At 51.7% G+C, this 61523-nt stretch overlaps 2 protein-coding genes across 13 annotated transcripts; one reads left to right on the top strand and one right to left on the bottom strand.

Annotated features, from left to right (window-relative positions):
• Nucleotides 31368-42006, bottom strand: FTSJ1 (FtsJ RNA methyltransferase homolog 1 (E. coli)). 6 transcript variants are annotated; one of them, XM_021079435.1, is made up of 14 exons: nucleotides 41749-42006; nucleotides 41526-41667; nucleotides 39535-39693; nucleotides 39186-39255; nucleotides 38996-39086; nucleotides 38579-38657; nucleotides 36422-36474; nucleotides 36279-36332; nucleotides 36086-36188; nucleotides 35897-35980; nucleotides 35155-35258; nucleotides 34870-35067; nucleotides 34613-34654; nucleotides 31368-31981 (listed from the first exon to the last, which is right to left on the bottom strand). In XM_021079435.1, exons 3-13 carry the CDS (start codon nucleotides 39653-39655, stop codon nucleotides 34622-34624), a joined length of 990 nt encoding a protein of 329 aa, XP_020935094.1. In that variant the 5' UTR covers nucleotides 39656-39693; nucleotides 41526-41667; nucleotides 41749-42006; the 3' UTR covers nucleotides 31368-31981; nucleotides 34613-34621.
• Nucleotides 50029-60958, top strand: SLC38A5 (solute carrier family 38 member 5). 7 transcript variants are annotated; one of them, XM_005657793.3, is made up of 16 exons: nucleotides 50029-50173; nucleotides 51835-51888; nucleotides 51986-52061; nucleotides 52465-52580; nucleotides 52673-52746; nucleotides 53343-53435; nucleotides 53563-53641; nucleotides 55673-55755; nucleotides 56658-56716; nucleotides 56818-56955; nucleotides 57173-57252; nucleotides 58136-58236; nucleotides 58494-58609; nucleotides 59410-59554; nucleotides 59649-59752; nucleotides 60508-60958. In XM_005657793.3, the coding sequence occupies exons 2-16, from the start codon at nucleotides 51836-51838 to the stop codon at nucleotides 60607-60609; spliced, it is 1419 nt and encodes a 472-aa protein (XP_005657850.1). In that variant the 5' UTR covers nucleotides 50029-50173; nucleotide 51835; the 3' UTR covers nucleotides 60610-60958. The 7 variants fall into 7 exon arrangements, with proteins under 7 accessions (XP_005657850.1, XP_020935141.1, XP_020935140.1 ...); XM_021079482.1 differs by having other exon boundaries at nucleotides 51962-52061; XM_021079481.1 differs by having other exon boundaries at nucleotides 51959-52061.

Raw genomic sequence — 61523 nt, 5'->3', positions numbered from 1 at the left:
TTTATGTGTGTGACGAAGAACTAGTCTCCAGATTCTAGCACTTATAAAGGGCATCTACAAGTCAATAAGAAAAGGACAGTGTTCCCGTTGTGGTGCATCAGAAATGAATCCAACTAGGAACCATGAGGTTTCGGGTTCAATCCCTGGCCTCACTCAGTGGGTTAAGGATCTGGTGTTGCCGTGAGCTGTGGTGTAGGTCATAGATGTGGCTTGAATCTTGCGTTGCTGTGGCTGTGGTGTAGGCCAGCAGCGATAGCCCTAAAAAGGTGCAGCCCTAAAAAGCAAACAACAACAACAACCAAAACCAGAAAAGGACAACCAATACACTAGAAAATGGACAATGGACATAATAGGTAATTCATGTCAGGAGATACTTGAAATGGCCAATATGTATAATATATGAAAAGAGAACTCAATCTCCTTAGTTATCAGGAAATCGCAAATTTAAAAAAAATGATCATTATTATTATTATTATTTTTTGCTTTTTAGCACCAAACCTGCAGTTCATGGAAGTTCCCAGGCTAGGGGTCAAATCGGAGCTACAGCTGCCGGTCTACACCACAGCCACAGCAACGCCAGATCCAAGACACATCTTCGACCTACACCACAGCTCATGGCAACGACGGATCTTTAACCCACTGAGCGGGGACAGGGATTGAACCCCTGTCCTCATGGATTCTTATGGGTTAGCTACCACTGAGCCATGACGGGAACTCCCAGGAACATGCAAAATTAAAACCACAATCAGATACTATTTCACATCTACTAGATCTGATATTTTATATTTTTATTGCTGGAACTTAGTAGAGGGTAGGCATTCAATAAATATGGGTCATATTTTATAGCATTCGTAGCCATTCTGGTTTACGGTATCTTGGACATTTAAATGGTCTCCTTGTAATTAAAGGGATGAAAGTAAGACAACGAGATCCCATTCTTCACTTATTAGATTGGGGGAAAAAGCCAAGCATCAGAATAATAATTTTCTCTCCCTCTCTCTCTCCATATCTATCTCTCTGTTTTTTTTTTTTTTTTTTTTTCAGGGATGCACCCACAACATGTGGAGGTTCCCAGGCTAGGGGTCAAATCAGAGGTGTAGCCACCAACCTACACCAGAGCCACAGCTACACGGGATCCGAGCTGCGTCTGTGATCTACACCACAGCTCACTGCAACGCTGGATCCTTAACCTACTGAGCAGGGCCAGGGATCGAGCCCGCAACCTCATGGTTCCTAGTTGGAGTCGTTAACCACTGAGCCACGACGGGAACTCCCTTCAGTATGAATTTGCTAAAAACAAAGACATTCTCTTACACTGCTACCAGCAGAGGATGAGTTCAATTTCTCCACACCTTTACAAACACTTTGTTACCTGCCTTTTAAAATTTTTATGTACTTTTTTTGTTGTTCTTTTGCCTTTTTAGGGCCACACCAACAGCATATGGAGGTTCCCAGGCTAGGGGTCAAATTGGAGCTGTAGCTGCCAGCCACAGCCACAACCACAGCCACACCAGATTCGAACCTCGGGGCAACGCCAGGTCCTAATCCCACTGTGCCAGGCCAGGGACCGAACCCTCGTCCTCATGGATACTAGTTGGATTCGTTATCCACCGAGCCACGACAGGAACCCCCTGTTGTCTGCTTTTTTGATTCTAGCGATCCTAGTGGGTGTGTCGATACTGTCCTTTTATAGGAAAAGGAAATTGTAGGTCATGAGCTGCATTCCTATATCAGGTTCTTTTTGGTCTCTTTCAACCTGGAACAATGTCTCGGTCTTCCATTAACTTTCAGGACCTTGATATCTTTGAGGCGCGCAGCTTGGTTCTTTGGAAGAATGCCCTTCAATTTGGGTTTATCTGATGTTTCCTCAGGATTAGGTTTGGATTATGCGTGTTGGGCAGGAATTCCACAGAACCGATGATGTGTTCACCTCAGTGTATTAGGAAGCACATAGTGTTGGTTAATTCTAACACTGTTGGTATTAACGTTGCTCATTTGATTAAGGTGGTGTCTTCTGGGAGTTCCTGTCATGGCTCAGTGGTTAACGAATCCGACTGGGAACCATGAGGTTGTGGGTTCGATCCCTGGCCTTGCTCAGTGGGTTAAGGTTTGGGCATTGCCATGAGCTGTGGTGTAGGTTGCAGACGAGGCTCAGATCCTGATCCCGTGTTGCTGTGGCTGTGGTGTAGGCTGGGCGGCCACAGCTCCGATTCGACTCCTATCCTGGAACCTCCATTTGCCATGGGAGCGGCCCAAGGAATGGAAAAAAAAAAAGAAAGAAAGAAAGAAAGAAAGTGGTGTCTTCCGGGTTTCTCTACCTAAATGTACATTTTGAGGGTCTTTTTTTTTTTTTTTTAGGGGCACACCCGAAGCATATGGAAGTTCCCAGGCTATGGGTTGAATCGGAGCTGCAGCTGCTGGCCTACACCACAGCCACAGCAGCGAGGGATCCGGGCTGCATCTGCCACCTACACCACCGCTCATGGGCAACGCCAGATCCTTAACCCATTGATTGTGGCCAGGGATTGAACCTGCCTCCTCATGGATCTCATGGATGCTAGTCAGGTTCATTATTGCTGAGCCACAATGGGAACCTATCCTCTATTTTTCCTCAAACTTTCACTCACTGAATGGTTTAGCATCTGTTGGTGATCTTTGCCTAAAGCAATTACCGCTATGATGGTGGATGTATGACGAGCTTCTTGGATATGTGTAGTTGGGATTTTGCTCTGAGAAAGAGCTTTCTCTTCTTCCCCATGCATTTATTTATTCATCTGTTTCTTTGTTGCAGAATGGAATTCATACTTTACAGGTTAAAATCCGTTGCTCCTTTTATGTATTTATAAAAGTAGCCTAATTGAGAAGTTCCCACTGTGGCGCAATGGGATTGGTGGTGTCTCTGGAGCGCTTGGGATGCAGGTTCAATCCCTGGCCTGGCACAGTGCGTCAAGGATCTGGTGTTGCCCCAGGGTAGGTCGGATCTCATCCCTGACCTCAGAACTCCTTATGCCTTGGGGTGACCAAAAAAGGAAAAAGAAGGTAGTTTAATTGAGATATAGTTTACATACCACAAAATTCACCTGAATGAATGCAATGGTAGTATATTTCCAGACTTGTGCAAAAGCCCACCACAATCTAATTTTAGGATGTTTCATCTCTCTAAAAAGAAACCTTGGAGTTCCCATCGTGGCTCAGGGGAAACGAATCTGACTAGGAACCATGAGGTCGCGGGTTTGATCCCTGGCCTTGCTCAGTGGGTTAAGGATCCGGCGTTGCCGTGAGCTGTGGTGTAGGTTGCAGACGCGGGCTCGGATCCCGAATTGCTGTGGCTGTGGTATAGGCCGGTGGCTACAGCTCCGATTTGACCCTTAGCCTGGGAACCTCCATATGCCGTGGGAGCAGCCCTAGAAAAGGCAAAAAGACAAAAAAAAAAAAAAAAAGAAAGAAAGAAACCTGTAACCATTAGCAATAACTTCCTATCTGCCACTAACAGTCCTAGGCAACAACTAATCTCTTTCTGGATTTGCTTATTCTGGACATTTCCTATACATGAAATCATACAATATGTCACCTTTTTTTTTTTTCTTTTTTCTCTTTAGGGCTGCACCTGTGGCATATGCAGGTTCCCAGGCTAGGGGTCCAACTGGAGCTACATCTGCCAGCCTACACCACAGGCACAGCAATGCCAGATCCTTAACCCACTGAGCAAGGCAAGGGATTGAACCTGCAACCTCATGGTTCCTAGTCGGATTCGTTTCTGCTGTGCCGCGATGGCGACTCCTACTTATTTTTTTATAGTAGTCATCCTATGGGTATGAGGTGGTATCTCATTGTGGTTTTGATTTGTATTTCCCTAATGGTTAGCAATGTTTAACATCTTTTCATATAGTTATTGGCCCCATTTATATATATTCTTTGGAGAAATATCTATTCAAGTCCTATGCCTCTTTTATTTATTTATTTATTTTTAAGTTTTTGTTTGTTTGTTTGTTTGTCTTTTTGCCATTTCTTGGGCTGCTCCCGTGGCATAGGGAGGTTCCCAGGCTAGGGGTCTAATCAGAGCTGTAGCCACCAGCCTACGCCAGAGCCACAGCCGCACGGGATCCGAGCTGCCTCTGCGACTCACACCACAGCTCACGGCAACGCCAGATCCTTAACCCGCTGAGCAAGTCCAGGGATAGAACCCGCAACCTCAACCTCAGACTCGTTAGCCACTGAGCCACGACGGGAACTCCGCCCCATTTATATATATTCTTTGGAGAAATATCTATTCAAGTCCTTTGCCTCTTTTATTTTTTTATTTTATTTTTTAAGTTTTTTTAATTACTCAAATGAATTTATCACACCTGTAGTTGTATAATGATTCACAATCCAATTTTAAAGGATTTCCATCCCACAACCCCAGTGCATCCCCCCACCCCCCAAACTGTCTCCTTTGGAGACCATAAGTTTTTCGAAGTCTGTGAGTCAGTATCTGTTCTGCAAAGAAGTTCATTCTGTCCTTTTTTCAGATTCCACATGTCAGTGAAAGCATTTGATGTTGGTGTCTCACTGTCCGGCTGACTTCACTTAGCATGATCATTTCTAGGTCCATCCGTGTTGCTAAAAATGCCAGTATTTTGTTCCTTTCAATGGCTGAGTCATATTCCATTGTGTATATGGACCACCTCTTCTTGCTCCACTCCTCTGTCGATGGACATTGAGGTTGTTTCCATGTCTGGGCTATTGCAGAGTGTTGCAATGAACATTGGAGTACATGTGTCTTTGCGAGTCATGCTTTTCTCTGGATAGATGCCCAGGAGTGGCTTATGCCTCTTTTAAAATGGTTTTTGTTGTTGTTGAGTTGTTGGGGTTCTTTGTATGTTTCAAATATTAGCCTCTTATCAGATATATGATTTGTAAATATTCTTTCCTATTCCATGGGTTACCTTTTCACTCTGCTGATTGTGTCCTTTGACGAACAGAAGTTTAAAATTTTGATGTAGCCACTCACCCAGTTTTTTTTTTTTTTTTTTTGCTTTTTAGGGCCGTACCTTTGGCATATGAAAGCTCCCACTCCAGGGGTCCAATTGCAGCTACAGCTGCTGGCCTACATCACAGCCACAGCAATGCCAGATCCTTAACCCACTGAACAAGGCCAGGGATTGAAACTGCATCCTCATGGATACTAGCCAGGTTTCTTACTGCTGAGCCACAATGGGAACTCCAAAAAGAACTATTGTTTATTTATTTTATTTTATGTTACTATTTTATTTTATTTTTCTTTTTTGGCCACTCCACAGCATATGGAGTTCCCAGACCAAAGATCAGATCCTAGCCACACCTGCGACCTATGTGGCAGCTGTGGCAATGCTGTACCCTTAACCCACTTTGCTGGTCTGGGGATGCAACTTGCATCCCAGCACTCCCAAGACGCCACTGATCCCACTGCTTCACAGGGGGAACTCCTATCATTTATTTTTTAAAATTTGTATGTATTTATTTATTTAGTCTTTTTAGGGCTGCACCAAGGCATAAGGAAACTCCCAGGCTAGGGGTCTAATCGGAGCTGCAGCTGCCAGCCTACACCACAGACACAGCAATGCAGAATCCGAGCCGCGTCTGCGACCTACACCACAGCTCACGGCAACATCGGATCCTTAACCCACTGAGCGAGGCCAGGGATAGAACCCACGTCCTCATGGATACTAGTCAGGTTTGTTAACCACTGAGCCACGACAGGAACTCCGCCTATCATTTATATTAATGCTCTAATTGCTCTAGTTTTGGCCAGTGGGAATCTCTTTGAGCTGGCTCCTGTGTCCTTTTGGCATATCTCCAACATTTTTTGAATATATATATATATATAGGCCACAACTGTAACATGTGGACATTCCTGGGTCAGGGGTCAGACCTGTGCCATAACAGTGACAATGCTAGGTCCTTAACCTGCTGAGCCACCAGGGAACACCAAGAGCACAACTCTCCTTTAGATCATATCAGGATGTTTCAGGCTTGTACTTTCCCAGTCCTGACCCTGGAGTCAGCTATTTCTCCTAAGAAGCCTTGTTTCCTTTCAGTGGTTAATGGCACTTAGGGCACCGAGATCTGGGCACTGGAAGGGCTCATTGCTTCTCTAGTGTGGCTGAGGCCCTCTCAGTGTACAGTTTGGATATAAATGTGGATGCAGGAGTTCCCATCGTGTCTCAGTGGTTAACGAATCCGACTAGGAATCATGAGGTTGCGGGTTCGATCCCTGGCCTTGCTCAGTGGGTTAAGGATCCGGTGTTGCCGTGAGCTGTGGTGTAGGTTGCAGATGCAGCTTGGATCCCGTGTTGCTGTGTCTGTGGCATAGGCCATTGGCTACAGCTCCGATTAGACATCTAGCCTGGGAACCTCCATATGCCACGGGAGCAGCCCTAGTAAAGGCAAAAAGACAAAAATAAAATAAAATAAAAAATAAATGTGGATGCATATACATCGTGAATCCATATAAACATATGTATGTAAATCCATATGCACCTCTTTCTATTTCTATATTAAAATCCATGAGTTCCTGCTGACATCTACAATACCGATCCAGAGTTTCCTTGGTGGCTCAGCAGTTAACAAACCTGACTAGGATCCATGAAGATAAGGGTTCAATCCCTGGCCTCGCTCAGTGGGTGAAGGATATGGCGTTGCCATGAGCTGTGGTGTGGGTCGCAGACGCGCCTCAGATTCCTCGTTGCTGTGGCTGTGGCGTAGGCTGGCAGCTATAGCTCCGATTCGACCCCTAGCCTGGGTACTTTCAGATGCCATGGGTGCAGCCCTACAAAGCAAAGATAAATAAATACATACAATACAATACAATACCAATCCAGCACCACAGTGTTCATCCTAGACTTTCCTTTTTCTGTTTGTAACTCCCTTCTCCAACAGTGAGAAACCTGATTCTCATTACCCACAAGAATTTTATTTATTTGCTCAGTCCTAAAATACACATTCAGTAGTTTCAGGTTCACTCACCTGATTCATGGTGCAATATAAATCTACCAACTAGAGGTCAGTATCTGTTACGGTCTTTTTGTCTATAACCTGATGGATCCCTTATTCACAAGTTACTCGGGGGAGTTCCCGTGTGGCTCAGCAGGTTCAGGGTCCAGTGTTGTCACTGCAGTAGCTCGGGTTGCTGCTGTGGCATGGGTTCAATCCCTGGCCTGGGAGCTTCACATGCCATGGGTGCAGACAAAAAAAAAAAAAAAAAAAGGTATCTGGGTTCGTTCTTCGTCTTCAGTGAGGCTGTGTTTGAAATATGATTAAGGTTCATTTTTTTCTGTCTGTATTCCATTTTAGGATTTTTCCCCCCCATGCTTGCTAATTTCGTTTATTTATTTAAGTATGGGAAACATGAACATGGGTTCCAAAGTCAGAACCATGTCAACAAGTATGTTGTGACAACAAGGGTGTCACTTCTCTGTCCCATTCCTTCTAGCTGGCTCCCACCCAGCCCTCTGGGCAATCAATCTCAATAGGTGCTGGTTTTTCTTTTTTGTAAAGATAAACACATTTACATATATTTTCTTTCTTTTTAAATTAAAAAATTTTTTTTGTCTATCTGTCTTATCTAAGGCCGCACCCGCGGCATATGGAGGTTCCCAGGCTAGGGGTCGAATCAGAACTGTAGGCTCTGGCCTACACCACAGTCACAGCAACGCAGGATCCAAGCCACGTCTGCAACCTACACCACAGCTCACGGCAACGCCGGATCCTTAACCCACTGAGCTAGGCCAGGGATCAAACCCGCAACCTCATGGTTCCTAGTCGGATTCGTTAACCACTGAGCCATGACAGGAACTCCTCTTTCTTTTTTAAAAAACAGCATTGCAACGAGCATCCTTGCAGATTTCTACACTCATTTTATTTTTTAAAAAATTTATTGCAGTATGGAGTTCCCGTCATGGCTCAGCAGAAACGAGTCTGACTAGCTTCCATGAGGCCACAGGTTAGATCCCTGGCCTTGCTCAGTGGGTTTAAGTATTCAGCATTGCCATGAGCTGTGGTGTAGGTAGAAGATGCAGCTCAGATCCCGCGTTGCTGTGGCTGTGGTGTAGGCCAGCAGCTGTAGCTCCAATTCAACCCCTAGTCTGGGAATCTCCATACGCCCTGGGTGTGGCCCTGAAAAGACAAAGAAAAATTTATTGAAGTATAATTGATTTATGGAGTTCCAGTCGTGGCTTAGTGGTTAACAAACCTGACTAGGATCCATGAGGATGCGGGTTTGGTCCCTGGCCTTACTCAGTGGGTTAAGGATCTGGGCGTTGCCGTGAGCTCTGGTGTAGGTCGCAGACGTGGCTTGGATCCTGCATGGCTGTGGTTGTGGTGTAGGCCGGCAGCTACAGCTCCAATTTGACCTCTAGCCTGGGAACCTCCTTATGCCCTGGGGTGAGGCCCTAAAAGGACAAAAAGACAAAAAAAAAATTGATTTTCAGTGATGTGTTAATTTCTGCTGCACAGCAAAGTGACTCAGTTATACCCAAACACACACAGACACAAATTCTTTTCCTTTATGGTTTATCACAGGATATTGAATGTATTTCCCTGTTCTATAGAGTAAGATCTTATTTATTTATTTTTTTTTGTCTTTTATTAGGGCTGCACTCGTGGCATATGGAGATTCCCAGGCTAGTGGTCAAAATGGAGCTACAGCCGCTGGCCTACACCGCAGCCACAGCAACACCAGATCCGAGCCTCATCTGCAACTTACACCACAGCTCACAGCAACGCCGGCTCCTTCACCCACTGAGTGAGGCCAGGGATCGAACCCGAGTCCTCATGGATCCTAGTCAGGTTTGTTAACCACTAAGCCACGACAGGAACTCCTACTTATGTTTTTTATATCATCTAGTTTATTACATAGAAGGCTGCATACTATAGATATTTTTGTGTATTTTGCTTTTTTCACTTAGCAGTATGTCCTGGAAATCACTCCTCATTTGTCTATAGCTTTCTTCCTTAATCTTTTTCCAGCTGCGTAGGGTTACATCGTGTGACTGTACCACAATTTATTCAAACACTGTCTAGGTATAGGAACTGACATCGTTGACAATATTTTGCAATTCTCAATCATGCGGCCAATGAATAATCTTGTGCGTATGTATCGTCACATTGTTGGAGGTGTATCTTTGGGGCAAATTGCTGGAAGTGGGATTGCCGGGCGAAAGAGAAACATGTATGCATTTTTGTTAGATGTCAAATTCCCCTGTGTTGGGATTGTAAAAAGGACGTTGTAAAAAAGCAGAGAGAAGAAAAAGCTGATATTTACAAGAGAAGTCAAACAGTCTTTCTTGCTGCTATTCACTAGTCCATGTTGGTTTTAAGATTGAGGGATTTAATTTCACAAAGACTGGTCTTTACAGAATGATTTGATTTCCGCAACATTGTCGGAGCCTCTATGGGTGGCTGCACCCTCCCCCACCCAACCCGATGCTGCTAGTGGAGCCACCGTTTCACAGAGGCAGCAACTGAGGTCCCATGTGACAACCCACACAAGGGGCTATCTTGGACAGGCAATTCAAAGCCTGTCTGGGCTCTAAGCAATTTTTTTTTTTTTTTTTTTTTTTTTGCTTTTTAGAGCCGTGCCTGCAGCATATGGAGGTTCCCAGGCTAGGGGTCCAATTGGAGCTGCAGCTGCTGGCCTACGCCACAGCCACAGCTACTTGGGATCTGAGCCACATCTGTCACCTACGCCACAGCTCACTGCAATGCCAGATCCTTAACCCACTGAGTGAGGCCAGGGATCGAACCTGCGTCCTCATGTTTTCTAGCTGGATTCATTTCTGCTGTGCCGCAACAGGAACTCCTAAGCAATTTTATTCTTTTTTTTTTTTAACTTTTTAGGGCCACATGTGTGGCATATGAAGTTCCCAGGCAAGGGGTCGAATTGGACCTGCAGTTGCCAGCCACAGCAATGTAGGATCTGAGCCAAGTCTGGGACCTACCACACACCTCATGGCAACACTGGATCCTTAACCCACTGAGCAAGGCCAGGGATCAAACCTGAGTCCTCATGGATCCTTCATTACCACTGAGCCACAGTGGGAACCCCTCTAGGCGATTTCGGAGATTAAGCAATTTTTTCTTTGTGGGATCCCAGATCTCCCAGAAAATCTGATGAAAGCCCTTTCCTTAGGAATACCCTGGAAAAGAGAAAAGCAGCCCCCACATCCAGGAGCTGGCCTCGAACTCACAACCAGACTTTGGTGTCGTCCTACTGAATGTGAGCAGTTTCATGGCGTGTCAGCCCCAAACACGGCCACTCTGCAACTGCCATAGATTATCACAAAAACAAGGCCACTCCATAATCACATCTGAACACAGACTGAGCTTGAGCATTGTTCAAGCCACAAAAATGACCAAGCAGGACTTCCCACTGTGGCGCCACGGGATTGGTGGCATCTGATCAGCACCAGGATGCATGTTTAATCCTGGGCCCAGCAGAGTGGGTTAGAGGATCCGGAGTTGCTGTGGCTTAAAACTATGGCTTGAATCTGACCCCTGTGTTTTGGGGTGGCCAAAAAAGGAAAAAAAAAAAAAAAAAAGACCAAGCAGTCCTCTAACCTTGCTAATATGCTGCTTCTTTACTAATTATGGCTTTTTTTTTTGTCTTTCTGCTATTTCTTTGGGCTGCTCTCGAGGCATATGGAGATTCCCAGGCTAGGGGTCAAATTGGAGCTGTAGCTGATGGCCTACGCCAGAGCCACAGCAACACTGGATCTGAACCACATCTTTGACCTACACCATAGCTCATGGCAACGCCGGATCCTTAACCCACTGAGCAAGGCCAGGGATCGAACCCGAAACCTCATGGTTCCTAGTCGGATTCTTTAACCACTGAGCCACTACAGGAACTGCGCAATTATGGCTTTTTAAATTCTTATTTTATTTTTTAGTCTTTTTAGGACCTCACCCGTGGCATGTGGAAGTTCCCAAGCTACAGGTTGAATCAGAGCTGTAGCCACTGGCCTACACCACAGCCACAGCAACGCCAGATCCAAGCCATGTCTGCGACCTACACCACAGCTCATAGCAATGCTGGATCCTTAACCCATTGAGTGAGGCCAGGGATTGAACCCAAGTCCTCACGAATACTAGTCAGATTCGTTACCACCGAGCCACGATGGGAACTCCACCAATTGTGGCTTTAGCCTCACTTTATTTTTTTATTTTATTCTATTTTATTTTTGCTTTTTAGGGCCGCACCCATGGCATATGGAGGTTCCCAGGCTAGGGGTCAAATTGAAGCTGTAGCCCTACACAATAGCCATAGCAACGCAGGATCCGAGCCATGTCTGTGACTTGCGCCACAGTTCACAGCAATGCTGGATCCTTAGCCCACTGAGGGCGGCCAGGGATGGAACCTGCAACCTCATGGATGCTAGTTGCATTGGTTAACTGCTGAACCATGACGGGGGACCCCCTAGCCTCGCTTTCATCCTCCCTCTGTCTGGATAATATTTATTAAGCTACCCAATCATAGAATCACTCCACTTCCAATCCAGAGCAAAGCCCTGCTTCCTTAAACCTTTCCCCACATCATCCAAGACCAGCCCAAATCTTTTTTTTTTTTTTCTGTCTTTTTGCCTTTTCTAGGGCGACTCCCACGGCATACGGAGGTTCCCAGGCTAGGGGTCTAATCGGAGCTGTAGCCACCAGCCTAAGCCAGAGCCACAGCAACGCGGGATCCGAGCCGCGTCTGCGACCTACACTACAGCTCACGGCAACGCCGGATCCTTAACCCACTGAGCAAGGGCAGGGATCGAACCCACAACCTCACGGTTCCTAGTCGGATTCATTAACCACTGCGCCATGACGGGAACTCCCCAGCCCAAATCTTAGAAGTCCTCTCCAGTACCCTCTTACTGAGATACCCCATGGCTCCCCACAGGGTGGGCTGATTCTTCCCGCAGGGAGCAATCAACCCAACTTGTTCAACCACAGCCATATTCCTGGGGGGTCTTGGGCTTTGACGGCACTTACAGAGTTTGCTGCAAATTCAAGAGCTCTTTGAAACCTCTAGTCCACAGACTCTTAATTAAGTGGCCTTGTGCCTAGAGCATCAGTAATGTCATTAGGTAGATGAAAAAGTGAGGTCTGGACAGATTAAGTGACTTCCTTTTTTTTTTTTGGTCTTTTTGCCTTTTCTAAGGCTGCTCCCACAGCATATGGAGGTTCCCAGGCTAGGGGTTGAATCGAAGCTATAGCTACCGCCCTACACCAGAGCCACAGCAACTCGGTATCCAAGCGTCGTCTGCGACCTACACCACAGCTCATGACAATGCTGGATCCTTAACCCATTGAGCAAGGCCAGGGATCGAACCTGCAACCTCATGGTTCCTAGTTGGATTTGTTAACCACTGAGCCACGACGGGAACTCCTTAAGTGATTTCCTTAAAGTGCCCTCTGAGCTGGTTTAGCTGGGTGGGCACTGGAAATCGTGGTGGCTGACCCTAAGGTGAAGTATGTCCAGCAGACGTAGGACCTGTCCCCAAGCCTGTTCTGTCTCAGCCAGGCCCCAACAGGAGGGCAACAGCACCATCCCCGACGCCCTCTCTCGCCCCCAGCACGGAGGGCCCAGGCTATGTGCATGCATGCTTGCATCTGAAGGATGGCTGCTTTCCCTCCCTGTGCTAGCTTGCTTTCTATAGATTAGAGCAGGAAGATCCCAGGTTGAGGTGAAGGATAAAGGTACTCCCACACCTGAGTTTCTGTCAGGGAATTTCAGGCAGTGAGGTCTCAGCCCAGACGGCTTCATCTTCCCTGAGCCATCTGCTCTGGGTCACAGAGTCTGGTCCCTCGCAGAGCCGGCACCAGGAGCACGCCTTATCCCCCTCTCTCTGTTTCCCTCTCATACCTCCCTGCCTTTGCCCCTGTCCTGCCCTCTGCCTGGAATGCTCTTCCTCTGCTTCTCATCCTTGAGCGCTCCTAATTTCCCTTCAAGATCCAGCTTGGTGGCGTTCCCATTGTGGCTCAGTGTGTTAAGGACTCGATGCTGTCTCTGTGAGGATACGGGTTCAATAAATGGCCTCGCTCAGTGGGTTAAGAATCCGGCTTTGCTGCGAGCTGTGGTGTGGGTCCCAAACGTGGCTCACATTGGGCGTTGCCAGGCCATGCCTGGAGCTGCAGCTCCAATTTGACCCCTAGCCTGGGAAAATCCATATGCTGCAGGTACGGCTGTTAAAAAAAAAAAAAAAAAAAAAAAAAGAGGAGTTCCCATCTTGGTGCAGCGGAAATGAATCCCACTAGGAAGCATGAGGTTGCAGGTTCCATCCCTGGCCTCACTCAGTGGGTTAAGGATCCTGCGTTGCTGTGGCCATGGTATAGAGTTACAGCTCCGATTGGACCCCTAGCCTGGGAACTTCCATATGCCATGGGTGCAACCCTAAAAAGCAAAAATGAATAAATAAAATAAAATAATAAAGTGAGGCTAAAGCCACAATTGGTGGAGTTCCCATCGTGGCTCAGTGGTAGCGAATCTGACTAGTATTCACGAAGACTCGGGTTCAATCCCTGGCCTCACTCAGTGGGTTAAGGATCCAGCATTGCTATGAGCTGTGGTGTAGGTCGCAGACATGGCTTGGATCTGGCGTTGCTGTGGCTGTGGTGTAGGCTGGTGGCTACAGCTCCTATTGGACCCCTAACCTGGGAACCGCCCTATGCTGCCGGTGTGGCCCTAAAAAGCAAAAAAAAAAAAAAAAAAAAAAAAAGGTCCAGCTTGGTATCACCCATGAGGTGGGAGAAACCTTTTCTACCTCCCGCATGTGGCACTCCCACGCCCTAGGCAGACCCTCCCTTCATAATCCTTATCACACAGAAGTGCCTGTCTCCCCGCTAGGCAGGGCCGGCACATCTGTTCTCTCTGGGGCCCCCAGGGTCTGTGCTGGGTTGGGCTGGGCTCCCAAGCCATGTCCAGCAAGTGCTGCCTACAGGAGTCCATCAAGCAGCCAAATAGTATGGGTGGGTGGGGGTACTGCTGGCCTCTGCCTGCCTGGAGAGCAGAGGATGGGGCCCTCTGGATGTGGGGGATGGGGTGGGGCACTGAGACTCACCCTGCAGTCCTATTGCCCTCAGCTTCCTGCCTCACACCCCCTTCAGGCTGCTGCCCCTCTTCCTTCCAGAGCTGACTTGGGCCTCTCCACAGTTCCTGGCACCCCAGGTCCCTCTGGTGCCCCAAGATCTGCATGTACCTGCCCCACAATGAGCTATTCAAGCTGTAGGCTTTTCCTAACTGGGGCCTGACACCGGGAAGGCTGCAGCGGGGGTGGGGGTGGTTCGGTCACCGAGCCCCATCCCCTGCAAGGGATGTCATCTCTATGGCAACCTTGATTGTCCTCCTGGCTCCTGGTCCCTGTGAAAGACAACGCCATCCGACAGAACCAAGGGAGCCCAATGCTTTTTTTTTTTTTTTTTTTTTTTGTCTTTTTGCCTTTTCTAGGGCCACTCCCGCGGCACATGGGGGTTCCCAGGCTAGAGGTCTAATCAGAGCTGTAGCCGCTGGCCACAGCCACAACCAGAGCAAAACGGGATCCGAGCTGCTACACCACAGCTCATGGCAATGCCGGATCCTTAACCCACTGAGTGAGGCCAGGGATTGAACCTGCAACCTCATGATTCCTAGTCAGATTTGTTAACCACTGCACCATGACAGGAACTCCTTTTTTTTTTTTTAATTTTAAGGCTGTACCCACAGCATATGGAAGTTCCCAGGCTAGGGGTCGAATGGGAGTTGTAGCTGCCAGTCTACACCACAGCCACAGCAATGTGGGATCGGAGCTGTGCCAGCGACCTACACCACAGGTCATGGCAACGCCGAATCCTTAACCCACTGAGTAAGGCCAGTGGATGCTAGTCGAGTTCATTTCTGCTGCACCACAATAGGAACTCCTTTAGTTAGCTTTTTGTTTGTTTTTGTTTTTGTTTTTTTGTTTCTTTGAATTGCAGGCTGGACTTGTCATGCTTGTCTCCTTGGCTCCTGGAGCCCGGGTGGACTGGCCAGCCCCAGGTCCCGGGCCACACTCTGGGTGCTGGTTCTTTTGCTCAAAGGTCACACCCCTGGCTTCCCCAGGCCAGGAATGACAGGTCCCTGCTCCTCTTTCCAGTGACAAGGTCTGCCTTGGCTTTTCATCGACTCACCCTATTCTTCAACCACACTCATCTCTCTTACACCTCCCAGAATTCATGCAGTTTCCACTTCCGGGAATTTCCTTCCTTCTCCTCTTTCTTGGGGTTTCCATGGCATGCTTCACGGAATTATGCCATCAGATATGCCTGTGGATGTCTCTTCAGCTAGACTGGGGACTGCTTAAAAGCAGGGTGGACATGATTCATTTCTGTGCACAGTATAGACTGGATCCATAACAGTCTCCAGTTATGTGGGTGGGTGGGTGGGTAGGTGTGAGTGGGTCACTGATGCTTGGGTGAATGGGTGCAAGGCCAGGTGAATGGCTGGGTGAATGGTGAGTGGTTGGCTGGCTGGAAGAGCGGTTGACGACTCTTCTAATGATTCTTGACCTGCCCTATCTGCTTCCCGGAACCTCCCCTCGGACCCTCCCACACAGAATTTATCTGTAATCGTCCAGAAGCACAGACCTTCCACTTTTGAAAGCATCTTCCTCAGTGATAGAAATTGAGGCTTGGGAGTTCCCTTTGTGGCTCAGTGGTTAATGAACCTGACTAGGAACCACGAGGTTTCGGGTTCAATACCTGGCCTTGCTCAGTGGGTTAAGGATCCGATGTTGCCATGAGCTGTGGTGTAGGTCGCAGACACAGCTTGGATCTGGTGTTGCTGTGGCTGTGGTGTAGGCCGGCAGCTGTAGCTCCGATCGGACCCCTAGCCTGGGAACCTCCACATGCCGTGGGTGCGCCCCTGCCAAGACCAAAAAAAAAAAGAGAGAATTCAGTCGTGGCCAAGTGCAGTAGGCAGGCATGACTTCTGTGAACCCAGCAGCCTTTCCTCTTCTATTAAACACCGCCCTCTTTTTCCTTTGACGACACCCGTCACTCCACCCCGGCGCTTTTGGTTCTTATGCAGCTAACAACCTCCACCCCCGCCCAAAGCTCCAGGAGTGGACCCATGTCTCGCTGGAAGGATCAGCTCCATCTGTCACCCTGACCACATGGTCAGGAATGGGCATGTGGCCCAAGCCAGGCCATGTGACCTAAAACTGGGACTACAGGGAAAGAGGCTTCTTCTGAGCTGTTCAGGTGGAGGTGAAGCGGGCCTGCTGAGAGTAAATCTGTCTGAATCTCTGAAAGTAATTTTCTGAGAGTAAATCTCTGAAAAAGCAGAGCCCGCTCCTGTTGACCCGGAGAGTCCTTGAGCGCTTGCTCTGCCCAGGACTCTTCAGTTACCCGAGTAAATCCCTTTTCCTTCAGCTGGTTCGACTTGTGTTTCTGTCACTTACAACCCACAGATCCCTGAAGAATACATCTGCCTCCTGGCCCTCTCCTACCCCAGTGAGGTTCTCTGCTTATTTTTAAGACTGGCCCTTCGGGGAGTGTCTGTTGTGGCACAGTGGAAACGAATCCAACAAGTCTCCATGAGGACGCAGGTTTGATCCCTGGCCTTGCTCAGTGGGCTGAGGATCTGGAGATGCCGTGGGTGTGGTGTAGGTTAGAGACATGGCTCAGATCCAGGGTTGCTGTGGCTGTGGTGTAGACTGGCAGCTGTCGCTCTGATTCGGCCACTAGCCTGGGAACTTCCATACGCCACGGTGCGGCCCTAAAAAGAAAAAAAAAAAAAAAGAAAGAAAGATAAAAAGAAAAGATTGGTCCTTTGAGGTCAGGGCATGCCAATGTCACAGCCAGGATTCAGGTCAAAGGGCTGGAAGGGACCCCTCAGGCCACTGAGTCTATCCCTTGGCCTCTCCAATTTCCCCAGGGCAGGCCTCAGGAGCGACCTGGCCCTGAATCTCCCCCATATTAGCCCTGGGCACCTGGGCACCTGGGCTCTGAGCCAACTCTGCCTCTCAGCCTGCTGAGCGACTTCCTTGTTGCAGAGGGGTGTGCCTTTCCCCTTTTTGTTTGCAGTGCTTTTTTTTTTTTTTTTTTAAGAGGAACAGGTAATTCTTTTTATTTTATTTATTTTTTAATTAACTGAGTTATTTCCTTTTTTAATTATTTATTTTTTTAATTAAAGCATAGTTGATTTACAATGTTGTGCCAACTTCTGCTGTACAGCATAGTGCCCCAGTCATACATATATATATATTTTTTGTCTTTTTGTCTTTTAGGGCCGCACCCGCGGCATATGGAGGTTCCCAGGCTAGGGGTCTAATTGGAGCTGTAGCCAACGGCCTATACCCCAGCCATAGCAACGCCAGATCTGAGCCTCGTCTGTGATCTACACCGCAGCTCACGGCAACGCCGGATCCTTAACCCACTGAGCAAGGCCAGGGATCCAGCCCGCAACCTCATGGTTCCTAGTTGTATTTGTTTCCGCTGCGCTACGATGGGAACTCCAGTCATACATATTTATACATTCTTTTTCTCATACTATCTTTTTTTTCTTTTTGTAGTCGCACCTGTAGCATATAGAATTTTCCAGCCTAGGGGTGGAATCAGACCTACAGCTGCCGGCCTACACCACAGCCACAGCAACGTGAGATCTGAGCTATATCTGTGACCTACACTATAGATCACAGCAACTCCAGATCCTTAACCCACTGAGTGAGGCCAGGGATTGAACCTGCGTTCTCGTGGATTCTAATCGGGTTCGCTTTTGTAGAGCCGTGACGGGAACTCCCTTTCTCATACTATCTTGTCTGCAGTGCTTTATCTCAGAAAGCAGGGCCTGGGTGGGAGGGTGGAGGAGCTTCAGCTTCCAGCTGTTAAGCTCTTGGAGACCTTCTGATCTTCGATAAAGTGACTGCAGGGGAGTTCCCATCGTGGCTTAGCCGAACTGAATCTGACCAGGATCTGTGAGGATGCAGGTTCGATCCCTGGCCTCTCCCAGTGGGTTAAGGATCCGGTGTTGCCGTGAGCTATGGTGTAGGTCGCAGACTTGGCTCAGACCCCTCCCTGGCCTTGCTCAGTGGGTTAATGATCCGGCGTTGCCTTGAGCTGTAGTGGGTCGCAGACTCGGCTCGGATCCGGCGTTGCTATGTCTGTGGTGTAGGCCGGTGGCTACAGCTCCGATTAGACCCCTAGCCTGGGAACCTCCATATGCCACAGGAGCGGCCCTAGAAAAGGCAAAAAGACAAAAAAAAAAAAAAAAAAAAAAAGGAAAGAAAAGAAAAGAAAACCAGGCCTTAAGAAGTGGCTTCTCCCAGGACGCCCCACAGTTACCAGAAAATTCACCTTTCCTTGTTCTCCGCCCCCCTTTGTCCCTCGGGCCCCAGGAAACCCCTGGGTGGCAGCCATACAGATGCCAGAGAGAGCAAGCCAGACAGGTCCTTGCTGGCCAGGGATCTGACTCACTGATCCATTACCCAGGGAGCTTGCTGAGTATCTTAGCTCTGGTTGGAGCAGCTGGATCCTGCCAGGCCAGCATCTGGAAGGGGTCCTGAGCATCCATTCCAAGACGTCTGGCATTGGAAGTTCTGCAAAGCAGACAGATCTAATGACTGGCAGCTGACATTTATTGAGTGCTTGTTCTATGCTGGACTATTTAAGGAGCTTCTCATCCATTATTTCTGTTAATCTGCTCCACACCACTGTAAGGCAGGAACCATAATTACCTGTGTTTCATTCATAAGGAAGCTGAGACTTAGCAGTTGAAACAACCCACCTGGGAATAAAACCCTTCTCACTGGTGTCACCAGCACAGCAGCCCAGGATGGCAATGTGGACATTTCAGCGACTGTGAAGCCTGAATAAGTCCACCACAACACCACTGTCTGGGACCGGGGATGGGGAGCTGGCTGTGTCTTAGATCTGAATCAGGGCACAGCACTGGAGGTGGGAACCAACAGGTGGCCCCTCATCCCAGAGGATCATTCCAAATCCTCAGGATGGGGGGGTGTCACAGCCCCCCTCTCTTGTGCCCTGCTCCTGGGAGCAGGGCACAGCCCCGAATGGCCTGGATTTTGCTCTGTCTCCCCATCCCAGTCCCTGAGGCTCACTTTACACGAGTCCCTTGTCTCCCACCTCAGTGACCTCATCAGTCCTGAGAGCTGGTGGATTCAGTGAAAGGAAACTTTCCCAAATGGTAATATCACAGGAGTTCCCATTGTGGCTCAGCGGTAATGAACCCAACTAGTATCCATGAAGACACAGGTTTGATCCCTGGCCTTGCTCAGTAGGTTAGGGATCTGGCATTACTGTGAGCTGTGGTGTAGGTTGCAGACGTGGCTTGGATCCTGCGTTGCTGTGGCTGTGGCGTGGACCAGCAGCTGTAGCTCCGATTAGACCCCTAGCCTGGGAACTTCCATATGCTACAGGTACGGCCCTAAAAAGAAAAAAAAAAAAAGCCTTTCGAAGTTTTTCCTGACAATGTATAGGGCTGAACTAGACGTTGGCTGAGACTTTTCCCGGGTCAGAGGCAATCCTGGGCTGAGCCATGCCCAGCCCCCAGGGGTTATATCCATTTTCTGACTCACTTTGTTTTCAAGACCTTTTTTTTCAAGACCTGGACGCTGAGGGGCGCCACTAGCTCACTAGCCTCTGAGCCTCTGTGAACTTCAGGAAAGGATTTGCCTTCCTCCTGGCAGCTTCAGGCCAGGACCCAGGGATGCAAGAGGCACCTGGGCTGCACTTCCGTCCCCACCTTCGTCCTTGGCCACGTGTCCCTGGTCAGGGCACACCCTGCCCAGCTGTGCATGATGGCCTGCTGCTGCCTGACGTTCTAGGGTCAATAGTGATGACCCCACCATCACCACCACCACAGCAACGCAGGATTCGGGATCCACGATCCGAGCAGCATCTTCGACCTACACTGTGGCTCATGGCAACGCTGGATCGTTAACCAAGTGATCAGGGCCAGGGATCAAACCTGCGTCCTCATGCGTACTAGTCTGGTTTGTTACCGCTGAGCCACAGTGGGAACTCCCTAGATACATATTACATTAATTACATGTATTAGACATAAATGCTTTTCCGATAAAAGTCTCTTTTTCCCTTTCTTTACAGAATGCTGCTTTTTTTTTTCTTTTTCTTTTTAGGGCCATACCCACAGCATATGGAGGTTCCCAGGCTAGGGGTCCAATTGGAGCTGTAGCTGCCCACCTACGCCACAGCCACAGCCACTCCAGATCTGAGCCACATCTGCAACCTACACCACAGCTCACGGCAACGCTGGATCCTTAACCCACTGAGTGAGGCCAGGGATCTAACCCACAACCTCTCGGTTCCTAGTCAGATTCGTTTCTGCCGAGCCACGACAGGAACTCCCAGAATGCTGCCTTTTTATATGGTTTTGGTTTGGTCTACTTCCATGACAATGTATTTCAGTGGAAAGGGACACCTCTCTGCTCATCTCAAACCTGCTCTGCATCTGGGCCAGACTTGGAATTCAGGCATAGCCATCATCCTGTCCATCCAGAGCCAGGATGGTTGGGGGCCCCTGTGCCTCCCCTACTTTGCCCCAGCGAGTTGTTGGCAGATTGGGGCAAGCGGTGGAGCTGCCTGCTCCTTGCCCAGGACGGCAGCCCCACCGGTCTGGCCTCCCCACTGCTGACAGGCCAGCGGTCAAGGCTCCTTCAGCCCATCTCCCAGCCTTGCCCCTGAGGGCAGTGTGTGAAGACTCAAAGGAATCGAGTTCCCGTCGTGGCGCAGGGGTTAAGGAATCTGACTAGGAACCATGAGGTTGCGGGTTCGATCCCTGGCCTTGCTCAGTGGGTTAAGGATCCGGCGTTGCCATGAGCTGTGGTGTAGGTCGCAGATGTGGCTCAGATCCTGAGTTGCTGTGGCTGTGGCGTAAGCCGGTGGCTACAGCTCTGATTCGACCCCTAGCCTGGGAACCTCCATATGCCACGGGAGTGGCCCTAGAAAAGGCAAAAAAAAAAAAAAAAAAAAAAAAAAAAAAAAGACTCAAAGGAAGCAGAGAAGCAGGAGTGTGGCCCAATGGTGGGGAGAAGATCTTTTTTTTTAATGGGGCCGCACCTGGGGCATATGGAGGTTCCCAGGCTAGCGGTCCAATCGGAACTGTAGCCACTAGCCTACACCAGGGCCACAATAACACAGGATCCGAGCCACGTCTGCAACCTACACCACAGCTCACGACAACACGGGATCCTTAACCCATTGAGCGAGGCCAGGAATCGAACCCACAACCTCATGGTTCCTACTCAAATTTGTTTCTGCTGCGCCACGATGGGAACGCCTCTTCTTCTTCTTCTTTTTTTTTTTTTAATGGAAGATCCTGGGCCAGGGAGCAAACTGGCACCACAGCTGTAACCTGAGCCACAGCTGTGGCACCTCCAGATCCTTAACTTGCTATGCCACATGGGAAATTCTGGGAGCAGCTCTTCTTTTTAAAAAAAATTTTTTAAATTAAAAAAAAAATTTATTGGGAGTTCCTGTCATGGCTCAGTGGTTAACGAATCCGACTGGGAACCATGAGGTTGCGGGTTCGGTCCCTGGCCTTGCTCAGTGGGTTAAGGATCCGGTGGCATTGCTGTGAGCTGTGGTGTAGGTTGCAGACGCGGCTCGGATCTCGCGTTGCTGTGGCTCTGGCGTAGGCCGGCGGCTACAGCTCTGATTAGACCCCCAGCCGGGGAACCTCCCTATGCTGTGGGAGTGGCCCAAGAAATGGCAAAAAGACAAAAAAAATTTTTTTTGTCTTCTTATATACACATATACTTCCATCATGTTCTATCGCAAGTGCTTGGATGTAGTTCCCTGTGCTGTACAGCAGGACCTCAATGCTTATCCATTCTTTTTTTCTTTTCCCTTTTTATTGATTTCATCTTTTTAGGGCTGTGGCTGTGGTGTAGGCTGGCGGTTACAGCTCCGATTCAACCCCTAGCCTGGGAACTTCCACGTGCCATGGGTGTGGCCCTAAAAAAGACAAAAAGAAAAAAAAATTCAGGCTCATAGGCACACGTGCACCCCTGAGCACAGGTGGTGCATGGGCCCCTGGGGATACAGGTACACGCTTGCCCTGACCCAGGCCCACATCTGCACATGAAACCATGCACTTGTATGGGCGTGGACCCCTAGAGTTGCACAAGGACAGATACCGAGGCCAAGCCCCTGGGTTTACCTGCATCCATGCGCACAGACACGCACAGGTGTCCAGAGGTACATGTGCACAGACACCACTGTCCAGGCTCCTGGGCACTTGTGCATCTGTGCACACCCACATGTGCATTCACGAACCCCTCAGGTGACAGGAGGTCAGCCAGCCAGGCTCAGGCTGATGGAAATACCTGCAGCCATGCCCACACCCATGGCCAGGCTCAGGCTTTCAGGTGTACGCATGCGCTGACACCCCAGCCCAGCCCTATGCGTGGACCTGGTCAGTTACACTGGCAAGGACACGGCACACCCAGGGGCTACAAGCACAGACCCTAGACACGTGACCCTGGACCAGTGGGCTCCCCTGCACCTGTACACTCACACCCAGCCACATTTGCGCACCCCGTGGTGCACACGTACACACACAGACACTCAGGCTTGCACCCCCGTGCAGAAGCAGATCCTCATGCTTGTGCACAACTCCTTTTCACAGACACCTTTGTCAGAGTGCATATCCCTGCCAGGCTCGTCCACACCCTCACATCTCCAGAGAATGCACACTTGCACCCGTGTAACACACCCAAACCAGCAAAGCCAGAATGCATGGGTGTGCACTGCATCTGCATGTGTGAACGCACTGTAAATGTGCACACACAGGCAGAGGCACACCAGGCATGCATGCACCTAACTTCACACATGTCGCAGTGTACACTTGTGTGCACACATGTCCGTGCATGCACACCTAATAACCCTGCAGAGCCCTGCCTGGCCGCAGTAATTGCTCTCAGCCTCTGCATCTGGCAGAACTTTCTTTCTTACTTTTTTTGGGTCTTTTTAGGGCCGCGCCTGTGGCATATGGATGATCCCAGACTAGGGGTCGAATTGGAGCTGTAGCTGCTGGCCTACACCACAGCCATAGCAATGCTTAACCCACTGCGCGGGGCCAGGGATCGAACCCGAGTCCTCATGGGTCCTATTTGGGTTGTTACCACTGAGCCACCACAGGAACTCCCTGGCAGTAGTTTCTTGTGAGATGTGGGCTGTGACCCGCAATTCACCCCAGTGTTCCCCAGCCCCTTGGCATCTAGAGAGATTCATACATTTGTCCCTAACCTCGGGCTGCCGCCAGACCTGAGATGACATCATTACAGCTACTCTCCCAAACCATGGTACGCGTGGCTCTAAACGTGTTCTGTGGGCGAACAGCCTGGCATGAACCAGGTTTGGGTGGGACTTTGGAAGGAGACTTAGGGCAGTTCTGAAAGCTCCCCAAACAATTCTGACTCATCTTGTGGCGTGGCCGAGGATGTTCTGTGGATACAGCCTCCAGAATCCAATCCCATGCTGCAGATTTCACTCAGCGTTTTCCTGGGCTACACGCCCCCTCTCTGAGCTTCAGAGCCCCCTTCAACCAGACAAGGAGGATGTGCTGAATTTTCCTTCTTTGACCTGAATGCCTGCTGTCTTCACACATGGCCAAAATGAGTCTCCTGGAGTCAGAGCTGAGACTGAAAGGCAATGTATTAGGTTTTTTTTTTTTGCTTTTTAGGGCCGCACCCGTGGCATATGGAAGTTCCCAGGCTAGAGGTCGAATCAGAGCTACTACAGCTGCCAGCCTACGCCACAGCCGCAGCAGCACGGGGTCTGAGCCACATCTGTAACCTACATCACAGCTCACAGCAACACTGGATCCTTAACCCACTGAGCGAGGCCATGGATCGAACCTGTGTCCTCATGAATACTAGTCGGGCTCGTTTCCGCTGGGTCTCAACGGGAACTCCCAATGTATGAGGCTTTTTGTTTGTTTGTTTTTCGGCCACCCTGCGGCATATGGAAGTTCCCGGGCCAGGGATCAGATCTGAGCTGCAGTTGCCACCTATGCTGCAGCTGTGGCAACACAGGATGCTTTAACTCACTGGGTCCGCCTGGGGATCGAACCTGCGTCCTGGTGCCATAGAGACACCGCCAGTCCTGTTGTGCCACAGCAGGAACTCCTAGTTTGCTCAATGTATCTGGGCCACTATAACAAAACACCCCAGGCTGGGGAAATAATGGACACTTATTTCCTCAGAGTTCTGGAGGCTGGAAGTCCAAGATCAAGGTGCCATCCGAGTTGGTTTCTGGTGAGGCCTCCCCTCTTGGCTTGTAGACGGCCACTTTCTCACTGTTTCCTCATGTGGCCTTTCCCCTGTGCACACGTGCGTGGGAAGAGCTCACAGGCGTCTCTTCCTCTTCTTATAAGGTCCCCAGTCCTATTGGACAAGGGTCCCACACTAATGACCTCACTTAATTATTACTTCCCTAAAGGCCCCAGCTCCAAAAATGGTCACGTTGCGGGTTAGGCCTTCAATATATGAATTAGTAAGACGACACATTTCAGGAGCTCCCCTCGTGGCACAGCAGAAACGAATCCGACTAGGAACCATGAGGTTGTGGGTTCGATCCCAGGCCTCCCTCAGTAGGTTAAGGATCCGGCATTGCCGTGAGCTGTGGTGTAGGTCACAGACATAGCTCAGATCTGGTGCTGCTGTGGCCGTGGTATAGGCTGGCGGCTGTACCTCCGATTGGACCCCCTAGCCTGGGAACCTCCATATGCCGTGAGTGCAGCTCTAAAAAGAAAAAAAGAAAAAAAAAAAAAAAAAAGAGGACCCATTTCAGGTCCTAGGAGTCAACAAACAAATCACTACTTAAAGCTGCGGCAGGATGGCTCTAACTCCTCCTTCTTCTCAGGTGCGTTCCTGAGACGTGTCTGTGCAGAAACCACACAGAGAGGAGGAATAACAACTGGCACGATCACAGCCCTTCTTGTAGACATAGACTTCCTTACTGCTTGCAAGGTATTCCTTTTTGTTAAAAAAGTCACATTTACTGAAGTGTATTTCACATATAGTAACAGGTCTCCTTTGTAGCAGGGTTCACTGAGGCTTGATGAACGAAACTAGTGGGTTAACTGCCAAGAGCAGGAGAGAAGTTCTTTCACTTTGAAATAGTTCTCTGTGACTTTGAAGTCAGCCCCTCCCTCCACTAGCAACCATTGATCTGTGCACTATCCCCATAGTTTTGCTTTTCTAGAATGTCATATAAGTGGAAGCAGACAGTATGTAGCCTTGTTATTCAGGCTTCTTTCACTAAGCCTAGTGCACTTGAGGGTCATTTAGGTTGGATGCTTTTTTTTTCTTTTTTTTGTGGGGGGAGGAGCGCATCGGAGGCATACAGAAGTTCCCAGGCTAGGGGTCGAATTGGAGCTGCAGCTGCTGGCCTACACCCCAGCCACAGCAAAAGAGGATCCGAGCCAAGTCTGTGACCTACACCACAACTCAAAGCAGTGCTGGATCCTTAACCCACTGAGTAGGACCAGAGATCGAACCCGCATCCTCATGGATACTAGTTGGGTTCGTTACTGCTGAGCCACAGTGGTAACTCTTAGAAACTCTTTTTTTTTTTTTTTTTTTTTGCTTTCCAGGACCGCACTTGCAGTACATGGAGGCTCCCAGGCCAGGGGTTGAATCACAGCTACAGCAGCTGGCCTATACCACATGTGGAGCAGCATGGGATCTGAACTGCATCTGCAACCCACAACACCACCCACGGCAACACCAGATCCCTAACCCGCTGAGCAAGGCCAGGGATCGAATCCACAACCTCATGGTTCCTAGTCGGATTCGTTTCTGCTGCACCACGAGGGGAACGCCTAGAAATTCTTTATATATTCTGGTTGCTGGTCAGATAATGCATTTTGAATTTTCCTTTTTTTTTTTTTATATGGCCACGCCTGTGGCGCATGGAAGTTCCTGGACCAGGGAATGAATCTGAGCTGCAGCTATGACCTACACCGAGGCTGTGGGAACACTGGATCTTTGAACCCACTGTGCCAGACCAGAGATCGAACCCATGCCTCCACAGGTACCTGAGAAGCTGCAGTCAAATTCTTAACCCACTATGCCACAGTGGGAACTCCAGATATTGCATTTTGAATATATTTTCCTCTGGTCTGTGGCTCATCCTTTCATTTGGCATTATACTTTTATATCTATGATTTTGTTTCATTTATACATTCAACAAACTTTTATTAAGTATGCCAGCCACTGTTCTAGGTACTAAAGCCACTGAAGGGAACACAATCGGCACAAACCCCTGTCTTCAGGGACCTCTCATGCTCAATATTATTTGGTAGCCAATGGAAAACATTAAATTAACATGTTGGATATTCTGTGTCCCCCAATCCACTCTCCCTACCTCCCTGTCCTGTCCTGTGTCCATGTGGGGACCTCATCAGCCAGGCTCTGCTCCACCTGGCTTCTAGCTGGGTTGGCCAAGGAGTGGCCCTAGTAGGTGACTGGACCACACAATGATAGAGAAAGCCCAGTATTCACTGGCAGGGGCTGGGTTCCAACTTCTCCTGTGTTTTGGGAACACTGTTCCCGCTCCTATTCCCTTCAGGCCTAGGAGTGGTGGCAGCACCCCTCTGATGCCAGTTCCTGTGTAGCTCAGCTACCTTGCTGGTTTATTGAACCCTCTCTCCCTCTCTGCACCTTCGTTGCCTTTTTTTTTTTTTTTTTTTTTTGGTCTTTTTAGGCCTGCACCTATGGCATATGGAGGTTCCCAGGCTAGGGGTCCAATCAGAGCTACAGCTGCTGGCCTACACCACTGCCACAGCAATGCTGGATCTGAGCCGCGTCTGTGACCTACACCACAGCTCACGGCAATGCCAGATCCTTAACCCACTGAGTGAGGCCAGGGATCGAACCCGCAACCTCACGGTTCCTAGTCAGATTGGTTTCTGCTGCGCAATGATGGGAACTCCTCTCTCCTCCTTTGTAATGGTCCCTTCATTAAGGTCTCTTCAAAGTTCCCCCTGTGTGTGTCTTGTGTTTTCCCCCCATGTCCCCCAGGGCCCTAGCTGACTCAACAAGTAGATCTATAATATACCATTAGAAGTACTAAGTGCTACAACAAAACACAAAGCAGGATGTGGGGGTGCAGACGGATGAGGTGCTATTTTGAATAGTCAAGGAAGGCTTCCTGAGGAGATGATCTTTAAGAAGAGAAAAGGAGGTAATCTCGTCGTGGCTCAGTGATTAACGAATCCGACCAGGAACCATGACGTTGCAGGTTCGACCCCTGGCCTTGCTCAGTGGGTTAAGGATCCGGCATTGCCATGAGCTGTGGTGTAGGTTGCAGACGTGGCTCGAATCCCACGTTGCTGTGGCTGTGGTGTAGGCCGGTGGCTACAGCTCCGATTCGACCTCTAGCCTGGGAACCTCCACATGCTGCGGGAGCGGCCCTAGAAAAGGCAAAAAGACAAAAAAAAAAAAAATCTCAGGTGTGGACACTCCTGGGCTATGGACACTTCTGAGGGGGCTGAACTGGAGCTAAAGCAGTTCTGGAACATCACAGGCTACACTGTGGACACCCACAGGGTCACCCGGACTGGAGTGTGGACACTTCCATGATGACACGGTTGAGATGGACACATCTGTGGTGCCACTCAGGCTGCGCCGTGGCAACTCCCGCGTCCCACAGACCAAGTCATTGTCACTTCTGGACTCACTCTGTGGGGTGGGTACTCCTGGGGTCACAAACGCTGGGCTCTGGATGTTTCTGTCGTCAAACATTGGGATATGGACACTGCCAGGGTAAAACCCACTGGACCCATCTGGGGTCACAGAGACAAAGCAGGACATGTTTGTGATCAGGCATACTGGAGTGTAGACACCTCTTTGCTCACATTGTTTGGGCACTCCTGGCATCATGCAGACCAGAGTTCAGCTACTCCCAGGGTGACGTGGATGATGTAGTGAACAAGCCTGTGGCCACCGAGATCAAGATGGGGACACGCCTCGCTCCCACATTAGGTGAACTCCTGGAGTGAGGGCTAGGGAGTGACAGCCCGGTGGTCACAGACCCTGGTCACAGAGACTTCAGTGATCACACAGCCAAGGGCACACTATGCTGGGGACACACGGACCAGGTGCTGGCCGCTCCTGTGGTCACACAGAAAGTTGATCGTTCTGGGGTCACACAGACTGTGGTGTAGATCCTTCTGGGGGAAACACAGGCTGACTGTGGTCCTCCTGGGGTTGCATACACCGCGGCATGGACACTCCTGGCATTTCGTGGTCTGGAGAATGATCACTCTTAAGGGGCAGTGACTGACAGGTGGAAAGCCGGCGGTGATGGACAGCGGTGTGAACAATGTTCTGTAACACAGACCAGGGGTGTCCTTCCCCGAGGACACACACTGGGGTCCAGAGACTCCTGGGGTCACACGAAGGGGGTGGCCGCTTCTTGGGTGATGAAGGCTGACATATGGCCATTGGTGAGATCACCCAGACTGGGAGACGGGCACTGCCGCTGACTGGCATACTTGGAAGTGGGCACCGCCAGGGTCACAGGCTGCAATTTTCACAACTCTGTGGTTGGTGGCTTTGGGATATGCACACTTACGGGGTCACACAGACTATGTTGTGAATAGTCCAGGTGTCACGCTGACTGGAGCGGATACCTTCTGTGGTGACATGGACTACACTGTAGGCACCCTCAGAAGGTGACAGTGACTGAGGTGTGGTAACCCCTGGGGTCCCAGCCACTGGGGACTGGGCACCCATTGTTGTCACCTAGCCTACGCAATTGACAAATCTGTGCTCAAACTGACCAGGGTGTGGACACTTTGGGGGTGACACAGGCTGCGTTATGGAAAGGCTGGGGTCACACGGCCTGGAGAATAAACACTCCTGTCATCACAGACACCAGAAGTCACTTAGACTAAAGTACTCCACTGGGAGACACAACAGTCCAGGGTATATACACAGATTTGCGGACAAACTGACTTTGGTATGGAAAATTCTGGGGTCCCAAAGAGGGGTGTAGCCACTCCTGGAGTCACAAGAGTAAGGCCAGACATGGGGAGAGTGGGCACTCCCAAGGTCAGATACTGGGCCTGGGCCACACACTTGCAGGGTGGGGGGCATGGTCACCACTGGGTCAGGCCAACTGGGGATCAGACATTGCTTCCGTCAGAAAGACGTGTGTGTGTGTGTGTGTGTGTGTGTGTGTGTACTTCTGGTGTCACACAGCCTGAGGGAAGTAACTCATGGGGTCCCAAAGGCTGGTGTGTTGATGCTCCTGGAAACTGAGATGTGGATACAGCTGGGATTACACAAACCAGCCTCTGCACGACTGGGGCCTCGCCGCCTCTAGCGTGGACACTGCTGCATTTGCATGGGAATGGGTGTGGACACTCCTGTTACACATTCCTGGGCTCACAGGGTCACACAGACTGGGGTGTGGACATTCCTGTGGTCATGCCGACATGGGCGAGAAGACTCCCGGGCTAACACGCTGTGGTGTGCTGCCACCTGCCCCTCTGGGGGTGACAGACGTGGTAGGGACACTCCCAGGGCCACAAAGTCGGCTACACAAACACGTGGGGTCACAGACGGGTATGTCGGTAGTCCTGAAGTCAATGGACTAGGGTGTGAGCAGAGAATGTCTGGGTCTGCCCACGTAGCTGGGGAGTTTGTCAGCTCCTGTCTGCTAAATTACAGAAATTCAGGACTGCAGTTGTGGCAGATTTTCTTTTTTTTTTTTTTGTCTTTTTAGGGCCGCACCCGCGGCACATGGAGGTTCCCGAGCTAGGGGTCCAATTGGAGCTGTAGCCACTGGCCTATGCCACAGCCACGCCAGATCCTTAACCCACTGAGTGAGGACAGGGATCGAACCTGTGTCCTCATGGATGCCAGTCAGATTCATTTCTGCTGAGCCACAATGGGAACTCCATTCACGGCAGACTTTGTTGTTGTTCTTGTCTTTTTAGGGCTGCACACGCGGCATATGGAAGTTCGCAGGCTAGGGGTTCAATTGGAGCTGTAGCCGCCGGTCTATGTCACAGCCACGGCAACTTGGGATCCAAGCCATGTCTGCGACCTACATCACAGCTCATGGCAACGCCAGATCCTTCACCCACTGAGCGAGGCCAGGGATCAAACCTGCATCCTCATGGATGCTAGCCAGGTTTGTTAACTGCCGAGGCATGACAGAGCTCCATGGCAGGCTTTCTGACACTCCTTTGAAAGGGGATTCTTAACATAAAAAACTTGTTCAAGGGTCATGCTGAACAAGTTTGGCATCTGGTTAAATCTGGGGACTCTTCACAGAATGTGCATTCGTGTGTGTGCGCAATTATTATTATGGAAACCAACTCAACAGAATGGAGATTCCTCAGGAAATTAATACAACTACCATTATCATCCGGCAGTTCCTGGATCCCAAATATATACTTCTGGGTACATAACCATAGGAGATGAAATCATTATCTTGAAGAACTAGCTGTACCCTCATGTACATCACAGCATCATTCACAACAGCCAAGACAGGGAAACAACCTGGGTGTCTGTCAACAGACGAGTGGATAAACAAAACGTGGGAGTTCCCGTCATGGCTCAGTGGTTAACGAATCCGACTAGAAACCATGCGGTTGCAGGTTCGATCCCTGGCCTTGCTCAGTGGGTTAAGGATCCGGCATTGCTGTGAGCTGTCGTGTGGGTCACAAACGCAGCTTGGATCCCGTGTGGCTGTGGCTCTGGCGTAGGCTGGTGGCTACGGCTCCAATTTGGCCCCTAGCCTGGGAATCTCCATATGCCATGAGAATGGCCCAAGAAAATGGCAAAAAGACAAAAAAAGAAAAAAAAAAAAAAGAAAATGTGGTATATGCATTACGATGGAATATTATTCAGCCACAAAAAAGGAAACCCTGCCATTTGGGACTACATGGATGGACCTTGAGGGCCTTACGCTAAATGAAGTAAGTCAGAAAAACACAAACACTGTATGGGTGAAGGTGGTCAAGAGGTACAAACTTCCAGTTATAGGATGAAATGTGCAGCCCAGGGACTATACTTATCAATACCGTATGGTATATTTGAAAGTTGCTTAGAGAGTAAGCCTTTTCTTTTTTCGGCCAAACCCATGGCATATGGAAGTTCCTGGGCCAGGGATTGAATCCGAGCCACAGCTGCGACCACACAGGATCCCTAACCTTCTGCACCACAGTGGGAACTCCAAGAGAGCAAATCTTAAAAAGTTCCCATCACACACACACACACACACAAATGTAGCTGTGAGGTGATGGATGCTAACGAAACTTGTGGCAATCATTTTGTAATACACAGGTACATCATATCATGTACACTTTTAACTCACACAATCCTATGTCCATTATATCGCGAGAAAACTGGAAAATATATTATTATATTAAAATGAAACAACACTGGGATGCTGTAATATATGAACTTTTTAAAAGGAGTATATCAAATTATAAGATCTTATCTCAAAGTAGTGACCAATGTGAACAATGTTTTATAAGACACCCACAATGACTGTAACATAACGTTAAAAAGAAAAAAAAAAAAGTAACCGTGACCCATATTGGTGGGAAAGTTGCAGGCACTGCTTTCACTGTTGTGATGCGCTGCCAGCATTGAGGTTCAGGAATAGAGCTAAAATTTCTGTTCAATCAATAAAAACGTAGTTATTTCCCTGCAACAAGTTCACAGATAGCCCTGACTTCTATCAGGTTAAGAATCCCTGCTTTCAGGGTAAAGTGTGAACAGAATCAGGAGGACACCGCTGGAAAGATTTAGAGAGGAGGCAAGACCCCCCTCGGCGGCGCAGATGGACAGTCCGAGATGTTTCTTTCCTCGCTGTGTTTCTGCTGGTTGTTGCAGGTTCCTGCTCGGCGCTTGTGTGTTCAGGACCCGTTGATGAGCTACTTGAAAACAAGTTCATCAACTCAAGTTCTTGGTTTTCCTGACAGCGAAGAGCTTCCAAGTCCTTATCAGATTGCCAGCTAACGAAAGGTCAAAGTAAAAGGAAGTTTTAAAACAAAATATATTTCCCCACTGTCTTCTACTATAATCATTGTTTACTCAGCTACTGACATTTTTCGTGGAGTTTTTTTTTCCCTCTACTTTTATTGTGAACCATAACATGCGCACACAAAAAGGCATAAAACATATCTTGGGATGTCTAGTTCTCAACTGTGAATATACCAGGATTTAATGATCCCTTCTACAGCTGATGGATGTCAGGGCTGTATCTAGTTTGGGGGTGCTGCAATAATGCTGGCTAAGAACATTCTAGTATGGCATATGGAGAGTCCCAGGCTAGGGGCTGAACCGGAGCTACAGCTGCTGGCCTACGCTGCAGCCCTGAGGATCCAAGCCGCGTCTGCAACCTACCCCACAGCTCACGGTAACGCCGGATCGTTAACCCACTGAGCGAGGCCAGGGATCGAGTCTCAACCTCATGGATCCTAATCAGGTTTGTTAACCACTGAGCCACGAAGGGAACTCCTTAGTACTCATTTCTTAGAGGAACTGGCACACATGCAGCTTTAGCAGAAAATGCCTAACAAATTTCCAGTGGAAAATTGGCAACACCATTTTATGCTGCCATTGGAGTATATGTTAGGGTTCCAACTGCTGCATGACCTTCTAGATACTTAGAATGGTCAATCTTTTTAGTTTTAGCTTATATTTCTCTGATGAGCAGCTTTTCAAGTGCTTACTGGCCATATTGTCATATTTACTTTCCCTTATCGATTTGTAACTTTTTTTTTTAGGGCTGCACCTGCAATATACATTCCCAGACTAGGGGGTTGAATTGGAGCCCCAGCTGCTGGCATACACCACAGCCACGTTTGTGATCTACACAGCAGTGCACGGCAACCTCGGGTCCTTGACCCACTGAGTGGGGCCAGGGATTGAACCCACGTCCTCATGGATGCTAGTTGGGTTTGTTACTGCTGAGACACAATGGGAACTCCTACAGAAGCTTTTTTAACATCAAGGACACTGTATATAGGGATTGTAAATATCTTTTCCCGGGAGTTCCTGTTGTGGCTCAGCGGGTTAAGAAACCTAGTATCCACGAGGACGCAGGTTCGATCCCTGGTCTCTCTCCGTGGGTCGGGGATCTGGCATTGCCACGAGCTGTGGTGTAGCTGGGAGACGCAGTATGGATCGCGAGTTGCTATGGCTGTGGTGTAGGCTGGCAGCTGCAGCTATGATTCGACCCTGGGAACCTCTATATGCCTGGGAACCTCTATATGCCGCAGTGTGGCCATAAGAAAAGAAAATCTCTTCCCACCGTCGGTTGCCATTTCGTTTTTTTAAAGGTGTCTTTTTTTTTTTTTTTTTACTTATTTTAATGGAAGACTGCAGAGCCACTGCCAGAAAGGACGGCCTCTAACACAGTGTCCTGAGGATGATAGGCCCCCACATACAAGGCACAGTTCCGCCCCAGGGCCTTTGTATTTGCTAGTGCCTCTCCCTGGAATGCTCTTCCCCTAAACACACGGACTCCCTCCCTCGTCTCCTTCAGGTCTCTGCTCAAACAGTACCTCATGAGCCCTTCCAGGACAACTCACTTAAAAACTGCAAACTGCCAGAGTTCCCTTCATGGCTCAGCAGTTAATGAATCCAACTAGGATCCACGAGGATGCAGGTTCGATCCCTGGCCTCACTCAGTGGGTTAAGGCGTTCCCTTTGTGGCTCTGTGGTTAACAAACCTGACTAGGGTCCATGAGGATGCGAATTCAATCCCTGGCTTCCCTCAGTGGGTTAAGGATCTGGCGTTGCTGTGGCTGTGGTGTAGGCTAGTAGCTACAGCTCTGATTCAACCCTAGCCTGGGAACCTCCATATGCCACGCGTGCGGACCCTTAAAAAAAAACAACATGCAAACCGCCACCCTCTTTGATGAAGAGTTCTTCATCTCATTATCCTGCTCCTTCTTTTGCTAACCAATAGTATTTTTACACACTATACACACACACACGTGTTCAGACAGATAGTATTTCTAAGTGTGGGTGGAAGCCCCTGCATTCATGGTGTTACTCTTTTATTTATTTTTGTCTTTTTTGCCTTTTCTAGGGCCGCACCCGTGGCACATGGAGGTTCCCAGGCTAGGGGTTGAATCTGAGCTGTAGCTGCCGGCCTACACCACAGCCACAGCAACACCAGATCTGAGCCGCCCCTGTGACCTCCACCACAGCTCACGGCAACACCAGATCCTTAACCCACTGAGCAAGGCCAGGGATCAAACCCGCAATCTCTTGGTTCTTAGTCGAATTCATTAACCACTGAGCCACAACGGGAACTGCCACACTGTGTTACTCTTTACCTCCTTCCCTAACTAGAAGCTCTGAGGGCCGGGATGTTTGCCTGTTTTGTTCCCGCTCTATCTTCAAACTTTGAACAATGCCCAGCGCACAGCATGTGCTCAAGAAACGCTGACTGAGCGCCTCGATGTGTCAGATGCTGAAAGCAATTCCTAGCCCATGACATCGAGTGTTGTAGGAAAGGTTTGCTGGCCGAAATCCTATCAGTTGGCATAAAAATTTCAAAGGTAAAAATCTTCCTTGGTTTTTTTCTTAAAGGTGCCCGCTACTCCAACTCTCAGATAAAAAGGCAAGTTTACCTTAACGTGTCAAGGCGAACAATTCATTTCACTGTCTTCCACCTACCCAAGAAAAAGAAAAGGGACTCAGATACTTGGCTAAGCTCTTCTGTTCACTATGCCTGCTTTTACCCACTGATTTTTACGGTCATTGGGAGGCAGGGAAGAGAATTTTGCCCCAGAAACCAGTGATTTGGGGCAGAAAGAGGCACATGAGGAGGGGGTCGCTGTGGGTGCAGAGAAAAGGCACGGAGGGCCCTGGGACCGGGTCTCCAGACCTCAGAGGCCAGCAGGGTGTGGCACTGTGGGGCAGCCAGGGACTGGGGCAACACGGCCGCTGTGCTGACGGAGCAGTCCTGCGGGCGGGTCTCCTTGGCTAGCTGCCCCTTCTTCTTCAATGTGCAGGCCTCCTGGTACGGTGGTGAGATGGGGGGCTGCGTGGGTGGGGTGTACTTGTACTCTGAGCCGTCCTCTAGCTGCAAGGACACAAGTCCCGGAGATGGTGAGGACCTGGGAAACTAGGACAGCGCCCTCCAACCGCCCACCGCTGGCCAGGCACTTACGTCCAGTGGGTAGCTGCGGTCCGAATCATAGGCGCTCAGGTCCCCGCAGGTCACAAATGGCACAATGGTGCGGGTAGGCCCATCCAATTGGTTGAAATCTGGATCTGACCAACAGGGAGAGATGAGACAGGATGGGGCTGGGGTGTCTGGGACTGGTCGTGACTCAAGCGGTAGCCAGGATGAGTTACTGAGACCTCTCCCACGTGTCCACCAGCTGCTCTTACACGCCTTCACCAGAAACCCTTCATTTGGTTCTGATCACCTCCTCAGGGAAGCCCTCCAATCATGTGGAAACAGCACCCTCTCCAGCTCATTTTTCTCCCGCTGCACTTAATTCCATACCATGCGCTGCCTGGACTTCGTCTCACTCAAGGGCACTTGTCACGAGAGCAGCTCTGTGCCTTTTCCCTCTGGGGGCCAGGCTGAAGGCCCTCATGGGACAAAATTCCCACACTTGGGGGTGTGACCGAGTCTTCCTGGGCTAGAGAGTCTTCCTGGGCTAGAATCGCCTTAGCTGGGTGGAGTCTCCAGTGGGGCAGGACTCAGGATCCTCCCGGGACAGAATTCTCACCAGGTCCGAGAGTTCCCACGAGCGGACTGGGCTTGAGGATCCTCTTGGGACAGAATTCCCCCGAGGGGCAGGGTTTCCACCAGGGGGTGGGGCTAAGGGCCCTCCTGGGACATAAATTCCCTAAGGGCACAGACTCTCCCCAGGGATGAGGCCCAGGGCTCTGGCTCTCACCGTAAGAGTGGTCCAGCAGGGGTTTGGTCAGGTCTGGCAGGAAACCCGCAGGGGGGTCATAACCCTTACAGACAGCGAAAGCCTCTGTGGGGAGAAGGTGGAGTGAGGGGCCCCTGCCACCTCCAGCCGGTGTGGGATGCGTCCCCGAGTGTCACACCTCCCCCCACCCGGTCCCTCCACCCCACTGACCGATGCTGGAGTTCCGGCTGCTCCTGGGCTTGGCACAGAGCACGCTGGAGAAGAAGACACGCAGCTGGCTGTAGATCAGCGTCACATCCCGGCCTCGGAAGATCTGCGGGATGGGGAGGCAGGCAGAGATGGAGGCACGAGGGTGGTCTTCGGGGACCCCTCTCTATCCCCTACCAGGTTCCCTGAGGCTTACCTTGGCCACAAAGCAGCCCCCTGGCTTCAAGACGTGTGTGGCGATGTTCAGAGCCTGTGGGCAGGACAGGTGGCTAAGGCTGAGGTGGAGCCAGCCAGCCAGGAGGGGGCCAGACTGAGGCAGGGGCAGCCAGGGTTACTCACGGCTAGGAGGAGCTGGGCCTGCATATACTCATCAACATCGTGGAGGCCGGTTACTGGGGCAAGAGGAACAGTGTTAAGCGGGGGGCGTCCAGGTCTATCTTCCTGTCCCAGGGGTTAGAGCCCTAAAAACGCTTCCCAGGCCCTCTTATTGCTAAGGTTCTGCATGCAGGTGACTGTCTGCCAACTAGATGCATATGCTGAGCTCCTAACCTTCGGGCACTTGTTTTCATTCTCTCTCTTTTTGTCCGTTTAGGGCCACGCCCCTGGCACATGGAGGTTCCCAGGAGAGGGGGCCAAACTGGAGCTGTAGCTGCCAGCCTACACCACCACTCACGGCAATGCCGGATCCTTAACCCACGGAGCGAGGCCAGGGATTGAACCCTCATCCTCATGGATATGAGTCGGGTTTGTTAACCACCGAGCCACGACAGGAACTCCTTGTTTTCTTTCTCAAAACAACCTTAGGCACGAGTATCGTCATCATCATTTCTCCCTCCCGTCCAGACTGTTCCTCTTAACTTCAGACTCAGATCAGAACCAACATCTCAAAGTCGACACATCCAAAACCAAACTCCCGACCTTCCTGCCCAAAGCTGCTCCTCCCACCGTCTTCCCTGTCTCATCGGATCCTTGCGGTTGTCCAAGCCAAAACCGCTGAGTTACCTTTGACAGACAAAATACACACTGCCTCCTCCATGCTCTCCTCACAGCCACATACCAGTCACTAGCAAATCTCCTCAGCTCTACATTCTTTCTTTCTTTTTGGCCGCACCTATGCCTACAGCATGTAGGATACTCCTAGGCCAGGGACTGAACCCGTGCCACAGCGGTGGCCTGAGCTGCTGCGGTGACACCACCAGATCCTTAACCTACTGAGTTACAAGGGAACTCCTCACCTCTACTTTCCAAAGATCCCCTGGATCGACCCTCTACTCATCTCTCCCACTGTCACCACTCACCTGGACTACCGCAGCGGCCTCCCCCGCTCCAGGTCTCACCCCTCACCCTGCTCACAGCAGCCCGAAGGATCGTGTCACAACCCAGAAGTCAGGCACGGCCCTCCTCTGCTCACAACCCTGCTCTCACCTCAGTGAAGAAGCCAAAATCACCACCATGGTCCAGAAAGACCCACACAAGGATCCGATCCCCACTCAACCTCACCGCCTACCACCCTCCTGCTCACTCACTCTGATCCAGCCACGCTGATCTCCCTGTTGCTCGCACATGCCAAGCACCCTCCTACCTCAGGGCCTTTGCATGGGCCAGTCCCTTTGAGGGATGGTTCTTCCTCCAGAGGTGCCCCTGGTCCACTTCCTCCTTTAGGTCTCTGTGCTAAGGGCAGTAAGGCCTTCCCTACTTTATTTTACTTATTTTATTTTTTGTCTTTTTGCCTTTTCTAGGGCCGCTCCTTTGGCATATGGAGGTTCCCAGGCTAGGGGTCCAATCGGAGCTGTAGCCCCCAGCCTGCGCCAGAGCCCTAGCAACGCGGGATCCGAGCCGCGTCTGCAACCTACACCACAGCTCACCGCAACACCGGATCCTTAACCCACTGAGCAGGGCCAGGGATCGAACCTGCAACCTCATGGTTCCTAGTCAGATTCGTTAACCACAGCGCCACGATGGGAACTCCCCCCCTTACTTTATTTTAAATTCTTCAGGTACTCCCCACCTCTCTCTCCTTTCCCCATGGTACCTATCACTATGCTATGGGGTTCACATTTCTTTCTGTCTGCTCCCACTAGAACACCAGCTCTATAAGGTCACAGATTAGCAGAATTTTATTCCCGAGCATTTCCCCAACATGTACAATAGTGCCTGACACAATAGGGCTCGGCAAAATGTGCTGAATGGATGGCTGGCTGGCTGACTGAAAAAAAAAAAAACAGTGAATAGTAAGATGGAATCGGACAGTTGCAGAGAGAGGAGCAATAAGAAGGGGAAAGGGGGGACAAAACTGAAACGATTGAGTGTGAGAAGGGAGAAGACAGAGGCAGAGAACAGGAGACAGAGGTAGGGAGAAGTCAGATGTGGGAACAGCTGATAGGAGAAGAGAAAGGCAGTAAAAGCAGCCCAAAGAGGTGGGACATACAGAGAAGGACACACACGGTTCCCTGCCCCCCCCCCGCCTCTGTCTGCCCCCCCATCCCTGCTGCTTACCATCGGGAGCCCCGTCACACACTACGAGGTCCGCGGGGCAGCCCTCAAAGTGCTGGATGATCTCCTTGGCAGTGGACAGCTATGGAAGAGAGGGAGGATGAGTGGCCCCACGGCACCCCCTCCACAGCCCGCTCACCCCACCTGCCCTGGGCCCTGGCCTGCAGCCCCTGGGTCAGCCAAATTCTCAGGCTTTGCCTAAGATCGGACTCCATACCCTGGCATCATTTGTGGCTGTCTCTCTGTGACGGCCACCTGCTGGCTCCATTTCTCTGCTGTTACACTCTCTCGGGTTCTCTCAGTTACTCTGTCTCTGTCTTTCTCAGTCTATTTCTTTCTCTCTTCCACCTGCCGGAGCCCCCAGGTCGGGGGGGCCTTTGCCCAGGATCCACCCCATGACAGCCCCAGCCATGCTCTCACCTGGGTGATATCCCCTTGGATCTGTAACACACCTGGCAGTGGAGCCATAGCCTGAAGGTCCACAGCCACCACGTGGCCGGACCCCTGGCCCCTGTGGACAACACAGTCCCACGTCAGCCTAGTTTTCACTCCTGGCCCACCCTTCCCCTAGCCTGTCCTCCGGCCCCCTCATCTGGGACTCCACACTCACCCAATCTTCTGGCTCAGCACCTGGCTCCAGCTGCCCGGGGCCGCGCACAGGTCAACTGCCCGCGTCACGCCTGAGCACACACAGGAAGGTGGAGTGGGCAGCCGCACCCACCTCTCCAACCTGCCACCCTGTGAGGTTCGCTCCTTTCCCCGCCCTGGGGAGCACTCACATCTATCGGCTGCCCAGATGCCCAGCTCCTTTGGAAGACCCACCCATCGTCCTGCTGGGCCCCTGCCCCAGAGACCCTCCAGGTCAGCCCACTTACCAAAGGGAGCGCTGGAGGCCTAGCCCACTTGTCTAGTCCCTTCGCCCGCCCCATCCCCCAGTGACTCGCCCGCCAAGTGGGGACCTTGGAAGAGCTGGAATTCCTCGTCAAGTTGTAGCAGTTTGAAGGCACTGCGGGCACGCCAGCCATTCTCCTTGGCTAGGCGGTAGTAGACATCCCGCTTGTCCTTCGACGTCCGTCCCATCTCACACACTGGTTGCCCGGGGACCTGCCAACAGTAAGCTGACGCCGCCCTGTATCAGTAACTGGGTGAGTGGGCCACCACCGACCTCTGTAGGGCAGCAAGGACCACATAAACGAAACCAGGCTCGGAGTTCCCTGCGTGGCGCAGGCGGTTAATGAACCCCACGAGGATTCATGAGGATGCAGGTAAGGTCCCTGGCCTTGCCCTGCGGGTTAAGGATCTGGCGTTGCTATGAGCTGTGGTGTAGGTCACAGATGTGGCTCGGATCCTATGTTGCTGGGGCTGGGGTGCAGGCCGGCATCTGTAGCTCTGATTTGACCCCTAACCTGGGAACTTCCTTAAGCTGTGGGTGCAGCCCTAAAAAGCAACAAAAACAAAAACAAACAAACAAAAAACCACTAAACCAGGCTCCTCTGACCCACGTGACAGCTCCCTCAGCAGGTGGGAAAGCTGCAGCCTTCCGAACTTCCAGATCCCACTGAATGCACAGCCTGAAGGACCCCGCCACTGAGCTCTCAGGCTCCATCGCTCACCCCACAGATACCCCAAAAAATCCCACAAGAGATGACCTATTACTGACCCTGTTGCCCTGCCACTGCTGTCACTCACACACCACAAATTAAACCCTGCAACTCTCACTATCGACCCTTCTTTGCCCACCTGATCCTCAATAACATCTCACAGTCTCTCTGGCTGTCCTCACTGCCCCTAGAGTCCCAGAGCCCTACGAGCCCCCATTCATCCCTTGCTTTCACCCCTGTTATCCTCATACTACCTCACTGCGCCCCCCCCATTTCCTTAATCTCTCTCCTGAAATGATTATGTCCTCAATAATTCCTTTATCACGACCTCCATATCGCGCCCCCCCCCATTAATGTCTGGAGGACCATGGCCTATTAGTTCCCCATTAAGCCCTCAATTACTATGATTTCTCAGCCCCCATTCACTTGGTCCTCCCACTGATCCTTCACAGCCTCTAGCAACTGTCATTACCACACTCACATTAAGCCCTGATCATACATAAGCCTCCCATTCTCTCCTCACTGCCCACCTTTCCATGCCCCCCTAATGATCACTTGATGAGGACACCCAACGACTTACTCTTAGCTATTACGCTCTCTTTGCTCACTCTGTTCCCATTAATTCCTCAATGACCATGCCATGATCACCCACTAAAATCTTTTGATTACAACACTCCTTTGGCCTCTTATTCTCTCTTCTTTGATCACAACTCCCATTAGCTCCTTGATCATGACCCTCATTGGCCTCTATTATTCCCTCCCCGGCCTCATAGTAATTGAATTGTCCTTCCAATTACTATGCCCCATCGCTTTTCATTAATCCTCTGAATATGCTACCTCCGTCAGTCCCTCAGGGATCACACTTCTACCTGCTTCCCATTATCCTCAAGGTGCCCCTGTACTATCCTCCCATGAATTAATGAATGCATCCCCACTGGCCCCCATGATCACATCGACTAAAACACGTCTATCAGCCCCCAGTGATTCCCCAATAACACACCCTCGCAGCCCACCCAACCCTGACACCCACCCATCAACGGCCCTCGGGCTACACCTCCCGGCCCCTCCTCCGCATTACCTCAAAGCCCAAGTCCCCACTGGGACTACAAGACCCCTTTCAAGGCGGCTCCACCGGTATTTGGACCCCTGCCCGCCCCCAGCCCGCCCCGCCTGAGTGGGTCCCCTTATCCAAACCTTGGGTCTGGAGCCTCCCCGGTGCCAGCTTCCCGGACTACGCAGCGGCAGCGCCGCCGAGAGCGAACTTCCCCCCTTCCCTCACCGGCCGGACAGCGCAGGCGTGCCTCAACCGTCTCGGCCGGGACCCAAGTCCTCCGCCCCCCAGGGCCTACCTTAAACTTTCTACGTAGGGAAAAGCCGGACGAAGGAGGCCGGTCCGCGAGCAGCCCGAGCTTGCGCGAGAGCGCAAACCGGTGAGAAATCCAAGGGCTTCAGTTTGGGTTCTTAGTTGGTCCGGACGTCTCTCGCGCATGCCTAAGGGCGACCGGAGCGTGGCAAGACTGTCATCGCGGAACGCGGAGGGTCGCGCGAAGCCAGGGCCGGACCTGAACTTACCACGTGAATTCCGTCATCTCGCGCCGACGTAGCCGGTCTGGCGAACTGCCGTTCCCAGCATGCAATGGGCGCGAGCAAAGCCGCCGAAGTCGCGCGCGGCGTGGCCGAAACGTCGCGAGGAGGGGGAACGGTTCTTTTGTTCCAAGGCGAAAATTAACGTACTCTCCGCCCCTCCCTTCTTGGGAGATGGCGGTCCTCGGGCCTTTGGACTACATTTCCCAAGATGCAACGCGCACGCCGGCACCTATTCCCTTTTCGCCTGCCTGGAGGTATAATTACCGCCAGGGTCGAGAAGTAGAGAGGAAGGCAAGTGCGTTAATTAAGTGCGCGAGCGCGGTGAGGCTGCTCCCCTGCAATTTCAAATCCCACTTCCTCTCACTAATAGCGCCCCCTGACTGTTACCGTCTCAGGACTTCGGTTTCTCCATTTGTAAAATAGGGATAATAAATAGTACAGACTCCGCAGAGAGTTACTGGGAGATCTAAATAGGTGTAGTGCAGCACGCTGTCCTTCTTTGTAATTCTGTGTTCTTCAAACACTTTTAAGTCAGACCTAGAAAAAAAGACTGCATCGCGACCCAGTGCACAAGCAAATATAGTAATGGAAACATTTATTATAGAGTTTCCCATGTGCCAGGCACTCTTCTGAGTGCTTTCGGTGGTGTGCTGGTAAATGGTTAACAATCAGCTCTTTAGGTGGAGAGGGAGAGGAAGCCCCGATCTCTAACATTTGCCAGTTTCCATGGTTTTACATACTATCATCTTGTCAAATTTCAACTTACCAAGGTGTAGTCACGGAACCCAGGGTCTGGAAGAGCTGCAGTGGTGCACCACTGTGTATTATTTCTACCATACAGTTAAAAATGGGGTAAATGACCTCGGGAGCACAGACATCATGAAATACAGTAAAATAATAACGAGGAAGTGGTGAACTTTGAGTATCACCTTTTTAAAATCGAATTTATTTAATTGTGAGTTTATGTCACTTCATTTGAAATACTAGCTGTGTTTAACGACCAGTTTGCAGAATTCCTGAAAACGGAACAGGCAGCTCTGCAAACTTATAGGTACCAGTAGGTTCCAGTGCACGACTGAACCCTTTCCATTAACATAATCCTTCCCTTGCAACCTCCATTATGAGATGACTACTGCAATTATAACCAGTTTCCAGATGAGGAAGAGGAGATAAAGGAGGATATATATGTATTTATATTATTATCTTAGCTATATAAACATACATCCCATTTATTATGTGATAATATAAAAATATAGTGATGTTTAATATTTACTAGTATATGTTATATATTAGTAAACAAATATCCCATTATATGTAAACATAAGGAAATGGATAATATAGTTATGCATTTTGTATTGTGTATGTATAAAATACACACATCATCTTATATAAATGTATATGATGGAGTTCCCATCGTGGCGCAGTGGTTAACGAATCCGACTAGGAACCATGAGGTTGTGGGTTCGATCCCTGGCCTTGCTCAGTGGGTTAAGAATCCGGCGTTGCTGTGAGCTGTGGCGTAGGTCACAGATCCAGCTCGGATCCCGGTTGCTGTGGCTCTGGCGTAGGCCGGTGGCTACAGCTCTGATTGGACCCCTAGCCTGGGAACCTCCATATGCCACAGGAGCGGCCCTAGAAAAGGCAAAAAGATAAAAAAAAAATGTATATGCTGATATATATAGATGTGTGTGTGTAACTGCCAGTATCTATATACATGTGCTTACTAAAAAACTGTGCTGGGAGTTCCCTTTGTGGCGCAGTGGAAACGAATCCCACTAGTATCCATGAGGATGTGGCTTTGACCCCTGGTCTCCAGTGGGTTAAAGATCCCGAGTTGCTGTGGCTGTGGTGGAGGCCGGCAGCGTCAGCTCTGATGCGACCCCTAGGCTGGGAACTTCCATATGCCGTGGCTGCGGCCCTAAAAAGCAAAACAAACACACAAACAAAAAGTACTAAATATAAATATACTATTAAGCATATAAATATATAATTTTATGGCAGGTGGTGATAAAAACTATGAAGAATAATAACATAGAGTGAAAGGAATGGAGAGCAGCAGGGCTTGAATTGCTGTTTTAGACGTGGAGTCAGGCAAGTCTTTCTGACGAGGTGACATTTTATTTTTTTCCTTTTTAGGGCTGCACTGGGGGCATATGGAAGTTCCCAGGCTAGGGATCGAATCGGAGCTACAGCTGCTGGCCTACACCACAGCCACAGCAACGCAGGGTCTGAGCCGCGTCTTCGACCTACGCCACAGCTCACGGCCACACGCCGGATCCTTAACCCACTGAGCAAGGCCAGGGATGGAACCTCTTCCTCATGGACACTAGTTCCGCAATGGGGGAACGCCTAAAGAGGTGACATTTGAGCTGAGACTCGAAGAAGAGCACAGCCTAGAAATATTTGGAGGAAGAGCAGTCCAGGCAGAGGGAACACCAAGTGCACAGACCCCGGAGTGGGAATGAGCTTGGCAAGTATTCAAAGAACTGAACGATCGATTCATCATTCCTTAGAAATGTGAGCTGCGCCAGGCAGGGGTTTCTGTTGTTTTGTTCACTGCTGCCTCCCTGGCGCCTAGAATAGGGCCCGGCACACAGTTGGTGTTCAATACATGTTTGCTGAATTCGTTGTTTTGTTGCTTTGTTCCTTCACTCTTCCCCTAGTGATGTGCTCTGCATTTATGCGGGGCCCTGGGAGGAGGGGTAGACAGATGCGCAGAGACCCCGGAGAGCCAGGGAGGAAGCGGAGCTTGTCCGAGGAGTTCAAGGGTGTTGTGGGGGCAGGGTGGGTGGGAACATGGCTCCCCTGCAGAGGTGAGCAAGTGTGAGAAAGCAAGGGTTCAAGCCACTGGGCCGCTGCTCCACAGAGATGAGGGGGTGCCAGGCATTGGGGGCCCATGTTCACCCTGTGGGACGCTTCCCACGTCCTGTTTTCTTGCCTCTCACAAAGAGGATGTTTAATTTTTTTGCAAAGAAACTTGCTTCCTCCAGCAGGGCTGGGGGGATTGGGGGACAGGAGCCAGGCTCTGAACTCCCCAGGCTCTTCCCGAAGTAGGGTGTCCGCCTGCAGCTCCCACCCGGCACCCCACTGAGTGTAAAGGTGTCCTCCCCTCAGCCTCCTGAAGAGGTCAAGGAGAGGGGAGCTGCCAGGCTGGCCCGTGTGCCGGAGGGCATCTGACCACGTGAGGGAAAGATGGGGGTGGGAGGGGGGTGGTACAGGCGCAGGGGACCAGACGACAGGACTCAAAAAGCCTTGCAGTCCGGGGGAGGGGGGTTGCTGCTTTGAGGGACGGAAGAGTTATCCGCGGGGAGCCTGCATGAAAGGAGAGATTAGAATCCTAAATCCAGCTCAGTGGGGGGCTGCTTTCACTGGCGGAGAATTCATTAATTCCTTTCACAAAGATGTTATTGAGCAATTACTCTCTGTCGAGCATTGTTCTTCGTGCTTTACCTGTGTTAATTCATTCAGGCTTCCCCAGGGCCCTGAGTTAGGCAGTAGTATGCCCCGGGGGAAGCTGACACAGGGAGGTTTCGAAATTTACTCCTGGCTGCGCAGCTCCTGAGTGGCAGGGCTGGGACCGCTTGCGCTGTTAACTGCTCTGTCCCGTGGCTCCCTCCCTTGAAGGCTGCCGAGCAGTGTGACCCGTTTTAATGAAAAGCAGGGGTCCACTTGGAAGAACCGACAGCAACCTAAACTGACTTTTAGTAGATTTGAGAGAAATCCCAAATGTCACACAGGTCCGAGTTACTGAACCAACCAAAGCCTTAAATGACCCTGCGAAAGAGCCCGACTTTGATGAACTAACAAAGCGTTCTTATCCCTGGCACAGCCTCAAGGCCTTGGTCAAGCTTAAAGACATCTGTTCCTTCTAAAGCAGCCTTGCCTCTGCAGCCAGATTTCATTTTCCCTTTGTTTTTCTTCCTACTAGCATACGTGGAACACCTGCTATTTGCAATGCCCTGAAACTTAGCTGAGCTCTGGGGTGCAGGGCTGGCTGAAGGCCTGCCCCTCCCCTGGGAGAGATCACTGGTGGCAGAAATAAAAATAATAACGATGATGCTATGACCCTCGTTAAGTGGCATTTATTGACCTTCTGCAGTGTGCCTGCGTGGCCCTGTGCTGGGTAGTGTCGGAGGGCCCCCGGGTGGCCCTGGGAGGGGGGAGAATGATCAGAGCAGGAAGCTGCTGCTTGGGGGGGGGCGCGGGGAGGGGGAATGGGGAGCATCTGTTTTTTGGTCCAAAGTACACTAGTTCTTTGGACAGGACACTTCAGCCTTTGCTTGAAATCTAGACACCTGCCTAGGCAGTCCCCGCCCCCCCGCCCCCATTAGCCATTGGGCCAAGGCCTCTGCTGACAGGTGTCTCTTTCCCTGGCTGCCTTGGAGCACAGATGTATTATGGCTCTTGGGGGAGAGGAGTAGCAGAGGAGAGAGATCTGGAGTAGGCAGGGGTGGACAGAGGAGTGGTGTGTGTGTGTGTGTGTGTGTGTGTGTGTGTGTGTGTGTGTGTGAATTCCCGGAGGGTGTCTCATCTGCCTGTACATGTCGTCAACCACAAACCCATGTTTGTGAGCTCCTTGTGTGTCTCACTGTGTAACTTGCCTGGTTGTGTCTTGCGTCCGTGGCTGCCTATCCAACTCGCTGTGTCCTCCTCAGCAACGGTATGTTGGTCCTGTCGGCTCATGCAGTTCATTTCTGTGGGGCCGTGTGTGTGTGTGTGTGTGTGTGTGTGTGTGTGCCTGGGGTGTTTATGTGTCTCCTTGGTCATGCTCATGTGTGAGAAGTGTGTTTATCTGTGTCTCCTCCGTGTGGGAGTCTCTGATGTCTGTGTGTCTCTCTTCTCTGCTTCTCTGTCCCTGTGTTTGTGTCTCTCCCAGGTGAGGGGCTTCTAGGTCCCTGCGCCCTATAGGTATTCCTTTCTTCCTTCCTTCTTTCTTCCCTTCCAACCTTCCAACCTTCCTACCTTCCTTTCTTCTTACCTTTCCTTTTTTTTTTTGTCTTTTTAGGGCCTCACCTGCGGCATATGGAGGTTCCCAAGCTAGGGGTCGCATCGGAGCTGCAGCTGCCAGCCTACACCACAGCCACAGCAATGCCAGATCTGAGCCTCATCTGCGACCTATACCGCATGTTACAGCAATGCTGGATCCCTAACCCACTGAGTGAGGCCGGGGATCAACCCCGCATCATTGTGGATACTAGTTGGGTTCTTAACCCACAGAGCCACAATGGGAACTCCTATAGGTGTTTTTTCTTTTGGTGCCTTGTTTCCTCTTCATGAAGCTTTAGGTGTATTTCTGGATTTCCTCTTTGTAAAGATAGTGAGTGTACTCTGTGTCCCTGCTTTTTCAGTTTGTGTGCTTTTTTTTTTTTTAGTCTTTTTGCCTTTTCTTGAGCCACTCCAGTGGCATATGGAGGTTCCCAGGCTAGGGATCTAATCGGAGCTGTAGCCACCGGCCTACGCCAGAGCCACAGCAACGCCAGATCCAAGCCGCATCTGCGACCCACACCACAGCTCACGGCAACGCCAGATCCTTAACCCACTGAGCAAGGCCAGGGATCGAACTCGCAACCTCATGGTTCCTAGTTGGATTCGTTAACCACAGAGCCAGGACAGGAACTCCTCAGTTTGTGCGCCTTTATATGCATTCCTTGTGCGTGTCATCTCTGACTTGACGTATGAATAGCTGTGTATACACAACTGTGTACACCTGTCCGTTTGAATACAGTTGTGCATGTTCTGTATTATTATTATTTTTTAATGGCCACACCCATGGCCTATGGAAGTTCCCCGGGCCAGGGATTGAACCCAAGCCACTTCTGTGGCAATGCCAGATCCTTTAACCCACTGTGCCAGGTCGAGGATCAAACCCACGACTCTTGCAGTGACCCCAGCCGCTGCAGTCAAATTAGAATTTGAGGAGTTCCCATCGTGGCTCAGTGGTTAACGAATCCGACTAGGAACCATGAGGTTGCGTGTTCAATCCCTGGCCTTGCTTATGGGTTAAGGATCCGGCGTTGCCGTGAGCTGTGGTGTAGGTCACAGATGTGGCTTGGATCCCGTGTTGCTGTGGCTCTGGCATAGGCTGGCGTCTACAGCTCTGATTGGACCCCTAGCCTGGGAACCTCCATATGCGGCGGGAGCGGCCCTAGAAAAGACAAAAAAAAAAAAAAAAGAATTTGACCCACTACACCGCAGGGGGATCCCCTGCGCATGTGTCTGTGAATGTGCCTTCTCTGTCTGTACAATCGTGTCTGTCTGGGGATGCCTCTCCCCCCTGTGACCAGAGCTGTATGTGATCGCAAGTTCATACACAAGTTCACACGCACAGAGGTATCATCGTAGAGGCTGAATCTGGACGTTGGCCTCCAGGGCCGTCTGAACTTGGAATCGTGCGTGCATGCGTGTGTGCGTGTGTGCGTGTGTGTGTGTGTGTGTGTGTGTGTGTGAGAAAGAGAAGAGAGAGGGGTATGTGTGTGATGTCATCATCTGTGTAGAATCGTATTTGTCTGTGTGCTCTGCGTGTAGTCCTGAGTCTGCGTGTGACTTGCCTGTTGGTTCTCAATGGTGTGGCTGTGAGTCCGTGGCTGCTGATGCCTGCGGGTCTGCAGTGGCTGTAAAGTGGTGTGGGCTCTTCCCTGTATCTGTCCGTGATCTCTGTGTGAGGCTCCGAGGCTGTGGGTGATGGTACTTTCTGAGACTAAGTCACTCCGTGTGGCTGTATGTGGCTGTCCCGTGGCCTGGGCTTTCCATGTGCCATCTGCGTGTGTTCCGTTCAGGCTGTGTGTTCTGTGTGTGGCTGTGAGCCTGCAGGCGAGTTTGTACCTCTGTGGGTGATGGCAAGTCTACCTCCAGCTCTGAGCCCCTGGATGGGGCTGTGATCCCTGAAATGTGCAGGTGGCGGGGGTGGGGGGGGAGAGTCTCTCGCCTGCTGTGGGAAAGTAAACACCCCATCCCTCACCCTCCTCCAACTGCGGGTGGGGTGGGATCCTCTAGGTTAGCTTTGAAGCCCCAGCCAGCCCCTGGCCTTTCCGGGAATTCTGTGCTCCCTGTGGGGGGTTGGTGGGCAGGTGGGTGGAGGGGCCTGGATAGAGGCCTCTGGTCCACCTGGGCCTCCAGCAGCCCAGTCAAGTTGGGCCCGGACCCCATGTCCACCCTGCCTGACTTCCTGCAGGAGACACATGCCTTGCCTGGGACCGACGTGCCTGTCACATGCTCGAATGGAGTCAACAGACAGACCCCTATAGAAGAGAGACAGACAGACAGACAGTGGAGCTCCTTGGTTAGGGTGTGGACAGGCTCCACCCAACGCCTGGGCTGGGGTCCAGGACTTCAGGGTGTGCCTAGTCCGCAGGCAGTGTCTCCACCACCTCCACCCAACCACAAATGCCCACCCCGCCTCCCTCCGGGGATCCCTGAGAGCAGCTAGGATCCTCTCTCTCAGCTAGGCTGTCGGTCTAAGGTCAGCCTATGGTGGCCTGGTCATGTCTCTCCCTGCACCTGTCCCACTGCTGTCCCCAGGTCTGTCTGCTCCCCTGCCTGAATCAGACTTCCTCTGCCCGTTGCCCCCTGCCTCTCCACTTGTCTCTCTGCCTCTGCCACTGCCTCTGTTCCCTCGTCTCTCTGGGCTAGTGGGTCCATCCCTAACTTCTCTTTGGGGATGTTTCAGGCCGGGTCCACCTGTCCATCTGCCAGTGTGTCTCCTGTTTATTACTGGCCCTGACTGCATTCGTCCCTGGAACTGGCATGAGCCTGGCCTTGCCCCCTATTTCTGAGTCTGTCTGTATGTCTCTTTCTCCCCTGACTGCCCATCTGCCTGTCCACCATTCCTCCACACCCTGTCTGTCTTTCTGTCCCCTTGTCGGCTGGCCTTGTGCTGTTCCTTCTGCCTGTCTGTCTCTCTTTGGGGGGCATTTCTCTTACCATCTGTGCCCCCCTCCCGCCCCCCCTGGCCTGGCCATCCACCCCATCCTGCTGTGTGTCTGACAGTTCCCTCTGTCTTTCTGTCCCTCTCCCTAGGTGGGATCTACTCCATGGATCTGTCAATCCATCTCCCCCGCCAATCCCCCAAATCTCTGTCTCCTCACCCATGAATTCAGATGGAGGGGAGACACACTCACGTTCCACCTCCCCCCCCCCACCCCACCCCAAGCACCAGAAGAGGGAAACTGAATTAAAGTTAAAACTACGAGGAAAGAAAAAAACAAAAAAACAAAAAACAAACCAAAACCCGCGGGTCAATTGGGGCACGGTCAGTGCTGATTAGCTACTGAGAGAGCCGGCGGCTGCTGATTGGTCAGAGGGCAGGCGGAGGCAGGGTCTGGCTGAGCGGGAGCCCAGTGCCACCGCCGGCGGGGTCCCAGAGCCCTATTCCTGAGTTGCTGCCGCTTCAGAAGCTGAGAGGAGCAGGGAGGTGAGGAGGGGGCGTTGGCCATGGGGCGGGGGCGGGGGCGGGGGTGTGTGGGGTGCTCCTGAGACCCCAAAGCAGGAATGGGGGTTCCGGGAGGGGGCTGGGGGGGGCTGCAGACCTTTTTTAGCACTTAGGGCGGAATTGAATGGGAGGGGGAGTCCCTGATGCCAGGAAATGAACTTCAGGAGTCGGCGAGCATCTCCAGAGGGTGCTCGATGCTAAGGAAGGGTCTCCTGGAGAGCCTTCCCCCACCCCAGAAGGGGGATTCGGCTTTTGGGGGAAGGGGTGTCCTGGAGGCGGTTTGAGCAACGATGGGAACCTCGAATGAGGATTTCTGAGATCAGCGTTCCCAGGAAGAGAGGTTGGGGGCGGAGGGCTTCTTTAGAAGACAGGGGCTCCTCCAGGCTTGTGTGGCCCTGGGGCAGGGGTGGCGGGAGGAGAAGGGCGCTTCTGATGAATGTCCTGGAGGCAACTCATCCTCAGGAGGGGACCTTAGGGCTCGTGGCCAGGTTCCTGAGACACCCTGAGCCCGGAAAGGATCTCGAGTCTGGAAGGGTGTCTAAAGTGACTTGTACTAAAATAGGAGTGTGTAAGACTTGACGAGGCCCTCGGAAAATACCTCTCTAGTCCCTAGAAAGGGGATTCATGCGGGGGGGGGGGGCGCCTGGGTCCCTTCTATCTCTGGAAGCGGGGGCTCAGTTTGGGGAATTTGGACTCTAGTGAGGATCTTCAGAGTTGTGGCAGAGAGCAGTTGGCCGCCTCCCGGAGCTGGGGTCCCGAGCCAGCACCCCCCAAGCCCCCCTCCAAGCCCCAGCCCCTTCAACAGGTTGCATCAGCTCTGGGCTCAGGCTTGCGGCCCAGGCGGGGGAGGAGGGGGGTAGGGGGGCGTTAGGAGGGGTGGGGCAGCAGGCGGACACGTGTCCCAGTGAGGAGTGAGAGGCCTACCACTCGGTGAGGGTGGAGGGAAGGAGGGGGCGGGTTGCGGGGGAGGGGGAGGGAGGGGGGGGAAAGAACCGGGAAAGGGAAGAGAGACAGCCAGAGAGAGTGAGTCTGGGGTCTGGGAGGACAGGCTATCCCGGCTCTAGGTGACCATCTGGTCCCCTGCGGGGCCCATGTGTCTCTCTCTGTCTCCCCCTCCCTCTCTCTCTTCCTCTCTCTTGCTCTTCTCTCTCTCTCTCTGCCCTATTTTTTTTCTCCATGCCTCTCTGAGTAACTGTTGGCTTCTCTCCCCCTCTGATTCCCTTCTCTCTCATCTCTTTCTCCGGCGGCCTTTCCCTCTAATCTCCAGTTCTTTCCACTCATTGCCCCGTCTCTCTTCATCCCTCTGCTCCTGTTTGCCTCCTCATCTCATCTCTGTGTCTCAGTGTCTGCATCTGGCCATCGAGCGGGGGAGGGGGCTCCTGAGACCCCCTCCCCATCCCAAGGCATGGATGGGGATTCCGAGAGTGGGGCTCCCGGGGTGCCCTGGAGACATTTGTTTTAGCCTTTAGTGCGGCATTGAATGGGAGAGGGAGTCCCTGATCCCAGGAAATGAATTCAGGAGTGGGCGAGCGTCTCCAGCAAGTGGCCGTCGGACCCCCAAGCCTCTTCTTCTGATTCTCCCCACTCTGGAGGCCCCCTGCGTCTGTCTCTGACTCCCCCAGCCCCCCTTTCTCTGCCCGCAGGATGGAACTGCAGGATCCGAAGATGAATGGAGCCCTCCCCCGGGGTGCTGTGGAGTGAGTCTGGGGGGGGGCGGGGTGAGGTGCCTCAAGGGGTCGAGGTCAGGGGTCAGGAGTCCCTTCTCAGCAGCCTCAATGTGCCTGCCTATTCCAGCTACAGGCAGGAGCGAGAGGGCTTCCTGCCCAGCCATAGTCCTGCTCCAGGGAGGAAGCCAACCCAGTTCATGGATGTGAGTGAACCCCCCCACCCCCAAGCAAGATCTGTCCCAGCTGCACCTTGCCCAGCTCCGCTCCTCCCCTGCTGCTCCCTCTTCCCGGTTACTCCCTTCAGCTGTTTTGCCTCTGGTCGCTGCCGCTGCCCCACCCTCCCCCCTCCCTCTCCACTTCCAGCTGCTCCCCTCTAAAATCTCCCCTCGTTCTTCCCTTCCCAGCTCTTTTCAGCTCCTCTTCCTCTTCCAGCTCCTTCCCATCTTCAGATCCTTCCACCCAGCCCAGCCCAGCCCTGCCCTGCCCAGGGGGGGGGGCTTCTCCCCCGCCTCTAGTCTCTCCCAGGCCCCAGCACTGGTCTCCTTACCTGGTCTCCTTACCTGTCCCCCTCCCCACGTGTGCCCGGGCCTTGCCCCTCACCCGCAGTTCGAGGGGAAGACATCGTTTGGAATGTCAGTGTTCAACCTCAGCAACGCCATCATGGGCAGCGGCATCCTGGGGCTGGCCTATGCCATGGCCCACACGGGGGTCCTCTTCTTCTTGTGAGTCCTAGGCAGTCTGGGGGAAGGGGAGGGGTGTTGCGGGGCAGGCGGGAGGCCTAGGGACCAAGTCCGAGCTGTGCCATCTGCCACAGGGCCCTGCTGCTCTGCATTGCTCTTCTGTCTTCGTACTCCATCCATCTCCTGCTGACCTGTGCTGGCGTTGTAGGTGAGACCCAGAGCTCAGCTCAGATCTTGGAACCCAGACCCCAGACCTCACACTCGATTCTCTGGACTCCAGACCCCAAGCTACAGCCTGGCCCCCAGACCTTATCTGGACTCCCAGATTCCCAGCTCCCAGTCCCCAACCCTTACCTCTCAGTCTGGCCCTCAAACTCCATTGCTCAGACCCTCCCCAGCCCTAGACCATGCCAGTCTACCTCTAACCCCCACTCCTCGGTCCCCAGCATACCTAGCCGTGGAAGCCAGCCCCAGGACGCAGAGTCCCCCTCACCCCTGCTCCTCAGCCCCCAGCTCCCAAGCTCCCACTGGCCCCAGATCTTAGACTTCACTCTCACCCTGGCCTCAGTCCATATCCTGCTCCGGAGATTCCCCACTACTCCCGTCAGGCCCCCAACCTTCTCCCTGGCCACAGATCCCACGTTCCAAACGCCGGCCCCAAGCGCAACCCGAGCAGCTGAACCCTCAGCTCTGGCTCCCGGGAATCAGACCCAGTTACCCCAAGGCCCCGGTTCCCCCACATCACCCCTGGCCTGGCCTCCTAGACCCACAACCCTCTCTCTTCCGTTCCCCTTCCCCCACCAGGCATCCGAGCCTATGAACAGCTGGGACAGAGGGCGCTGGGGCCTGCGGGGAAGGTAGTGGTGGCCGCGGTCATCTGTCTGCACAATGTTGGGGGTGAGGACTCTGGGAGGTGGGGGCCAGCTCGGGGGAAGAGTGGGGGGACGAGGTGGGCTTCCCCAGGCTGGGGTGGGAGGGAGATGAGGGGAAGCCTTCTGCTTATACCTGCCCCCACCTGCACCAGCCATGTCCAGTTACCTGTTCATCATCAAATCCGAACTCCCCCTGGTTATCGGCACTTTCCTGGACATGGACCCTGAGGGGTGAGTGTGCAACACCCCTTGGCTCTGGCCCACAGACCACTGATTCTGCCTGTGAGGTCCGGCTGCTAACTTCGACTCTGCGTCCAGCTGACTCCCAGGTCTTCTATTTTGAGACTGTTGGGCAGGCCGATTTGGTCAGACCGTGACTCCTATGTATTGTGAGGCCAGCAGTAGGTGCGCACTGTTGCCCTGGCTCTAGGAGTCCAGTGAGCCCGTGTGGTTTTTTTTGTTTTTGTTTTTGTTTTTTTTTTGTGACTGCTCTGGCTGACTCAGCATGTCCAGTGTCCTCTGATGCTGACCGTGTGGCTGTACCTATCCCGTAGACCCAAACTCTGTCCCTAGGTTTGATTCTGTGACTCTGGCAACTGGCAGATTCTCTGCCATCTGTACGATAGCTGACCGCAGCTGTGTCCTGTATACTGTGATTCTAGCCATGTGTGCTTGGCATTTGCTTACTCTGACTTTCTCTGTCCAGTGGATTCTGTTTGATTCTGGGTCCATTAGGCTGGCTCAATCTGTCTAGCGACAAGTGTATGGTCACTGACTCCAACAGAGTATGTTCACGTGTGCATGCAATGTACCGTGATGCCAGCTATGGACCTGTGATTTGCTCCGACTGTATGAGACGTTATCTCTGTGTTAAGTTTGGTGACCATTGTTCTGGCAAATTCTTTCTGGCTGTTTTTGTGGGATCCTCAACTCTGACTGTATATGTCCTCTGTATTATGGATCCAACCGTGTGTGTTTGGCGATTGTTCTGAGTATGCATCCAGCTGACTGCATGCTTAATTCCGGATCCATCTGCTGGCTGAATCTGTTTAGTCGTTTGCATTTAAGAGCCAATTCTTTTTATCCTGTTAGATCTTTGGTTTGATCCCGAATGCATCCAGATAGCTTACAGTCTATGTGACTAGACGTTGTCTCATTGTTATAATTAGCTCCCACTGTGTATAGGACCAGTGATGCTCCGTTGGTTTATGTCTGTGTAACTGTGTGTCTAAGATAGAAAGAGAATGTGTGAATGCCTGGAACATAGTAAATGGTTAAGAAAATTCTTTTGGAGTTCCCGTCGTGGCACAGCAGAAACAAATTTGACTAGGAACCATGAGGTTGCAGGTTCGATTCCTGGCCTCGCTCAGTGGGTTAAGGATCCGGTGTTGCCGTGAGCTGTGGTGTAGGTTGCAGACGTGGCTCAGATCCTGCGTTGCTGTGGTGTAGACTGGCAGCTGTAGCTCCAATTCAGTCCCTAGCCTGGGAACTTCCATATGTTGTGGGTGCGGCCCTAAAAAACAAAAAAAGAAAAGAAAAGAAAATTCTTTTGAATAAATGAGCAGGCGTTCAGGCAATTCTGTATTAACAGGCTATCTTGCCTGGCTACCTCCCTCGATATCTGTACAGCTCCTGCTCTTTCTTTGAGTTTGGTTCCAACAGCGTGGCCAGCTGGCCGATTCTGTCTCTATTTCCATCTCTGGGTGGCCAAATCGGTCCAGCTGCTCTCAGGTGCTCCACAAACCTCGAGCTGTTCAAACAATGACACACGGGTGTTTCTCTTTGTCTGACTCTGCATTGTTGCCTGCCTTCCAGAGCATCAGACTGTTGTTCTACCTGTCAGACATACCAGGGTCATGACTCACTCTGTGTCTGGTATCTTGCCTTCGACTCTGTGAGTCTGGCTGATTTGGGGTGTTGCTCGTGCCTCTGGCTGTCGGTCTGCTTGAGGTTTGATGGCACGGTTTCGTCCAGCTGTGTGTGTGTGTGTGTGTGTGTGTGTGTGTGTGTGTGTGTGTGCGCTCTCAGCTCTGTCCCTCTCACGGCGTGTGACTGACTGTCTGATCATCCGTCTGGCTGTTTCTGTCATCCTCGTGTGCCGTTTGTCACCCTAACCACCTGGGTGACTTCTCACAGCCGAGGGGTCAGCTTCTCTCTCCTGACTGCGTGCAGAAACCTCTCTGTCCGGCTGTCGTCTGTGAGTGCCTGCCTGACAGTTGTCTTTGGTAGGCAGCAGGTCACTTTATTTGCCTGTCTCCTTAGGGACTGGTTCTTGAAAGGAAACCTCCTCATCATTATCGTCAGTGTGTTAATCATCCTGCCGCTGGCCCTCATGAGACACTTGGGTAAGAGACTTACTGTGTTGGTCATCGGATAGTGGAATTAGAGGAGGGGAGCCAGATTCAAAGACTCTCCCTTTTGGGAGGTCCTGTGGTGGCTCAGCTGGTTAAAGACCCGACCATGTCTCTCTGAGCACACAGGTTCGATCCCTGGCCTCACTCAGTGGGTTAACGATCAGGCATTGCCGCAAGCTGTGGGGTAGGTTGTAGATGTAGCTTGGATCTAGCATTGCGGGGCTGTGGCACAGGCTGGCAGCTGTGGCTCCAATTCGCCCCCTGGCCTGGGGACGTCCATATGCCGAAGGTACGGCTGTAAGAAAAAAACTGACAAACAAACAAAACCCCCCCAAACAAAAAAGAATCTCCCAGAGTTCCCGTCATGGCACAGTGGTTAACGAATCCTACTAAGAACCATGAGGTTGCGGGTTCGATCCCTGGCCTTGCTCAGTGGGTTAAGGATCTGGCGTGGCTGTGAGCTGTGGTATGTTGGTTGCAGACTCGGCTCGGATCCCGCATTGCTGTGGCTGTGGTGTAGGCCGGCGGCTACAGCTCTGATTAGACCCCTAGCCTGGGAATCTCCATGTGCCGCGGAAGCAGCCCTAGAAAAGGCAAAAAGACAAAAAAAAAAAAAAAAAGAATCTCCCTTTTCAAGGGCTGTGGAATACCAGGGGAGAGCTTATTTGATGTAGGTTTTAACAGATGAATAGGAGTTTGTTAAAGGCGGGGTGTGTGTGTGTGCGTGTGTGTGTGTGTGTGTGTGTGTGTGCCAATCCAGGTAGAAGCAGAAGTTTGTGCAAAGTGTAGCAAAATTGGGGTCGGGGGGGGCCTTGAAAATCAGACTGATGGGTTGACATTTGCTGTAGGGAGGGGTCCCTTGATTTCTGAGGTTCCATATATTGCCCTTGCAGGCTACCTGGGGTATACCAGTGGTCTCTCTCTGACCTGTATGCTGTTTTTCCTCATTTCGGTGAGTCTGAGGGAGAAGGACACGATGAAGTCCAGAAAGAGTTTGGGGCATCAGGACATGGCCTTGCCCATGACCTCGCCTCCCTCCCCTCCCTCCCTCAGGTCATCTATAAGAAGTTCCAGCTTGGCTGTGTCATAGGCCACAATGAGACGGCCGTGGAGAGTAAGGGCCCCTCAAGCCTTCCCACCCAGGGGCTCAACACAAGCTGTGAAGCCCAGATGTTCACAGCTGACTCACAGGTTGGTGGGCAGACCTGCGTCTCTGCCTTGCACCGCACGCAGGCCCTCTGGTTCCATTACACGCTGTGCTCTGCTCAGCGTGGAGCCGGGTGTGGGACATCTAGGACTTCGGTGTGTCTCATAATGGAGAGGAGTGGTGGGGCCAGGGGTTGGGGTGGGGAGGAAAGGTTGGAACCCTGTTGGCTCTAATCTCTGGTCCCGGGGTCACTCCCCCCAGATGTTCTACACAGTGCCCATCATGGCTTTCGCCTTCGTCTGCCACCCCGAGGTGCTGCCCATCTACACGGAACTTTGCCGGTGAGTGGGCAGGCCAGTGGGCATGCGTGATGGGGAAGCACGTAGGGGGGATAGTCAGGAGGTCGATTATCCCTATAGCAGTCCTGGTTCTAGAGCTGGATTGTGACTAGAGGGTGCCAAGGGAGGAGTTTGAGGTGGCCAGGAGGCCCTGGGGGATGCAGAGAAGTGACTATTTACTAATTGGGGCTTAAACACTCTACTCTTGGAGTTCCTGCTGTGGTGCCATGGGATCAGCGACATCTTGGGAGCCCTGGGATGCAGGTTTGATCCTTGGCCCTGCCCAGGGGCTGAGGGATCTGGCGTTGCCACAGCTGCAGCTTAGGTCTCAACTGCAGCTCCGATCTGATCCCTGGCCTTGGAACTCCAAAAAAAAAGAAAGAAAAAAAAAAAGCATTCTACTCTTTTCACATCTAGTACAAGTGTGACTGGACAAGCGGGGAGGCTGAGATGATCAGAGGGAGGTGGTGGATACTGGGATGGGATGGGGAATGGGGATGGTCAGATGGAGAGGGATGCGGATGGACAAGGGAGGGCAGGGATGATATGGGGAGGGTGTGGATGATCAGGCAGGGGGACCACATCCACATGGGTGATCAGATGGAAGGGAGAGTCAGTGACAGTCATGGCAGAGAGAGGCAGAGGCAGAAACAGGCCAGGATGGTCATATGGGGTGAGATGCGGATGGACAGAGAAGGGAGGCTTGGCTTTTTTTTTTTTTTTTTTTTTTCACACGGCAGGCAGGGTAGAGCTGGGCATCCCAGTGTGTACTTGCTGACCATCAGCTCTGGGAGGAGGGGACTCTGGAGGGTGGGGGCTGGCCTTGAGGGGCCTGGACCAAGTGTAGGGGTCTGGGCATGACAGTTCTGTGATCTCTGTACCTCAGGCCCTCCAAGCGCAGAATGCAGGCCGTGGCCAACGTGTCCATTGGGGCCATGTTCTGCATGTATGCGCTCACAGCCACCTTTGGATACCTCACCTTCTACAGTGAGTGGGGCTGGGGCCAGGGTTGGGTGGGAGCTGGGGTGGGGGCTGAGCAGACTGCTGGGCAGGAGCCAGAGCACCTCCCCCGCCCATGTCCTCAGACCCATCAATTTCCAAAGGGAGGGTAGGCATCACACATGGAGATTTCGTCACGATGTGTGTGGGGGGAGGGGGGCACGAGCGCATGTACACGCTTGTGTTTCTGGGACACTGGTCCTGGTGCTCCCACCACATCCTGGATCCCGTGTCCCATGTCCCAGGCAGCGTGGAGGCAGAGATGCTGCACATGTACAGCCAACAGGACCTGCTCATCCTCTGTGTGCGCCTTGCCGTGCTGCTCGCTGTGACTCTCACTGTGCCAGTTGTGCTGTTCCCTGTGCGTTGGGGGCGAGGGTGGGGCTGTGGAGTGGAGGGACATGGATAGATGGGTAGAGGGCATAGGCATGGATGTTTGGATGGAGGGTAGAGATGGGAGTGGATGGATGGATGGATGGATGGAGGGATGGATGGATGGATGGAAGAGGCTAGGACGGACTGACAGGGAAGGCAGAATTATCAAATGGGCAGAGGGCAAAAATTAAAAAAAAAGATGGTCAGATACAAGGAGGACGTAGACGGCTGAACACAAAGAGTCAAGGGGATGGGGTAGTCAGTTGAAGGAAGGAAGCTCGGGTATGTGGATAGATAGAAGAAGCAGGCAGGAATGATCAGACAGAGGGTAGAGGCATAGAGAGATGGACATTCAGTACGAAGATAACTGGAGTGGGCAGAAAGAGGGTGAAGGGAGAGGTAGAGGTGTAGGAGACCTAGGCTCTTAGATGGATGACTAGACAGCGGAGGGAGATGGAGGTAGTCAGATGGAGAGAGAGGCAGGGAGCTCAGGGTGGAAGGACAGGTGGGCAGTTGGACAGGGAGAGGCAGAGATAGTTGGAGAGAGGAGGAGGAAATGATTTCAGATGGTGGATGATGGCACAGAGGGATGATCAGACAGAAGGGAGGCAGGATGCTCCTTCAGAAGGTGGAGGCATGGCTGGATCGTCAGACGGGGGAAGATATATTCAGATGGAGGGGAAATCAGGGATTGCAGGCAGAGGGCAGGGTTAGAGGCAGATGACTACATGGAAGGGGAGGCAGCACTTGAGCCCTGACCCGTGTCCTCCCCTCCTCTGGTCCCAGATCCGCCGGGCTCTGCAGCAACTGCTCTTCCCAAGCAAAGCCTTCAGCTGGCCACGCCATGTAGCCATAGCCCTGATCCTGCTTGTCTTGGTCAATGTCCTCGTCATCTGCGTGCCAACCATCCGGGATATCTTTGGGGTTATTGGTCAGTACCCCCAACCCTAGTCCCAGATCCCATTTCACATGGGCCTTATTACCCCTAGACCTGACATTGGTCTGTCCCTCCTGTTGTCCTCCAGGGTCCACCTCAGCCCCCAGCCTCATTTTCATCCTTCCCAGCATCTTCTACCTCCGCATTGTACCCTCTGAGGTGGAGCCTCTCTACTCCTGGCCCAAGATCCAGGTGAGCATGCTGGGGGGAAGGCTGGGGAAAGAGGGAGCCTTCTGAGGTGAGAGCACTCTGGGATGGCTAGAGATGGAAGGAACATTTTCAGGAGGGGAGTTGAGGAGGGGAGGGGGCAGATGGTCTGGAAGAATGAAGGAGATTGTCTTAGGAAGGACCTGGGTAGACAGAGCGTTGACAGGGTCTGAGAAGACAGAGGGAGCACTCAAGAAGGGGCCGGCTTACAGGAAGCCTTCTTTACACACATGGAAGGAGCACTGTTAGGTGAGGGTTGGAACATTTTCAAGGAGGATGGGGGAGAACACTCCCTGAAAGATACTAGGTGGATGGAAGGATAATTCACGGGAAGGAGCTGGTTTTAAGGAAAGGAGACGGGGCGTTCCCATTGCGGTGCAGCGGAAACGAACCCAACTAGTATCCACGAGAATGCAGGTTCGATCCTTTGCCTTGCTCAGTAGGTTGGGGATCTGGTGTTGCCGTGAGCTGTGGTGTTAGGTCACAGGTGTGGCTCGGATTCCACATTGCTGTGGCTGTGGTGTAGGCCGGCAGCTGCAGCTCGGATTCGACCCCTAGCCTGGGAACCTCTATATGCTGTGGGTATGGCCCTAAAAAGCAAAAAAAAAAAAAAAAAAAAAAAAAAAGAAAGAAAGAAAAGAAAAGAAAAAAAGGCGGGTCAAAAATGAATGGAACATTCTCTGGAGGAGCTCGGGTGTAGAGACCCAACCAGTGCCATCTTTTCTCCCTGTCATCCACAGGCTCTGTGCTTTGGTGTCCTGGGGGTCCTCTTCATGGCAATCAGTCTAGGTTTCATGTTTGCCAACTGGGCCACAGGCCAGAGCCATGTATCTGGACACTGACCAAGCCCTGCTCTGCCTGTGCCCCCGTGCGCATGCACCTGTGCGTATGGAGGAAGATGGGGCTGCTCTCCCGGGTCCCTCCTGCCTGGGTGTGGAGGTGGCTGGTTCCCATCAACATGGCTGTTGGAGGTAGGGGGCCACAGAGGCTGCAGAATGGTCCACTCCCCTCCTCCCCAAGGATGCTGAGCTTGGATCATGGCCCCAACCCCAACCCCACGGGGAGGAGGGGGATGCCAGGTCCTTGGGGGAGCCCCTGCCCAGCCCAGTCGTTTCTGCCTCCTCCTGGCAGAAGCTGTTTGTCAGGATCGCCCTGGAGCTAAAGGGGAAAAATAAAGATGCTCAATTGCAACTCTGGTTTCGGTCTTTGATCTCTTTCTAGGGCTTCTTGGGGGAGCCTGCCTATGTTCAGACAGGGGTAAACTGAGGCCCTGAGGGTAGGACTGTGCCAGCTCTGATCTGTTGACTCATTCTTCCCCACTTTAGTAGCTCCACTACTCAACTCATAGATCTGTTCACTTGCTCACTCAGGAAGCATCTCTCGAAAGACTGGCACTGTCCTAGGTGCTGGGGATGTAGCAGTGGATCCAGCAGACAATAATCCCTTAAGCTGATGTTCTAGCACAAGAAAGGGCAAACTATGGCCTGCAGGCCTAATTTAGTCCACCGCCCACTTTTGTACGTTCCCAGAGCTAAGAATGGTTTGCACATTTCTAAACGGTTGAAAAAAAATTAAAAGAAGAATCTGTGACACTTGAAAATTAACATGAAGTTCAAACCTCAGTGTCTGCAAAGAAAGTTTTATTAAAACAGGGAGTTCCTGGAGTTCCCGTTGTGGCTCAGCAGAAACGAATCTGACTAGTATCCATGAGGATGCAGGTTTGATCCCTGGCCTCGCTCAGTGGGTTAAGGATCCA

This window comes from Sus scrofa, chromosome X (assembly GCF_000003025.6).
Source record: "Sus scrofa isolate TJ Tabasco breed Duroc chromosome X, Sscrofa11.1, whole genome shotgun sequence".
Taxonomy (NCBI): Eukaryota; Metazoa; Chordata; class Mammalia; order Artiodactyla; family Suidae; genus Sus; species Sus scrofa.
The sequence above is the reverse complement of the archived record's forward strand: the minus strand, read 5'-3'. Positions and strand labels throughout refer to the sequence as shown.

Coding starts and splice junctions, on each gene's coding strand:
- FTSJ1 (XM_021079435.1), bottom strand. CDS start 39,655: ATGGGACGGACGTCGAAGGACAAGCGGGATGTCTACTACCGCCTAGCC. Junction 38,658..38,995: donor TCCAAGGGGATATCACCCAG/GTGAGAGCATGG, acceptor TCTCTTCCATAG/CTGTCCACTGCCAAGGAGAT. Junction 34,655..34,869: donor ACACCCTGCTGGCCTCTGAG/GTCTGGAGACCC, acceptor TTTCTTGGGTAG/GTGGAAGACAGTGAAATGAA.
- SLC38A5 (XM_021079481.1), top strand. CDS start 51,836: ATGGAACTGCAGGATCCGAAGATGAATGGAGCCCTCCCCCGGGGTGCT. Junction 53,642..55,672: donor CTGGACATGGACCCTGAGGG/GTGAGTGTGCAA, acceptor CTGTCTCCTTAG/GGACTGGTTCTTGAAAGGAA. Junction 58,237..58,493: donor TGGATACCTCACCTTCTACA/GTGAGTGGGGCT, acceptor CCCATGTCCCAG/GCAGCGTGGAGGCAGAGATG.